This window comes from Rutidosis leptorrhynchoides, chromosome 11 (genome assembly GCF_046630445.1).
Source record: "Rutidosis leptorrhynchoides isolate AG116_Rl617_1_P2 chromosome 11, CSIRO_AGI_Rlap_v1, whole genome shotgun sequence".
Taxonomy (NCBI): domain Eukaryota; kingdom Viridiplantae; phylum Streptophyta; class Magnoliopsida; order Asterales; family Asteraceae; genus Rutidosis; species Rutidosis leptorrhynchoides.
Window position 1 is genome coordinate 221,863,596 of NC_092343.1, and position 72,089 is coordinate 221,935,684.

Genomic DNA, 72,089 nt, shown 5'->3' on the forward strand with positions numbered 1-72,089 from the left:
TATGCCAAAAACATTGAAAAAACCCAAAAATCTTAGCTTTTAAAACAATCGCTACTAAAAGACAAATTTTAAAATTTTGTCGAAGGACGGACTAGGACATCGATCCGAAACGACCTCGTCCTAAATAACAAGGGAAACAAAATTTTAAAATTAAATACTTAATTGTTTTATAAGTTAAAGATTATAAAAAAAAAAAAAAGAGCAAACTCCGCGACGGAGTTTGAAAGGGAAAACTCCGCGACTCGCAGAGGGACCAAAACCCAGAAAAAAAATAAAACGTAAAAACAGATCAGTTTACTCCCCACAAAAACACACTGCGAAGAACACAGCGAAAAAGACTCCGAAAAACCATCCAAAAACACCCCCAAAATCACAATTTTTAACCGTTAATCACCAAATTTTTTGCTAAAATCATGTTGAGAAGGATGCTATCTAAGAATTACTCAAGAAAAACGGTAAATTTCTACACCTAAACACCATTTATCATTCAGCAAACAAACGCCAATATATTTGGAAACTTTGGTAAAATTTAATCATTTTCACACAAATCACCCTCAATAATTTAAATTGTTACTGATTTCTTGCAAATGAGGGCATTGCAAGATCTTAAGTGTGGGAAGGGGTTAAATTCTTTCGGATTTTAAAATTTTTTACTTTATACACTTGGTTACCATTAAAAATACTAGTAAAGCAGTAGTTGTATTAGAATCTAGTGCTCTCTGATAAAAAAAGAACAGCCCTAGTCTTATATACTGACTACCCAATTCTAGTACGATTTTTCAAAATTTTCAATTAAATGAATTCAAAATCATGTTTATACATATTTATGAACGATAAAACTAGGTTTTAACACCGAAATTATTGTTACCTCGGAAAGGACATAAATTAAGAAACAAACTAAAATGTCAAAATTCATTTAAAATGGAATAGAGGACGATAAAAAGAAAAATAAAAAGCCAAGTGTGGGAAAATTTACCAAGTTATCTTAAACATATGTCACATATATCTGTAACAAATAACTGAAAATACTTTTGCTTTGGACTAAACTAAACTGTTTTACCCGATGAAAGAAAAGAAGAGATGTATCTACACGATGAATCAATTCCATCATTAAAAGGAAGTAAAGTCTTCCGAAAAAGACACGCGCTTTTTGATTTAGGTCATGAAGTTGTCGTCCAGACCAGCTGTAGGTTGACGAAAAATCTAGAAAAGTCATCACTAAAATCAGCAGGAAATCCACGGACCTCAGCATTAAACAGGGTCGCCAAGTGGTCAGATTTATCCTAACCATGAGAAGGATTTATCTCGTACAATGGGGGGGACACCATGCAAATTAGCTGGATAAGACTAATGAATCAGATCCCCAGAAAGGATAATCTCCTTAAAGATTAAAAATCAGCTTTTAAGACTGATATTACTCAATCCTAGAGATTGACCTTAAAGATTGAGAATTACAAACTCATGGAATTCGATGATATCTAAACTCGAGCTTGAACGAGAAAATATTTTGATCAAAATTACAAACCGATTTGTTTTCTGAAAACCCTATTTTCAATGCGTTCATTACCATTGAACGTAAAATCCTAGAAATTCACCTGGAATTCATTAGGTCACCTGAACTAAATCGGGTGTCAACCGTAAGAACGGTGGTTGCATAGCATGGTCAAAGACAGGACCTTGTGCCATACCGAAAAATTATAAGGGTGAGCTTTACTATTGCTCCTACCAAGGATAGTAATTGCGTCCGACACGTTATAGACCATAATCAAAAGCATGTCACGGGACATTGCCTTAACAGTTGCTTGTTCAACGCTTTCCTTTACAACCGGACAGTAGTTTGCCGAAAGGTAATATACGGAACAAGTAAACTGGACGTGTTGCTTTCCAAATACAAGGTTAGCAAGTGGGTGACACAAAACAGCAAGTTTTGAGCTAAAATTTTCAAATCTAAAACCCACCAAACCCACAAAAATATTTTGCAAACACCGGTAAAGGGTTATTCCGGAAAACTTATCTAGGGTAAAAACTAGATTTAATTTTCAAAAGATCAAATGTTTTCATAAAGATCCAATTTCCTTAATGGATCTAAATTTTTATAGTCACGTGGGACTGTAAACCATATCGTTACTACCATTGTTTATACCACCGTATAGAAATCACTGATGTACAAAGTGTGAAGAATAAAGAAGTGATTCTAGTATTTCAAGACAATATTGCTTGAGGACAAGCAACGCTCAAGTGTGGGAATATTTGATAATGCTAAAAACGAACATATATTTCATAGCATTATTCCTCAAGAAAGACAAGCTTTTAGTTGCAATTGTTCTATTTACAAGTGATATTCGTTTAAATAATAAAAGGTGAAGACAAAAGACAGATTCGACGAATTGAAGACGCAAACGACCAAAAAGCTCAAAAGTACAAAAGACAATCAAAAAGGTTCCAATTATTGATAAGAAACGTCTCGAAATTACAAGAGTACAAGATTCAAAACGCAAAGTACAAAATATAAAATTGTACGCAAGGACGTTCGAAAATCCGGAACCGGGACCAGAGTCAACTCTTAACGCTCGACGCAACGGACTAAAAATTACAAGTTAACTATGTATATAAATATAATATAATATATAATTAATTATATTAATTATATATATATATTATATATATATTATAAAACCGTCGGCAGAGAAAGACTCCAAGGGTGTGAGCTGTAAATTCATTCTCCGCGACTCGCGGAGTTTGAAGAGGATTTTGCCGCGAGTCGCGGAGCCCCAATTTCAGAAACTTCCTATAAAAGCAAACGAATTCTGATCGAAAAAAAACAAAAAATATATCCATCTCTCTATCTATATCGTATATATTTATATTTATATTTTAATTTTAATTTTAATTTTAATTATAATTCTAATAATAAGGGTATGTTAGCGAATATTGTAAGGGTGTAAGTCGAAATTCTGTCCGTGTAACGCTACGCTATTTTTAATCATTGTAAGTTATGTTCAACCTTTCTATATTAATGTCTCGTAGCTAAGTTATTATTATGCTTATTTAATCCGAAGTAATCATGATGTTGGGCTAATTACTAAAATTGGGTAATTGGGCTTTGTACCATAATTGGGGTTTGGACAAAAGAACGACACTTGTGGAAATTAGACTATGGGCTATTAATGGGCTTCATATTTGTTTAACTAAATGAAAGTTTGTTAATGTTAATATAAAGATTTACAATTGGGCGTCCCTATAAATTACCATATACACTCGATCGGACACGATGGGCGGGGTATTTATATGTACGAATAATCGTTCATTTAACCGGACACGGGAATGGATTAATAGCCACTAGAATAATTAAAACAGGGGTGAAATTACATTCAAGGGTAATTGGTGTAATTGTTAACAAAGTAGTAAAACCTTGGTTTACACGCAGTCGATAACCTGGTGTATTCATTAAACAAAGTATTAAAACCTTGTTACAATTCGAATCCCCAATTAGTTGGAATATTTAACTTCGGGTATAAGAATAATTTGATGAGGACACTCGCACTTTATATTTATGACTGATGGACTGTTATGGACAAAAACCAGACGGACATATTAAATAATCCAGGACAAAGGACAATTAACCCATGGGCATAAAACTAAAATCAATACGTCAAACATCATGATTACGGAAGTTTAAATAAGCATAATTCTTTTATTTCATATTTAATTTCTTTTATTTTATATTTAATTGCACTTCTAATTATCGCATTTTTATTGTTATTTTATTTTATCGCACTTTTAATTATCGTACTCTTTAATTATCGCAATTTTATTTTACCGCACTTTTATTATTCGCAATTTCATTATCGTTATTTACTTTACGATTTAAATTAAGTCTTTTATTTATTTAATATTTTACATTAGGTTTTAACTGCGACTAAAGTCTTAAAATCGACAAACCGGTCATTAAACGGTAAAAACCCCCTTTATAATAATAATATTACTTATATATATATTTGTATTTTTATAAAAGTAAACTAATATAGCGTTGAGCTTTGTTTAAAGATTTCCCTGTGGAACGAACCGGACTTACTAAAAACTACACTACTTTACGATTAGGTACACTGCCTATAAGTGTTGTATCAAGGTTTAAGTATATCCATTCTATAAATAAATAAATATCTTGTGTAAAATTGTATCGTATTTAATAGTGTTTTCTGCTAAAATTAATAACTATTTTATATACACCTCGCATAACATCATATATACATTTTAACTGAGTCGTTAAGTCATCGTTAGTCGTTACATGTAAGTGTTGTTTTGAAACCTTTAAGTTAACGATCTCAATTAATGTTGTTAACCCATTATTTATTATATCTAATGAGATGTTAAATTATTATATTATCATGATATTATGATATATTAATATATCTTAATATGATATATATACATTTAAATGTCGTTACAACGATAATCGTTACATATATGTCTCGTTTTGAAATCCTTAAGTTAGTAGTCTTGTTTATATGTATATAACTCATTGTTAATATACTTATGGAGATACTTACTTATCATAATCTCATGTTAACCATATGTATATCCATATATATATCGTCATATCATCTTTACAAGTTTTAACGTTCGTGAATCGCCGGTCAACTTGGGTGGTCAATTGTCTATATGAAACATATTTCAATTAATCAAGTCTTAACAAGTTTGATTGCTTAACATGTTGGAAACATTTAATCATGTAAATATCAATCTCAATTAATATATATAAACATGGAAAAGTTTGGGTCACTACAATTACTTCCCATCCTTGGTCTTGTGGAACATAACCGTTATGGCCGTTGATAAGACAGCGTGTTGTAACGTCGTCAAAGGGACGAGGGTTACGTAATGTCCAACAGTCCCGTAACAATATAAAAACCTCATTTCTTACCCCAATTACCGACTTCGTCACTTGTGGGAACGTTTTGTTTAATAGTTGTAGCCCGATGTTCTTGTTCTCACTTTGGTGAGAAGCGAACATTACTAATCCGTAAGCATAACATGCTTCTTTATGTTGCATGTTAGCCGCTTTTTCTAAATCACGAAGTCCAATATTCGGATATATTGAGTCAAAATAATTTCTTAACCCATTGCGTAAAATAGCATTTGGGTTCCCCGCAATATATGCATCAAAGTAAACACATCGTAACTTATGGATTTCCCAATGTGATATCCCCCATCTTTCGAACGAAAGCCTTTTATAAACCAAGGCATTCTTGGAACGTTCTTCGAATGTCTTACAAACTGATCTCGCCTTAAATAGTTGTGCCGAAGAATTCTGACCGACTCTAGACAAGATTTCATCAATCATGTCTCCGGGTAGGTCTCTTAAAATATTGGGTTGTCTATCCATTTTGTGTTTTTATACTGTAAAATAGACAAGAGTTAGATTCATAAAAAAAAAATACTTATTAATACAAGCAATTTTTACATATATCATAAAGCATAAGCACACTATATTACATATATTACACCACACTAATACAACTATCTTATTCCGACTCGCTTGTTTCTTCTTCTTCGGTTTTGGTTCGTTTTGCCAAGTTTCTAGGGATATATGATGTTCCCCTAATACGAGCCGTCGTTTTCCACATTGGTTTAGAAAAACCTGGTGGTTTAGAGGTTCCCGGGTCATTGTTACAACTTAAGGACTTCGGGGGTTGACGATACATATAAAGTTCATCGGGGTTGGAATTAGATTTCTCTATTTTTATGCCCTTTCCCTTATTATTTTCTTTCGCCTTTTTAAATTCAGTTGGGGTAATTTCTATAACATCATCGAAATTCTCGTCGGAATCCGATTCATCGGAGAATTGGTAATCCTCCCAATATTTTGCTTCCTTGGCGGAAACACCATTGACCATAATTAACCTTGATCGGTTGGTTGAGGATTTTCTTTTACTTAACCGTTTTATTATTTCCCCCACCGGTTCAATTTCTTCATCCGGTTCCGATTCTTCTTCCGGTTCCGATTCTTCTTCCGGTTCTGACTCTTCTTCCGGTTCCTCTTCGGGAACTTGTGAATCAGTCCACGAATCATTCCAATTTACATTTGACTCTTCATTATTATTAGGTGAGTCAATGGGACTTGTTCTAGAGGTAGACATCTATCACATAATATCAAACGCGTTAAGAGATTAATATATCACATAATATTCACATGTTAAAAATATATAGTTTCCAACAAAATTTGTTAAGCAATCATTTTTCAAGTAAACACGGTCGAAGTCCAGACTCACTAATGCATCCTAACAAACTCGATAAGACACACTAATGCAAAATTCTGGTTCTCTAAGACCAACGCTCGGATACCAACTGAAATGTCCCGTTCTTATTGATTAAAAACGTTCCATATTAATTGATTTCGTGCGAGGTTTTGACCTCTATATGAGACATTTTTCAAAGACTGCATTCATTTTAAAACAAACCATAACCTTTATTTCATCAATAAAGGTTTAAAAAGCTTTACGTAGATTATCAAATAATGATAATCTAAAATATCCTGTTTACACACGACCATTACATAATGGTTTACAATACAAATATGTTACAACAAAATAAGTTTCTTGAATGCAGTTTTTACACAATATCATACAAGCATGGACTCCAAATCTCGTCCTTATTTAAGTATGCGACAGCGGAAGCTCTTAATAATCACCTGAGAATAAACATGCTTAAAACGTCAACAAAAATGTTGGTGAGTTATAGGTTTAACCTATATATATCAAATCATAATAATAGACCACAAGATTTCATATTTCAATACACATCCCATACATAGAGATAAAAATCATTCATATGGTGAACACCTGGTAACCGACATTAACAAGATGCATATATAAGAATATCCCCATCATTCCGGGACACCCTTCGGATATGATATAAATTTCGAAGTACTAAAGCATCCGGTACTTTGGATGGGGTATGTTAGGCCTAATAGATCTATCTTTAGGATTCGCGTCAATTAGGGTGTCTGTTCCCTAATTCTTAGATTACCAGACTTAATAAAAAGGGGCATATTCGATTTCGATAATTCAACCATAGAATATAGTTTCACGTATTTGTGTCTATTTTGTAAATCATTTATAAAACCTGCATGTATTTTCATCCCAAAAATATTAGATTTTAAAAGTGGGACTATAACTCACTTTCACAGATTTTACTTCGTCGGGAAGTAAGACTTGGCCACTGGTTGATTCACGAACCTATAATAATATATACATATATATCAAAGTATGTTCAAAATATATTTACAACACTTTTAATATATTTTGATATTTTAAGTTTATTAAGTCAGCTGTCCTCGTTAGTAACCTACAACTAGTTGTCCACAGTTAGATGTACAGAAATAAATCGATAAATATTATCTTGAATCAATCCACGACCCAGTGTATACGTATCTCAGTATTGATCACAACTCAAACTATATATATTTTGGAATCAACCTCAACCCTGCATAGCTAACTCCAACATTCACATATAGAGTGTCTATGGTTGTTCCGAAATATATATAGATGTGTCGACATGATAGGTCGAAACATTGTATACGTGTCTATGGTATCTCAAGATTACATAATATACAATACAAGTTGATTAAGTTATGGTTGGAATAGATTTGTTACCAATTTTGACGTAGCTAAAATGAGAAAAATTATCCAATCTTGTTTTACCCATAACTTCTTCATTTTAAATCCGTTTTGAGTGAATGAAATTGCTATGGTTTCATATTGAACTCTATTTTATGAATCTAAACAGAAAAAGTATAGGTTTATAGTCGCAAAAATAAGTTACAAGTCGTTTTTGTAAAGGTAGTCATTTCAGTCGAAAGAACGACGTCTAGATGACCATTTTAGAAAACATACTTCCACTTTGAGTTTAACCATAATTTTTGGATATAGTTTCATGTTCATAATAAAAATCATTTTCTCAGAATAACAACTTTTAAATCAAAGTTTATCATAGTTTTTAATTAACTAACCCAAAACAGCCAGCGGTGTTACTACGACGGCGTAAATCCGGTTTTACGGTGTTTTTCGTGTTTTCAGGTTTTAAATCATTAAGTTAGCATATAATATAGATATAGAACATGTGTTTAGTTGATTTTAAAAGTCAAGTTAGAAGGATTAACTTTTGTTTGCGAACAAGTTTAGAATTAACTAAACTATGTTCTAGTGATTACAAGTTTAAACCTTCGAATAAGATAGCTTTATATGTATGAATCGAATGATGTTATGAACATCATTACTACCTTAAGTTCCTTGGATAAACCTACTAGAAAAGAGAAAAATGGATCTAGCTTCAACGGATCCTTGGATGGCTCGAAGTTCTTGAAGCAGAATCATGACACGAAAAAAAGTTCAAGTAAGATCATCACTTGAAATAAGATTGTTATAGTTATAGAAATTGAACCAAAGTTTGAATATGATTATTACCTTGTATTAGAATGATAACCTACTGTAAGAAACAAAGATTTCTTAAGGTTGGATGATCACCTTACAAGATTGGAAGTGAGCTAGCAAACTTGAAAGTATTCTTGATTTTATGTAACTAGAACTTGTAGAATATATGAAGAACACTTAGAACTTGAAGATAGAACTTGAGAGAGATCAATTAGATGAAGAAAATTGAAGAATGAAAGTGTTTGTAGGTGTTTTTGGTCATTGGTGTATGGATTAGATATAAAGGATATGTAATTTTGTTTTCATGTAAATAAGTCATGAATGATTACTCATATTTTTGTAATTTTATGAGATATTTCATGCTAGTTGCCAAATGATGGTTCCCACATGTGTTAGGTGACTCACATGGGCTGCTAAAAGCTGATCATTGGAGTGTATATACCAATAGTACATACATCTAAAAGCTGTGTATTGTACGAGTACGAATACGGGTGCATACGAGTAGAATTGTTGATGAAACTGAACGAGGATGTAATTGTAAGCATTTTTGTTAAGTAGAAGTATTTTGATAAGTGTATTGAAGTCTTTCAAAAGTGTATAAATACATATTAAAACACTACATGTATATACATTTTAACTGAGTCATTAAGTCATCGTTAGTCGTTACATGTAAGTGTTGTTTTGAAACCTTTAGGTTAACGATCTTGTTAAATGTTGTTAACCCAATGTTTATAATATCAAATGAGATTTTAAATTATTATATTATCATAATATTATCATGTATGAATATCTCTTAATATGATATATATACATTAAATGTCTTTACAACGATAATCGTTACATATATGTCTCGTTTAAAAATCATTAAGTTAGTAGTCTTGTTTTTACATATGTAGTTCATTGTTAATTGTAACACCCTAGGCAAATCCCACATCGCCCACGAACATGAGTGATCATGGGATTATAAGGTAATACTCACGCTTAAATGACACAACGCGTTTTGGGACCACAGGCAGAGCAGATGTGTGAGTACGCTGCAGTTAAGCGTGCTCGGGTGAGAGCACTACCAGGATGGGTGACCTTCTGGGAAAGTGCTTCTCGTGTGTGGTCGCCAAGAAAAAGCCGTGCGCCTGAGGGCAAAGCGGACAATATTGTGGTCATATTAAGCTGGGGTGTTACTGAATGGTATCAGAGCCACTCATGTGCCGTTGGGGGTGGTGGGACAAACCTCATCGAGGACGATGAGTCCCTAAGGGGGTGAATGTAACACCCTAGGCAAATCCCACATCGCCCACGAATATGAGTGATCATGGGATTATAAGGTAATACTCACGCTTAAATGACACAACGCGTTTTGGGACCACAGGCAGAGCAGATGTGTGAGTACGCTGCAGTTAAGCGTGCTCGGGTGAGAGCACTACCAGGATGGGTGACCTTCTGGGAAAGTGCTTCTGGTGTGTGGTCGCCAAGAAAAAGCCGTGCGCCTGAGGGCAAAGCGGACAATATTGTGGTCATATTAAGCTGGGGTGTTACTGAATGGTATCAGAGCCACTCATGTGCCGTTGGGGGTGGTGGGACAAACCTCATCGAGGACGATGAGTCCCTAAGGGGGGTGAATGTAACACCCTAGGCAAATCCCACATCGCCCACGAATATGAGTGATCATGGGATTATAAGGTAATACTCACGCTTAAATGACACAACGCGTTTTGGGACCACAGGCAGAGCAGATGTGTGAGTACGCTGCAGTTAAGCGTGCTCGGGTGAGAGCACTACCAGGATGGGTGACCTTCTGGGAAAGTGCTTCTCGTGTGTGGTCGCCAAGAAAAAGCCGTGCGCCTGAGGGCAAAGCGGACAATATTGTGGTCATATTAAGCTGGGGTGTTACTTTAATATACTTAATGATATGTTTACTTATCATAGTATCATGTTAACTATATATATATATATATATATATATATATATATATATATATATATATATATATATATATATATATATATATATATATATATATATATATATATATATATATATATATATATCCATATATATGTCATCATATAGTTTTTACAAGTTTTAACGTTCGTGAATCACCGGTCAACTTGGGTGGTCAATTGTCTATATGAAACATATTTCAATTAATCAATTCTTAACAATTTTGATTGCTTAACATGTTGAAAACATTTAATCATGTAAATATCAATCTCAATTAATATATATAAACATGGAAAAGTTCGGGTCACTACAGCATAAACAATGTTAGACCAAGGGCTCGAAGATGAATTTCGGCCAAAACCTCCATTCACTTCAAGACCCCCATTAGATCCGTAAATGCTTCGAATAACTTTATTCCAAAACGCATTGGTTTCGGTTTTGAACCTCCACCACCACTTTCCTAATAATGCTAAGTTTTTGCTTTTAAGTGATTTTATATTTAGGCCTCCTTCTTCATGAGGAAGAAGGATTTTTTCCCATTTAACCCAAGATAATTTGTTGTTTGAACCCGACCCGCCCCAAAAAAATGTACGCCTCACACTCTCGAGATTTTTTATGACACAAGGCGGGGCAAGAAAAAGCGAGAAGTAGTACAATGGTAGACTAGTAAGAACCGACTTAATTAAAGTTAATCGACCTCCGAAGGACACCGTTCTAGCTTTCCAATTCGATAACCTTTTATTGAACTTGTCGAAAACTGCGGACCAAGAACCAATCTTCTTCATATTCCCACCAACCGGAAGGCCAAGGTAAATAAAAGGTAACGATCTGGATTGACACGAAAACCGAGAAGCCAATTTTTCCACTTCAGTGGGTGAGAGCCCTACCCCATAACGATGACTTTTATTATAGTTTACCTTTAGGCCCGATGCTCGTTCAAAACATTTCAATAGATACATAAGGTTTCTCAAATTTCCATTGCTCCATTCTCCGAAAAAAACCGTATCATCCGCGTATTGAAGATGTGATACCAACACCTTATCCCTACCCACTTCAATTCCTTTGTAAAGACCTTTTTCAACCACTGCTTTTGTTAAAATGTTTAGACCCTCCGCTGCAAGTATAAAAAGGAATGGCGATAATGGATCCCCTTGTCTAACTCCTCTTCCATGGTTAAATTCCTTCGAGGGTGACCCGTTGATTAACTCCGAAATTGAGGCCGATTTTAAGCACCCGAGAATCAACTTCCTCCACTTGAGACCAAACCCCATGCATTGCATGATTTCCATTAAATAATCCCAGCTAAGGCAATCAAAAGACTTTTCGAAGTCTACTTTAAAAATCATCCCGTGTTTATGTGATTGTTTCAAAAATTCAACAACTTCATTAGCCACTAGCACTCCATCAAGAATGAATCTTCCTTTTAAAAACGCGCTTTGCTCCAACCCGATGACATGAGGTATTACTTTCCTGAGTCGATTTGAAAGTAGCTTCGCGACTATTTTATAAAAGCTTCCAATAAGACTAATGGGTCTATAATCTCCGAATCCCATCGGATCTTGCTTTTTCGGAATTAGAGACACAAACGAAGCGTTACAACCATTGGAGAATTCACCGTGACTCCAAAACCATTGAATGGCATCTACTAAATCATTTTTGATGATGTGCCAAAACTTCTTGTAAAAACCCATATTGAAACCGTCCGGCCCAGGAGCTTTCGTGCTTCCACAACCCTTAATTGCTTCCCAAATTTCTTCCTCCAAGAAGGGACATTCTAACCGATTTGCCTCATCAGATGATATAACCTCATATCTCAAGTCTTCAAGACTTGCACGAACCAAGTCTTGCTCAGCAAATTGTGCCTTGAAGTGTCGTCGAGCTTCCTCTTTTATTACATTAGGATCTTCACACCATTCCCCATTTATGCTAATACCCCTGATATTGCATTTATTGAATTTTCGACGCATTACGGCGTGAAAATATTTCGAGTTTTCATCACCTTCGGATATCCACTTAATTCGCGCTTTTTGTTTAAGCATGTTAGATTTAACCCTATTTTTTTCCATCCATTTATTTCTCAATTCCATCCACTTACTTTGTTCCACTTCGCTCAGTCCCCCAAGTTCTGCTTTTAATTCTAGCTCAGTAGTGGTCTTCTTTAAAAGTTCGATTTCAGAATCTAAAGAGCCAAATTGTAGCCTGCTCCAGTCCTTTAGTGCCATTTTTACCCGTTTTAATTTATTGCGGAATATGCAGTCCTTACGGCTACCAAGAATCTGATCGCTCCAAGCCTGAGATATAACAGTATCTACGCCTTCGGTATTCAGCCATTCGTCAAAAACCTTGAACGGTTTTGGGCCAAAGTCGATGATTTTATCTTGTAAAATGATAGGATAGTGGTCCGAGCGGTCCCTATCCAAAGCCACAGTACACAGGTCTTTCCAAATCAGCGAAAAATTCATCGAGACTAAAAACCTGTCGAGTTTGCTCATCTTGATACCATCATCACTTATACGAGTGAATCTTCGACCACCTAATGGGACCTCCAATAATTGATTCTTCTCAATGAACTCGTTAAATCTTTTGGCTCTATACTCTACAAATTCACAATTAAATCTTTCTGACTCGTTCCTTACTTCATTAAAATCACCACATAGGATCCACGAGACGTTATCCCTAATATCGATAAAAAGCCTATCTAAGAGATCCCACATCCTTCTTTTTTTTTTGCATCGTCATGTGGCCCGTACACGTTTATGATGATCGATTCTGCACCCAACGATTTCCATTTACCTCTAACCGCAATAAAGAATTCCCCAATTAGTTCTGCGGTGGCTTCAAACACATTAGAATCCCATACTAGTAACTGTCCTCCCGATTTACCTTCCTTAGGTTTCTGAATGTACCCACAATCTGCCGAACCCCACAGTGAAGAAACCCAACTATCACTAACCTGGCGACATTTAGTCTCTTGGAGTGCCAGCATCGAAGGCCTTTCTTTGAAAGACATATGAAGATGTACAATCAAAAGTTGTACGTCACGTGAAAAATTATACTGTACAAAAATAATAAACATAGCGAAATAACATAAAATGTGACACATACCTTGGAGTTGAGCTGTAGCAGGAATTTACACAAAGTAATAGGTGTCTAATAACGTGTAGACATAGTAATAGTGATACCTACCAATATAGAAAATACAGAAGAATTTAAAACTTTTTTTTATATAAACCTCATTCTCTGATTTGCCTTGCCATCTCTAAGTAGCTTGCGTTCTTTCGCATGAACAGATTCAGGGCTGCCGCTGGCGCACTTCTCCTAAATATTGCCCATTTATTCTGGAATAATCTTTTTAAGACAATTTTACATATTACATGTGTTAATAATTAGGGATATTTTTCACATGAATATAAAACGGTTAAAGAGTTACTTGTGAGATCAGACACATTATCATCATGTGACAATGAGATGACAGTATTATTACATCAAACAATCCCGAACATAAGATTAACAACTGCAGCTTCCCATGAATAATCTCAAATCTTATTATCCTATATAGTACTATTAGGTCACCGTTTCTGTGTTTGTTTGTAACCATACCTGGAAATATAGCAATTTCATGTAATTAGTGTATATAGCCTACCTCTCCATTGTACTAAAAATTATTTAACTCAATAAATAAATAGGTTTTTCACTTTATGAATTATTAAATATATTAGTAGTTTATAACATGCTATTAGAGCTCCGATGTTTCTCTTACATCAAAACACACAACTGAGCTACAATAATTTATCAAGAAAAGTGACAGGCCACATCAAAAGACGGCAGGTCAGATCAAATTAATCACAATAACCGGAATAATCAAACAAACACCCAAACCACAATACACCATCACGCTACCATCACTTGGGACATCATTATAAAACTAAAACGGATCATTCATGTCAAAAAAATAAATGAACTATAACAACCAGATTTGGTCAAAAGCAGCTTTAAAAAGATTGATATATCGATTTATGAAATAGATGTGATATCACATTCCCATTACATAACTCTATTTTTCAAAGGATCTCCATTATTTTCCATCTTTAAATCTATTGATTTTTTCAATATAAAGATGTAATACTAATTTCATTCGTGTTTTTGAAACAAATGAAATAAATTTAATGAGCCCTAAACCTAATATGAGTTGTAATTAATGGTATTAATTTAAAAACATGGGGTAATGAAATCAAACCTAAATAATAAAGAACTTAGAGATTCAAGATAATGTTGAGATTACGTTGAGCAGATAATAACAAAAATCACACATGCAAATTATAAATTGAGATTTGTGATATGTTCTTCCTCGATTAATGAGTAAAGGAATTGAATTCAATAGAATTCACTTTACTGAATAGTCAAGATTACAGAATTAAAGAGAGAAGAAGCTGTATTAAAACACATATTTAAACACATACAATTCATTAGCTACCTAATGAACTAACTAAGTATTTATACTACCATAAGCTAATGTTAACCAAACTTATTTAACATAACTGCCACCATCATGTGCTTGACACATGTCTACAATTTGACCCATAACAATCCTTCTTCCTTGAAAACATTCTTGCCCTCAAGAATGTAAAAAGAAACAGCAACTTCACTAGTCATATCAACTTCAATAGTTTGACCAACTTTACATTCCATGTTCATAGCCCATTGGGTATCTTTCCAATGCAAATGTATCTTCTTTTTCCATGATTCAAACTCTGTCAATGACACCAATAACCCAACACACTCACCAAATCTTACCTGATGGTCTAACCTGAGACTCAGCAGTACAATTCCCCAAACTGATGTCAACGTCATATTTGTTTCTCTTGTTTCCTCTTGTTTGGTTTGCGTATAAACAACCAAAGCAACGTGAAAAAAAATATTGTTTGTATCCTAAATGATACCCACCATAAAGATTCAATCTTGGCTTTATAAACCCCATTAAGACTCAGCAGTACAATTCCCATATTTTCCATCAATAAGTTTATCACCTCAAGAGGCCCATGAGTAGGTTCTTTAAACCCAAAAAAACATCCAATATAGCCTAAAAAGAGACCCCAAATTTGAAAGCATTATCCTTTTCTTTTTAAGCCATTTTCCGTATGTCAAAATTCACTTTCTTTTTATACCATTTCCACTCTTGAAACATTTCCAGAATAAAAAATGTTTCTTTATTAGAAGTGTTGTTGACCATCACATGATAAACAATTTCTTCAGTTTCATCGTTAAACTATCCAATTGAATTTCTAACTTGATCCACTCGAACCCTCTTTGCGTAGCCAATATCAGTTATTACTTGCAAGAATTTATGTACCTGATTAATCTCTAAAGATTAAGATTGGGAATTACTCAGCTGCACATCTTGCGTACCATAGTTCTGATTCCCATCACGAATTCGAACAGCTCTATTAGCAGGTTCTTCATACCAACTATCAGATTCACACAATCTTGAATACGCCAAAGGATTCGGGTTGGGGCAAATAGCATTTATATATTCATCTTTTAAGTCATTAGTAACCACGACTATATCCTTGGTATCTTCTTTCACCAGTATCGGGTCAAACTCATGTTGGTTAACTTCTTCAGCCGTTTCATTGATACCAGCACCAACAACAGCAATAGCAAACTCAATTTGATCATCTTTATCACCCTTCTCACAAATATTAGTAACAACACCATGTAAATCATTGCTAGCTATATTATTGTTGTTCTCTACAAAACTTGAATTTTTAGCCCTTAAAGAAGGTACTGATTTCAGACAACGGATGTTTACCAATTCTCCTGGCTTACAAGAATTGACCAAACAATCAAAATTGCCATTATTCACTTCACTTGAATGATCAGAAATATGTAGAAATGAGGAACTAGTTCGTTTCTTGATGACATTGTTGATATCTTCTTGCACCCTAGCCAAACAACAAGCATCATGAAGGGTTTTGGGTTTGAAGATACTAACACCTTTCATGATTTCTGGTTGCAACCCCCAAATGAAGATATCAATGACATATGATTCATCTATACCCCTGTTTTTGAACAAAGAACTAAATGTTTCATCATACTCTTGAACTGAACCATCTTGTTTAAGGGAACTGTTATTTGACATTTTATCAAACAGCTTGTTTGCATGATCGATTTTCACTAGGTTTGCTTTTCTATCACTAGTATCAACCAATACACTTCTTGAACTGCTAGAAACTTGCGAGGAAAACCTAGATTCTTCAACATCACAATCCGGAATTTGAAGAGATTGAACATTACCTTGTTTCCTTCCGGTCAATTATTGCATTCCAGCCGTTAACAACTCTTGTTCAACCACCATCAGCAACTAACGTATTCAACAATTCAATCAATTGTTCCTCTGTGCTTTTGTTCATTGTTAAACTTTCTGGTGTCATCTCCATCATAACCCGTCGTATTTATCAATGAATAAAAATGAGTAATGGAATTGAATTAAATAGAATTGACTTTACTGAATAGTCAAGATTACAGAATTAAAGAGAGAAGAAGCTGTTTTTAAACACATACAATTCATTAGCTACCTACTATTAATGAACTAACTAAGTATTTATACTACCATAAGCTAATGTTAACCAAACTTATTTAACATAACTACCACCATCATGTGCTTGGTACATGTCTACAATTTGACCCATAACAATTTGTAGATGAAAGCAACGAACCCTAAATTATCGGGGTAGAAATTATAGAGTTTGAAGTTGGTAGCAATCAATCTTGCATATCCGACAACCACAAATCAGGGACGCTGATGAGATAGTTAATACGCCTGACAAAAAAGCCAATAGTAAAGAGTTAAACCCTAATATGTAATCTCAAATAACGATCAAGGGTAAAAGATTAAAATGAACACCCAAATCTCAAATTCTTATATCGCAAAAGGACTACGATATGCATATACCAGAGTTAGAGTTCAATTACTATTAAGACCAAATTAAGTCATCATTTTAAGCCCTCTTGATATCAAGTAACAAACTCATGAACCAACCTACACCTACAATAGCCTTAAAATAAAATGATATACGTCACGACCCCCGTCTCGACTTCCCGTAACGTCAACAGCGGAAACATAAATTTTATTACATCATGGTCTCTGTTTTTAGTTTTGGTATATCGTGGTTACAAAAGTACATATACAAACATAGTACAAATATAAATACGTCATAATCTAGCCTATCAATACTAGATTTAAACAAAAGACGTTTTTAGACTCCACGATGCCCGACCTGAAAATGCTCCAAAAGCTAAGTACCTGAGAAAAATACTTAAAAATGTCAATATAAATATTGGCGAGTTCATAGGTTTTGTTATAATGCATAGTTAATGGACCTCAAGATTTCAAGTATAAAAACAGTTGAAAAGCTATTCTAGTTTATGAGCTTTCGATATCGAACGTTAACGTAATAGTACCCGAAAACAAGCGTCACTTAAGGTTTAAGTGCATATGGTCGAAGGTTATGCATCCGATAGCCTATAAGGCCTATCCTGATGTGAAGAGTCATCATCAAATAGATCTATTCATAGTATTTGCGTTCGCCAAACCAGTAATTAATGATATTAAAATCGGGCTTTCAAAAATTGACCTTTGTTACTCAAACATAGAATATAGTTATATGTACTTGATTCCAATATGTAAAACAGTAAATAAGTATTATCTCATCCCAAATGTATAAAAGATTGATTGAAAATGGGACTACGAACTCACGATTGATGCGGTGCAAAGCGTACACGGTATCCAGTTAGATTGTGTGCGGTTACCTAATGAATATTTATAAGGTGAGAGGTTATAATATCTAATATAGTATTTAGGTTAGGTCTAAGATCAATTTCCTAAGTGATCTTACATGTCAATTTCGATTCTCGGTTTAAAGGGTTACATAGTTCATAATTTTAAGTGTTGACAGTTTTGACTAGTTTTACCATAACTTTAGCCTAGGTGTTTCTATCAATCTAGACATCCATTTAAGATGATATTACTACCTCTGGAAAGCACTTTTAGTATAATTTCCAACCATGTAAGGTTAGCTTCTAAAATCAAAATAAAAGTTGGTCAAAAAATCACTCTTTTACAAGTGTGCAAAACATTTCAGATTTACACTATAAGTTCCTAGGAAAGTTTAAAAATAGCAAAATACATTTGTTTGACTCAATATTTTTACAGAGAGCTTAGGACATATAAAAGTACTCATTTTCAAAAGTAGTCACCTCCAGGACTTCATTAACCTAGTTTTTAGAGACGAAGTTTTAGACTAAAATCTGACTACAACAAAATTTTATGTCAACTTGTTGGGACTATTTCTCAATGATTCCTTACTGGTTTTTGGTATTTCAACTTGTAGTGTTTTCCTTATTATGTCTAATTTTCAAATCAAAAGCCTATATTTCAAGATCTATCTTATAATTTGATTTATGCATGATTTTTGAACTCTTGGTCAGATTGCTTCAAATCTGAACCTTGGCTCACCAAATAAAAATGAAAAATGACTTTTTATTTGAAATAAATCATGAAAACTTTACTGGAAGTCAGGAACATATATATGAACATCATACTAAAAGATGAGTTCCTGAGACCAATCATAAGTTGGTTTTTAGGTCACGAACTTCAAGTAAAAATTTTGGACAGCTTAAAGATAAAATTGTTTTATGTAGGTAACCACTTTAATTCTTAGTTTAGGTTCATTTTAAGACATAGGACATGTATAGAACTTAAGGTTACTGTTCTAATATCATGATCATGGTTAGCTATATAGTCATCATTGAGTGATTAAACACTCTAGATCAAACAATTACACCATGAATACTTTTGAATATAGCTAGACAAGATGAATAGAATTAAAGTATGTTGTTATACCTTGAAGAGATTTGATCTTATGGCTTCAAGGGGATGATAATGATGGTGATCTAGATCTAGAAATGGAAGTGAATGTGTATGAGTAAGTGATCAAGGAAGTGAAGAAAGATCAAGAGATGGATTATATAGTGGAGGTGGTGGTGGACGTGGCAAAGGAAGGAGGAAGGAGGGGAGTGACTCATGATCTTGCCATTAATGTTCATGCAAAGCTAAATGATGATGTTTTGCATAGAGTTTTGCTTAAGGAGTAAGTGTTGTATGGTGTATGATGATGATGATGATGGCATTTTTTTGATGATGATGATGATGGGAGATATTTTGTCAATTTTTGGTCCTTAAATGTACATGTACTTGTAATGTATAATCTAAGGTGTTAATTTGTATGTTTAAGGTTTAGGAAATAAGGTAAGATTAGGTTCTAATCAAGATAGGTTAAGGTTGGTTAAGTGAAAGAAATGGCTAAATACAAAGTGATCAAGATTAGTTGTGAAAATGATTAAGTGTAGAAAAAGTTTTAACTTATGATTTAATGTCCAAGTAAATTAGTTACAAGTCTTTAACCTAAATACTTGGTTAATAAGTTACCTAATTAAGTTATTATTTATATAGGTTATGGTGATAAGCTAGGGTTTCAGAACATTGTGCAAGATGTGTGAGACAACACTTAGAAAAGTAAAACCTAAATGCAACCTTAGAGTTATACAAACCCTCAAATAGACCAAGACATAAATTATTAAGTTTACTCGTCAAGTTGGAAATTGTAACTTAAAGAAGTCAAACTAGACAACTTAAAAGCTAGAGTTGTGACATTACCTACTAGTTAAGAAAATTTCGTCCTCGAAATTTAAGAGGTACTTTGATTATCGAACAGATGAGGATATTTCTGTCTTATATGGTCCTCACGTTCCCACATGAACTCTAGACCTCTCTGGGAATTCCAACGAACTTTAACAATCGGAATCCTACTATGCTTCAATTTCTTCACCTCACGATCCATCACTTCTACTGGTTCCTCGACAAAATGAAACTCGTCGTCGATACTTAGTTCTTTCAAAGGAATCACTAAATTCTCATCCGACAAAAACTTCTTCAAGTTCAAAACATGAAAAGCATTATGAATACCACTAAGCTCTTGTGGTAGTTTCAATCTATATACAACCGGACCAATCCTTTCAATAACTTCAAAAGGTCCTACATATCTCGGGCTCAGCTTTCCTCGCTTCCCAATCCTTATTACTCCTTTCCATGGAGAAACTTTAAGCATGACTCTATCACCCACTTGAAATTCCAAAGATTTTCTTCGAACATGGGCATAGCACTTCTGCCTACTTCTTGCCGTCTTTAATCTTTCTCGAATCTGAAAGATCTTCTAGGCTGTCTCATGGATACTCTCTGGTCTTGTCAATTGTAAATCACTAATCTCACTCCAACACAATGGTGATCTACATTTTCTTCCATACAAAGCTTCAAATGGTGCAGCCTTAATACTCAAATGAGAACTGTTGTTATATGAAAATTCGGCTAAGAGTAAATATTGATCCCATCTATTTCCAAAATCAATTACACATGCTCGGAGCATGTCTTCAAATGTCAGAATAGTTCTCTCACTCTGCCCATCAGTTTAGGGATGATAAGCTGTACTCATGTCCAAACGATTACCTACGGATTTTTGCAATGATTGCAAAATCTTGACGTAAATCTGCTATCTCAGTCGGAGATAATAGAAACTGGGACTCCATGTCTAGAGACAACTCCTTGATATACAAGCTTGCCAACTTTTCCATTTTGTCGGTTTCTTTCAATGGTAAGAAATGTGCAGATTTCGTAAGTCGATCCACTATTACCCAAATAGTGTCATAACCCTTTGCAGTCTTCGGTAATTTCGTAATGAAATCCATTGTAATTCCTTCCTATTTCCATTCGGAATCTCAGGTTGTTGCAATAACCCTGATGGTTTCTGATTTTCAGCCTTGACCTTCGAACATGTCAAGCATTTACCTATATAAGTTGCAATCTCAGCCTTCATGTTCGACCACCAATAAAATTCCTTTAGGTCATGATACATTTTCCCATACCCTGGATGAATTGAATATCTCGTCTTGTGTGCTTCATTTATTACAAGCTCTCTCAATCCACCAACCTTTGGAATCCAAATTTTGTTTGCAAAATATCGGGTTCCGTCACTCTTAACCTAAACTTCTTATCTTTCTCACTAATTCCTTCATTTTTTCACGTTCTCTTCCTTCATAGCCTCCATTTGTGCATCTTGAATAATAGATATAAGGTTTGTCTGAATAGTCATATTCAATGACTTAACTCTCAGAGGCTTAACCCTTTCTTTGAAACTCAATGCATCAACTACAATGTTTGCTTTCCCTGGATGATATCGAATATCACAATCGTAATCGTTTATAAGCTCTACCCAACGTTTTTGTCGCATGTTTAATTGTTTTTGATCGAAAATATTCTGAAGACTCTTGTGATCCGTATATATGGTACACTTAGTTCCATATAAATAATGTCTCCAAATTTTCAATGCAAACACAACAACTCCTAACTCCAAATCATGAGTTGTATAATTCTGCTCATGGTTCTTCAGTTGACGAGATACATACGCAATGACCTTCTGTCGTTGCATTAAAACACATCCTAACCCTTGTCGAGACGCATCACAATAAACTAGAAAATCTTCATTTCCATCTGGTAGTGATAGTATTGGTGCAGTTGTTAACTTCTGTTTCAACATTTGAAAAGCAGATTCCTATTATGAGGACCATTCAAATTTCTTATCCTTGTGCGTTAACACAGTTAATGGTCATGCTCTCTTGGAGAAATTCTGAATAAATCTTCTATAATCTCCAGCAAGTCCTAAAAATTGACGAATTTGAGATGGGTTCTTAGGGACTTCCCAATTCTTAATAGCCTCAATCTTTGTAGGATCAACATGGGTACCTTCTCTATTAACCACATGTCCCAAAAATTGGACTGAATCAAGCCAAAAACCACACTTCGAAAATTTAGCATATAACTGCTCTCTTTCCAAAAGTTGCAAAACTAATCTCAAATGTTGCTCGTTCTCATCCTTATCCTTGGAGTAGATCAAAATATCATCGATAAACACTATGATAAATTTATCTAGATACAGCTTGCACACTCTGTTCATCAGATCCATAAATACTACAGGGGCGTTGGTTAAACCAAACGGCATCACCAAAAATTCATAATGGCTATAACGTGTTTTGAACACTGTTTTAGGCACATTGTCCTCTTTGACTCTCAATTGGTGGTACCCTGATCTGAGGTCAATCTTGGAGTATACACTTGACCCTTGCAGTTGGTTAAATAGATCGTCTATCCTTGGTAGCGGGTAACGATTCTTGATTGTAAGCTTATTCAACTCTCGATAGTCAATACATAATCTGAAAGTTTCATCCTTCTTCTTGACAAAGAAAATTTGGAGCACCCCACGGAGAAACACTAGGTCGAATAAATCCCTTATCTAATAATTCTTGAAGTTGATTTGACAATTCCTGTAGTTCTGAAGGAGCTAACCGATAAGGCGATTTAGCAACTGGCGCGGCTCCTGGAATTAAATCAATTTGGAATTCAACTTGCCTATGCGGAGGTAGACCTGGAAAATCTTCTGGAAATACATGAGGAAATTCTCGAACAACTGGAACATTCTCCAATCCAACCTCTTTGGTTTTGAGTTCTTTCACATGCACGAGAATGGAAGGATATCCCTTCTTTAGATATCTTCGAGCTCTCATACAACATATAATATTAAGGTTCACCTTGCTCTTATCTCCTTGGATTACTAATTCCTCACCACTCTCAAGAGGTATACGAATAGATTTTTCCGCACAATTAATGTCCACACAATTCTTAGACAACCAGTCCATACAAATAACAACATCGAAACTTCCTAACTCAACGGGCATTAAATCAACTTCAAATAGATCGTTTGAAAAATTTAAGACACAACCTCGCATAATTTTATCTACTTTCATCAACTTACCATTTGCCAATTCTACAGCATATCTAGTGTTTAAGGCAGTTAAAGGCCTATTAATCGTAACACTAAAATTCTTAGCTATAAAACTTTTATCTGCTCCGGTATCGAATAAAATAGATGCTAAATGATTATCAAGGAGGAACGTACCCGTGACTAATTCTGGGTCCTCACGAGCTTCTTTCGTTGAGATCTGAAAAGCTCGGCCCTTAGCCGTTTCACCCTTCTTTTCCTTAGGACATTCTTTCTTGAAATGCCCCGCTTGTCCACATCTAAAACAAACATTCTGATTGTTCTTATCGCTTTTATCATTCCCTGATAAACGAACTCTACAATCTTTTGCGAGATGTCCTTGCTTCTTGCGCATCGATAACAAACTACAGTACAAACACCAAAATGATGTTTCGTGCACCTGCTGCAGTAGGGTTTCTTTCCTGCATACTTACTATTCGAACTCTCAACTTTGGTAGTTCCTTGCTTCTTGGAATTACCTTCTTGGTTCCCATCTCACTTACGCTTCTCAGTCGTAATCTTCACATCCATCTTAACATTGATTGGTTGACGTCGCACTACTTGCGCCATCAAACCATGCGCTATACAAATAGAACTCTGGATCGTTTCTGGTTTTGATGACATAACATTTCCTTGAATGTCTTCTGACAATTCCCAAATATATCTCTCAATTCTCTTATATTCGGGAGTGACCATGGTTGGGCACATTAAAGCTAACTTAATGAATTGATTAGTATATCTTGCGATAGCAGTTCCTTCCAACTTTAAGTTCCACAACTTGGTTTCTAGCCTTTGAATCACATTCCTTGGGCAATACTCATCAATCATTTGCTTCTTGAATTCTTCACATGGAGTATTATATGCAACATCAATACCCACAGACTTAGCAAAAGAATTCCACCAGGTTAAGGCTCCATCCGAAAGAGAACATGATACGAACTTCACTCGATCATTGTCTGCGCACTCACTAATTTTAAATACCGATTCTAGTTTTTCAAGCCATCTCATTAACCCTATGGGTCCTTCCATTCCTGAAAAACTCTGGGCTTGCAACCCATAAATGCCTTGTAATTACATCGCTACTGAACATTTGTCACTTCGGGTCTCCTTTCGTTCGCGACATTTGTTGTGCGTCCTGCTTCAGCGTTAGCAATTGCTTCAGCTACTCTTTGAGCTACCATCTCTTCGATCTGAGCAGCACTTATTCCCATGTTTGGATTTCTTCTTGGAGGCATTTTCTAACAAAAGAAAGGCAATTCAATTACTTGAGATAAATATATTATAAGTAATATATGCATATTTGTTCATATTACGAAACGAACTAAACAATCACCATCATAATATAAAAGTCATCGATTAAGATTGGCTGTACAATATTACAAAATTGGGCTTTAACCTACCCGTTAGTTCTATCCATACATACAAACAACTAATACACTAATTACTTATCCTATAATATCCGCAATAAGTGAACAATCTTAATAGTGTAAGCTAGAAAATCAACACTCCTAGTCACTGATGGTAGATCTAAGGTGGTGCAATGGTGTTAACCACCGAAATCACTTCATTCTAACGAATTTCCAAACTAGCCACTTGCTCCGCAAGGTCACGAGTCCTTGCTGACAAATCATCCACACGATATTTCAACAACTCGATCTCCTCCTGTTGCGTACATTGTACTCCCTCAATCTCATTAAAACAAGAATAGTTACCATCCTGATTATCTTGGATGTAAAATTAGTCAACCGTTCCTTGAAGTCGTTCAATCCGTCCCTCATGCCTAAAAATTCTATCCAACAAAGTGTAAATTGTGTCCTGTTGTGATTGACCCATTAATCCATCTCTGCCATTAATGGTCGGTGCCACATTATGTTCATGGTACGAGGTTCCCTCTTGGTGATTCCATCTAGCTAAAATTTCACGGACCCACATCCATCGTCGCCAGAATGGTTGGTACATTTCGAATTCATTCCTTTTAGACTTGTCGTCCGAATTGTTGCTAACGATTATAGGTGCGGTCATAGTGTTGGATCCCATAGAACTAGACGATGCCATCTTAATATACACAACATATAAAAGTTAGCCTATAGGATTTCCGACGAGTAAAAATAATAATATATGACTCGAAAAATAGTAGCGATCGGGAAATTTTTAGACTCGGTTATAGGTTGGACACTGATGTTATGCGAGGTGTATATAAAATAGCTTTATATTTTACAAGGAAATACTATTAAATACGATACAATTTTACACAAGATATTTGTTTATTTATAGAATGGATATACTTAAACCTTGCTACAACACTTATAGGCAGTGTACCTAATCGTACAGTAGTGTAGTTTTTAGTAAGTCCGGTTCGTTCCACAGGGAAAATCTTTAAACAAAGCTTAACGCTATATTAGTTTACTTTTATAAAAATACAAATATATATATAAGTAATATTATTATTATAAAGGGGGATTTTTACCGTTTAATGACCGGTTTGTCGATTTTAAAACTTTAGTCGCAGTTAAAACCAAATGTAAAATAATAAATAAATACAAGACTTAATTTAAAGCGTAAAGTAAATAACGATAATGAAATTGCGAATAATAAAAGTGCGATAAAATAAACTTGCGATAATTAAAAAGTACGATAATTAAAAGTGCAATTAAATACAATAACAATAAATAAAAGTGCTATACTTAGAAGTGCAATTAAATATAAAATAAAGGGAATTAAATATGAAATAAAAGAATTATGCTTATTTAAACTTCCGTAATCATGATGTTTGACATGTTGATTTTAGTTTTATGCCCATGGGTTAATTGTCCTTTGTCCTGGATTATTTAATATATCCGTCTGGTTTTTGTCCATAACAGTCCATCAGTCATAAATATAAAGTGCGAGTATCCTCGTCAAATTATCCTTATACCCGAAGTCAAATATTCCAACTAATTGGGGACTTAAACTTTAACAAGGTTTTAATACTTTGTTAAATAATTACACCAGGTTATCGACTGCGTGTAACCCAAGGTTTTAATACTTTGTTATCAATTATGCCAAGTGTCCTTGTACATAATTTCACCCCTGTTTTAATAATTCCATAGACTATTAATCCATTCCCGTATCCGGTTAAATGAACGATTATTCGTACATATAAATATCCCGCCCATCGTGTCCGATCGAGTGTATGTGGTTATTTATAGGTACGTCCAATTGTAAATCTTTATATTAAAATTAACAAACTATCATTTAGTTAAACAAATATAAAGCCCATTAATAGCCCATAGTCTAATTTCCACAAGTGTCGTTCTTTTGTCCAAACCCCAATTATGGTACAAAGCCCAATTACCCAATTTTAGTAATTAGCCCAACATCATGATTACTTCGTTTTAAATAAGCATAATAATAACTTAGCTACGAGACATTAAATTAAAAAGGTTGAACATAACTTACAATGATTAAAAATAGCGTAGCGTTACACGGACAGAATTTCGACTTATATCCTTACAACATTCGCTAACATACCTTTATTATTAGGATTAAAATTAAAATTAAAATTAAAATATAAATTATAAATATAAATATTACGTATAGATAGATGGATGGATATATATTGATTTTTTTTGCGATCAAACTGCATTTGCTTTTATAGGGAATTGAGTTCAGGGGGTCTCCGCGACTCGCGTAATTTTTGCACTGCAAACTCCGCAACTCGCGGAGTTTGCTTTTACAGCTCACACAAGTTTGGAGCCTTTCTTGCCGACGGTTTATAATATATTATATAATATATAAATAATTATAAGAATTATTTAAATATTATATTATATTTATGTGCATAGTTGACTTGTAATTTTTAGTCAGTTGCGTCGAGCGTTGAGAGTTGACTCTGGTCCCGGTTCCGGATTTTCGAACGTCCTTGCGTACAATTCAATATCTTGTACTTTGCGTTTTGAATCTTGTACTCTTGTAATTTCGAGATGTTTCTTATCAATAATTGGAACCTCTTTGATTGTATTTTGTACTTTTGAGCTTTTTGGTCGTTTGCGTCTTCAATTCGTCGAATCTGTCTTTTGTCTTCACCTTTTAATATTTAAATGAATATCACTTGTAAATAGAACAATTGCAACTAAAAGCTTGTCTTTCTTGGGGAATAATGCTATGAAATATATGTTCGTTTTTAGCATTATCAAATATTCCCACACTTGAGCGTTGCTTGTCCTCAAGCAATATATTCTTGAAATACTAGAATCACTTCTTTATTCTTCACACTTTGTACATCAGTGATTTCTATACGGCGGTATAAACAATGGTAGTAACGATATGGTTTACAGTCCCACATGACTATAAAAATTTAGATCCATTAAGGAAATTGGATCTTTATGAAAACATTTGATCTTTTGAAAATTAAATCTAGTTTTTACCCTAGATAAGTTTTTCGGAATAACCCTTCACCGGTGTTTGCAAATTATTTTTGTGGGTTTGGTGGGTTTCAGATTTGAAAATTTTAGCTCAAAACTTGCGGTTTTGTGTCACCCACTTGCTAACCTTGTATTAGGAAAGAAACACGTCCAGTATACTTGCTCCGTATATTACCTTTCGGTAAACTACCATCTGGTTGTAAAGGAAAGCGTTGAACAAGCAACTGTTAAGGCAATGTCCCCTGACATGCTTTTAATTATGGTCTATAAAGTGTCGGACGCAATTACTATCCTTTGTAGGAGCAATAGTAAAGCTCACCCTTTTAATTTGTCGGTCTGGCACAAGGTCCTGTCTTTGACCATGCTATGCAACCACCGTTCTTACGGTTGACACTCGATTTGGTTCAGGTGACCTAATGAATTCCAGGTGAATTCCTAGGATTTTACGTTCAATGGTAATGAACGCATTGAAAATGGGTTTTTAGAAAACAAATCGGTTTGTAATTTTGATCAAAATATTTTCTCGTTCAGGCTCGAGTTTAGATATCATTGAATTCCATGAGTTTGTAAATCTCAATCTTTAAGGTCAATATCAAGGATTGAGTAATATCAGGCTTAAAAGCTGATTTTTAATTTTTTAAGGAGATTATCCTTTCTGGGGATCTGATTCATTAGTCTTATCCAGCTAATTTGCACGGTGCCCCTCATTGTACGAGATAAATCCTTCTCATGGTTAGGATAAATCTGACCACTTGGCGACCCTGTTTGATGCTGAGGTCCGTGGATTTCCTGCTGATTTTAGAGATGACTTTTCTAGATTTTTCGTCAACCTACAGCTGGTCTGGACGACAACTTCCTGACCTAAATCAAGAAGCGCGTTTCTTTTTCGGAAGACTTTACTTCCTTTTATTGATGGAATTGATTCATCGTGTAGATCCATCTTTCTTACAGTAAATCGGGTAAAACAGTTAATTATCGTTCAAAACAAAAGTATTTTCAATTATTTGTTACAGAAATATGTGACATATGTTTAAAATATCTTGGTAAATTTTCCCACACTTGGCTTTTATTTTCCTTTTTATTGTCCCCTATTCCATTTTAAATGAATTTTAACATTATGGTTTGTTTCTCAATTTATGTCCTTTCCGAGGTAACAATAATTTCGGTATTAAAACCTAGTTTTATCGTTCATAAATATGTATAAACATGATTTTGAGTTCATTTAATTGAAAATTTTGAAAATTTTTACTAGAATTGGGTAGTCAGTATATAAGACTAGGGCTGTTTTTATTATCAGAGAGCACTAGATTCTAATACAACTACTACTTTACTAGTATTTCTAATGGTAACCAAGTGTATAAAGTAAAAATTTTAAAATTCGAAAGAATTTAACCCCTTCCCACACTTAAGATCTTGCAATGCCCTCATTTGCAAGAAATCAGTAACAATTTAAATTATTGAGGGTGATTAGCGTAGAAATGATTAAATTTTACCAAATTTTCCAAACATATTGTTGTTTGTGTTGAATGATAAATGGTGCACATCATTTGTTCATTCCGTCTTGTTGTTATTTCACATATATTTTTCATCTTGTCGTCAAAATTAGTTGCTTTTGCTGAACTTAATGCCAGTCTTTGAAAATGCGTTGTTTTACCCTGTTGTGTACATAAGATAAACTGCAAACATATATATATATATTTTTGAAGTTTGGTATATTACCCCACGTTCAAAAAATTATTAAAATCTAATAATAAAAGTTAGAAAATTATAAAAACTATTACAATATTAACATAAGTATTAAATGTATTAACATTATAAATAATAAAATAAATAAAACTAAGTAGACTAGGGATGATACTGATACCAGTAGGGGTTCCATGCATAACCATAGGTGTTATAAAATGCTGCGGCTGGGTTATACGTAGGATACGGTGGTTGGATCTCTATAGACCAGGGAGGAAATACGGGCGATTGAGTAGGAATATAGTTTCTACCTATTTGTTGGCAATAAGCTATGATTTGGTTTTAATGAACTTGCCAATCTTCAAATGCTCGATGTCTAGCATTTTCATACTCTTGTAAAGCTATAAACCTTTGTATTTCTGTCATTTCATTTCCCCCTCCCACATTACCTGGCTGTTGGTTTCTCTCAACCTGTGGATGTCTACCATGGTATTGTACTGCGGCATTATTTCGCCTCTTCAAAACCTTCGCACCATGGTATACATTTAAACCTATTGTATCGCGGGGTTCTGGTTCTTCGACTAATAATCCCCCCGACTTATATCCACACCGAGATATTCAGCAATCAAAGTAATAAATATACCACCTCCTATTATGCTATGCGGTCTCATCCCCCTAACCATAGCTGATAAATAATAACCCACACAATAAGGTATACTTACAGTGCTTTGTGGGTCTCGAATACACATGTGGTAAAACAAATCCTGTTCATTTACCTTTTCCTTGTTCTTACCTCTTTGTGTAATCGAATTGGCTAAAAACCTATGAATTACTCTTAATTCAGCTCTATATATATCCAAATAAGAGTAATTTCCCCCTTTAAATCGGTGATGGCTAGTCATTTGACTCCATACACCATGCGTATCAAAATTTTCGTCTATCTTTCTACCATTTAGTATCAACCCTCTACAATCGGCAGATGCTAACTCCTCAAGCGTATATATACGTAAAGCCTGAGCCATGTCTAGTAAAGACATGTGGCGCATCGAACCTCCCAACAAAAATCTAATAAAAGATCGATCGGTTAAACTAACTACCCGATCATTTAATTCTATACTACACAACAATTCATCACACCATACTTTATATACAGGTCTATGCATGTTGAATAACCGTACCCAATCATTAAAAGTAGAATTACCATACCTCTGTGCAAGTAATTCCCTAATTGGCCCGGCCAATTCTACAGCTTCTAATGGTCCCCATTCTATGACCCTAGGTATTTCAACAACTTTAGAATGAAGAGTATGCAAACCCCTTTGGTATTTTGGATAATCTATCCAAAGTCTGTCAAATTTCAGGTTCGGGTGCAAATCTTCCAAGTGCATATCAGAAAATGTCATGACTAGATGAGGTATATCTTGTTTGTAGTAGTTATCCACCTCCTGTTGTTCCGTATTCTCAGCAGGAGCATTGCGAGCTTGGGATGAAGATTCACCCCTTTCAGTCTGCAAAACACATCAAACACAATTTTTGTGCATCCAAATATGCATTAGTGTCAGCAAAATCATCAATCAAAATAATTACAATAACATGATCAATTTATATCAAACTTAAGCTCATTTTCATATTTTCATCAAATCTACACTTTTTCAAATAAGCATATACGAAAATGTTCGCCAAGTTCATAAGCATTCAACTCAAATAACATGTCAAAATAATCATTACTAGCAATTAAACAAGTTTCAAATGACATTATCTCTCAAAAATCAAGTTCATGAATTTTAGACTTGAAAAAGTCCACTTTAATTCTCAAAATCATGTTTAGGCTCAAAGTTTGGATCATTTAACTACCTAAACATGTTACACTACTTAATTTAGCAACAATTCATGATAAAAATCGGCCATAACCTGTTTATATCAAAAAGTCCCAAATTTGCTCAAGAACACAAACCCTAGATTACTCAAAATTTGAAGTTTAAGGCTTCTAATCATGTTAAATAGCATCAATCTAGGTTATTCAAGCATAATACATAAACAATTTAAACATAATTACACTAAAAAGCATCAAAATCAAATTGGGTTTAAAATTGCTCAAGAACACTAATTTTCGGATTAAATGGTGTTTAGGTGTAGAAATTTACCGCTTTTCTTGAGTAATTCCTTGATAGCATCCTTCTTAACATGATTTTAGTAAAAGATTTGATGATTAACGGTCAAAAATTGCGAATTTGGTGTGTGTTTTTCGGGTTTTTTCGGGTTTATTTCGCAGTTTATTTGATGTGGGGATGGGGACTGATCAGTTCAGCTCGTTTTATTTTTTTCTGGGTTTTGGATCCTCCGCGACTTGCGGTGTTTTTACCCTTCAAACTCCGCGAGTCGCGGAGTTTGTACTTTTTTTTTTAAACATCTTATACTAATTAAAACAATTAAGTAATTAATTTTAAAATTTTGTTTCTCTTGTTATTTAGGACGAGGTCGTTTCGGATCGATGTCCTAATCCGTCCTTCGACAAAATTTTAAAATTTGTCTTTTTGTAGCGATTGTTTTAAAAGCTAAGATTTTTGAGTTTTTTTTTTTAATGTTTTTGGCATACTTTAATTCAATAAGATTAAAAATAATGATAATAAAAGTTCTCGTCCCTTCCTCGGGTAAAGCAATTTCGGTTCAACGACCTAGTCTTCAACTTACGAAGAATTTTAAAAATCATATTTTTAACTTAATGAGATAAAGTAAATTTTTTTTGTTTTTAAATTCACACCAAACTTAAAATAAAAATACATAAAATTCAAAATTAATATTAAAAATTCACACCAAACTTAAAATTTGAAATGCATAAAATTAAAAATTCTTATTTTAAAAATTAAAAATTCACACCAAACTTAATTTAAAAATTCATATTATAAAATCACACCAAACTTATATTATATTTTTCAAATATTTACGATTTTAAATATATTATTTTTACAAAGTTTACAATATTAATTTAAGATTTATATATTAATTTTAAAAACATGGTAAAAATAAAATTAAAAATCTTTTTGGCTTTTTATCCCACTTTAATCAATCAAATATTATCAAAAATATGCGCCCCTCTCTTCGGTAAAGTAATTTCGGTTCCATGACCTAATTTAACTCATGACGAATTTTTGAAATATTTTGGGTTGATTGATTAAAGATATTTATACCTTAAGAATAAACGTTAAATTTTGCCGTGATGTAATAAATTTTTGAATGATATCAATAATTTCGGTCGCCAAACCTAATTTTATTCAATACCAATTTAATACTTTATAGCGAACAAATTAGCGTTTATTATCAAAAGGTTAAAAATAAAAATAAAAATAAAAACTGTACAGACTTACCTGTGAGATAGTATTCTTAGTTATATGATCTATCTGAAGGTATTTCATATGCCCGAGAGACATATTAAATTAACGTGGCTAATATGTTTTGATCCAAGTCGGGTCATACCCAATAACAAACTTACCGACACCTTATTCGTATTTGATCTTAGTGATTGAATCATTGATTAAATACGCGACACTTGAATTCAAGAAAATGGTTTCTAAAATAATAACACTTGATATGTAAATATAAATTATGGGATAATTTATATGATATGGTTTTAATTATTTATAGGCTAAATAATTAATCATGTTATGTTACATTTTATAAATGCATTTATAAATAATGTACACATACATAATTAAATAAAATGGAAGTTTTATAAAATTTAATTTTATAAAATAAAACCAATTTTATTTAAAAGACATAGTAGTGGCATTGGGAGGGGAATGACACATGTTCAAAGATTCCATCTTTTGGTCAATACTTCCCATTTCCACAAGTATATGTCTAGCACTCTTGGAGACTACAATGCATGCAATTTACATATCAAAAAAAAGAAAAAAAAGCTCCCAAAAACTGCTGCTGTTGCCGTGAGCTTAGGGAGGGAGAAAGGGCTTCTTCAAGTTTTTTTTTTAGCTTATTTTCAAGTGTCAATTAAATCCTAACCAAAGTACAAGGTGTTGGTGCAAAGTTTGGGGTATTACAAGCTTGAGGTTTCAAGTTAGAAACTTGCTAGTTCATCATATTCATCATCTTCATCTTCATCCATTCATTACCTCCTAACTTGGAGTAGGTATAACTCTAAACTAGCTCTCTTACTTTGTAAGCATATTATCTTGACTTGATCTATTTTGGGATTCATGTTTAAGTGGTTAAACTTGGTAAAGATTAAAATCAAAATGCTTCCGCTTTCTATGTTAACTAAATTGATTTTAGACATAAACATATATGGATATGGAAACTTGGTAATCTTTTGAATCCTTACAATGGTATCAGAGCCAAAGTCATAGGAATATGCTTCTTGTTTTTGGCTAGAAAACTCATTTATTTTACAATCTACTAACATGCATGAAAGTAGAATGTAAAAATTTTGAGTTTTGGTGGGGTTTATGGTGTAGGCCGAATTTTTGGAGCTCCAAAAGTGGGTTTGGACTTCAAGTTTGGCCAAGATTATTGTTATGTTGTTGTTCACAATCGAGCCTAGACCGTGTGTTTGTTTGGTTGAATGATTTGGTGATTATTCTTGATTTGTAATATTCATTCTTATGGTTGTAATAATTTTGTAATTTTTGGTTTGGAAAGGTTGTAATTAATCTTGTAATTTTGTATGTAATTTGTTCTATTTTGGTTTGTAAAATAGAATAGGTTGTTATTTCATTTTCTAGAAAAATTGTATTAGGATATGATTTTGTAAAATGAAAGTGAAGATTCATGAAGAAGATTACAAGATGAAGTTTTGAAGATTACAAGATTAAGTGGGAGATTTTGGTAAAATCTCTTACTTTGGTTTAACCCCTTAGGTGACATTTGTTTATTGGCTAAACAAATGTCTACCAAAATGGCTCTTGATTGTGAACACTTTGCTATGCATGTTTGTGTATGTTTGTATGTTTGGTTGCTACAAGATCATCACATGATTACACTTGCATAATACATTATAAAATGGTTATAACAAAACATAACAAAATGACACTAATAATTGGTTATTAGACTTGAATAAAATGGTTTATTTAAAAGGTAATGAAATGGTTAAAACTAGTAATTGGTTACTAAAAGGCACATGAAAATGGGTTTTTCATAAACATACTACACACCAAATGCATGTTGGTGTATAGCACTTTGTTTTCTAAACTAGAATGTAGAAAACCTAAAATCCCTTTACTAATACAAGATAAACAAGTTAAACGCCATCCTTTTGTGGAAACACTTAGACATATTAGGAATCTCATGATGGGATAAAGGTCACCTAACCGTCATGAGTGAACTAATATGAATAAAGTACACTTTGCATGCTTGTGGGATAAAGGTCACCTAACCACTTGTATGTTAAGTCTACATGTCTACACAAGTAGGACGACTTGATTTGGGAATCATGAACTTAGGGTCACCGAAGCATGAGGAACAAATAGGCGTTGATGGGATTAATATGCCATGCAAAAGGATTGCATGATCCCATAACTTAGAAGTTGCAAAAGGATTGCAATTGTCATTATGACTACCTAGCTAAATCAAATGACGGGATAAAGGTCACCTAACCGAAATTTGATTTACCGTTGGATTCTAATATTTAATAAAACAAATTAAAAGGGCATTGTTTATTAAATCCAAATCGATACTTAAAAGAACTTTGTTGAATTTTGTAGATGGCCGCTAATAACAACAACAACATGAACAACGCACCACTTAAGTTTAACAACCTATCGTTACGGTCTCTCCTCGAGAAAGACAAACTCAACCATACAAATTTTATGGATTGGTTCCGCAATCTTCGGATTGTCCTCAAACAAGAGGATAAAATGTATGTGCTTGAGGACCCCATTCCCGATCAACCGGATGAGAGTGATGTGGAGGCAATGGCCTCTTACGATAAGTATTGCCACGACTCCCTTCAAGTCTCATGCTTAATGCTTGGGACTATGATACCCGAACTCCAAAAGGATTTCGAGCATCATAGCGCATACGACATGATAACACAATTGAAGGAGATGTTTCTCCAACAAGCACGTGTTGAGCGTTTCGAAACGGTTCGGGCGCTTCATGCTTGTCGTATGGACGATACCCAATCGGTTTCATCTTATGTACTTAAGATGAAGAGCCTTATCGATCGTGCTAACCGTCTTAACCTTAACATATCTAATGAGTTAGCCACCGATCTTATCCTTAACTCCCTATCAAAGAGGTTTGATCAATTTGTAATTAATTACAACATGAATGGGATGGATAAGAGCATAGGTGAGCTTCATGGTATGCTTAGGACGGCGGAAACAAGCATGGGTAAAAGGACTTTACCCGTGTTAGCAATCGATCAAGGTGGGTCTAAAGGTAACACCTCTAAGCCAAAAGTGGCTAAGAGAAAAGGACCCGCCCATCAAGGCAAAGGGAAGGGGAAGATGATTACCCCAACCATCAACAAGGCTAAGAAGCAAAAGGTAGCCGAGAAGGCAAACCCCAAGGAAGACCCATGTTTCGGTTGCGGTGAGATGGGTCATTGGAAACGAAACTGTCCGGTCTATCTTAAAGAGTTGAAGGACAAGAGGGATGCAGGGCAAACCTCAGGTAATATATATATGGTATATATAGAGCTAAGTATTACTTCTTCTAATACGTGGGTATTAGACACTGGATGTGGAACTCATATTTGCAATTCTTTGCAGGGGTTCAAAAGAAGTGATCATAAGGCGGGAACATCAAGTCTCTACATGGGCAATGGTGCAAAAGTGCATGTTAAAGCTCAAGGAGATTTTATATTAAAGCTTCCAAGCGGATTGGAACTTATTTTAGAAAATGTTTTGTATGCTCCGGATTTGTGTAGAAACATTATTTCTATTTCTCGCTTAAAACAATGTGGTTACGTTGTTAATTTTATTGATGATGATATTCATGTTTCTAAAGATAATGTATTCTATTTCAAGGCTTCGCCTTCAAATGGAATTTATGAATTGGTTCATGATGACACATCATCTAGTAGCTCAATGTACCATACAAGCACCAAGAAACTCAAAAGGGATTTGAGTGATTCCTACTTATGGCATTGTCGCCTTGGTCACATAAACAAGAACCGAATACATACACTTCAAAAGAATGGACTTTTGAAATCAATTGAAATGGATTCGTTTGAAGTATGTGAATCTTGTTTACAAGGCAAGATGACTAAAGCACCTTTCAAAGGGACCTATGAAAGGGCTAAAGATTTATTGGGATTAATACATTCGGATGTATGTGGACCCTTTAAACCCATGACTAGGAAAGGTGAAAGATACTTTGTTACTTTCATTGATGACTTTAGTCGTTTCGGATATGTCTACTTATTAAGACACAAGGACGAAACGTTTGAAGCATTCAAAGAATATCAAAACGAAGTACAAAATCAACTCAATAAGACAATTAAGGTACTACGTACCGATAGAGGAGGTGAATACCTAAGCGATGCCTTCCAAGATCATCTTAGGAGTTGTGGGATTATCTCACAACTTACTCCACCCGGAACACCCCAACTTAATGGAGTTTCCGAAAGGAGGAACCGAACCCTAATGGATATGGTTCGATCTATGATGGCAAGAAGCTCGCTGCCTCTATCATTTTGGGGTTATTGTCTAAGCTCCGCAGCTCGTATTTTAAATATGGCCCCAACCAAGAAGGTGGAACGAACTCCTCATGAGATGTGGTTTGGAAAACCTCCTTCTCTTTCATACTTAAAAGTATGGGGATGTGAAGCTTATCCTAAGCGTTATGTAGCAAATAAGCTACATGCTCGATCCACAAAGTGTATCTTCATAGGATATCCCAAAGATGACATGGGATATTACTTCTATGATCCATCCGAGCAAACCGTATTTGTTGCTCGGAAAGCGGAATTCCTTGAAACCAAGTTCCTTATGGAAGGTGATGGTGAAAGGAAGATAGATCTTGTAGAGGTACAAGATCAAGCCGATGATACACAATTGGTTGACACTAGTACTCAACATGAGGATGTTGAAAATGATCAAGTGGATGATCAAGGTACACAAGACGTTCGAAGATCTAGTAGGATTAGTAATCCTCCCGAGAGATATGGGTTTCTCATAGATGGTTGCTATACGGTTGATTTGGATGAACCGACAAACTACAAAGATGCTTTATCAAGAATTGATAAAGATAAATGGCAGGAAGCCATGAACGCCGAGATGCAATCCATGTACGAAAACCAAGTTTGGGAACTTGTTGTGCAACCTCCTAGCTCCAAGCTAGTTGATTGCAAATGGCTTTTCAAAATGAAAACCGACATACATGGAAACTTGGATACATATAAAGCTAGACTTGTTGCAAAAGGTTTCACTCAAACTCAAGGGGTTGATTATGATGAAACTTTCTCGCCAGTGGCAATGCTAAAGTCTATTAGGATATTATTTGCCATTGCTGCTCACTACGACTATGAAATATGGCAAATGGATGTCAAAACCGCTTTCCTGAATGGATATCTTGAGGAAGATGTCTATATGGTACAGCCCGAAGGTTTTGTTGATCCGAAAAATCCTAAAATGGTATGCAAGTTAAAGAAATCAATCTACGGATTGAAACAAGCATCTAGAATGTGGAATCATCGTTTTAATGAAGAGGCAAAGAAATTTGGCTTTATTAAAAATGGTGATGAAGCTTGTGTATATAAGAAAGCTAGTGGGAGCACTATCATGTTCCTTGTACTATATGTGGATGATATATTATTATTTGGGAATGATATTACCACAATGCAAGGAGTCAAAACTTGGCTAAAGAGTTGCTTCTCCATTAAGGATCTTGGAGACGCACAATACATATTGGGGATAGGGATCTATAGGAATAGATCCAAGAGATTGATAGGTTTAAGTCAAAGTACATACATTGATAAAATCTTGAAAAGGTTCAAGATGGAAAACTCTAAGAAAGGTTTGGTACCTATTCAAAGAGGAACCGTTCTCAGTTCATCTCAGTGTCCTACCACGAAAGATGAACAAGAGAGAATGAAGAAAGTCCCATATGCATCCGCTATTGGGTCTATCATGTATGCAATGATATGTACTAGACCGGATGTGTCATGCGCTCTAAGCTTGACAAGTAGATACCAGAACAACCCAGGAAACAGTCATTGGATTGCTGTTAAAAGTATATTGAAATACCTTAGGAGAACTAAGGATATGTTTCTAATATACGGGTCTGGTGAGGAGGAACTCGCCATAAAAGGTTACGTGGACGCGAGTTTCCAAACTGATCGAGATGACTCTCGATCACAATCCGGTTATGTCTTCATGTTAAATGGTGGTGCGGTCTCTTGGAAGAGTGCGAAACAGGAAGTTGTTGCGTTATCCACTACAGAGTCGGAGTACATTGCCGCCTCACTGGCAGCTCAGGAAGCTGCATGGATGAAGAAATTCATCGACGAGTTAGGAGTGGTCCCTTCCATTCAGGACCCTCTTGAGATCTTTTGTGACAACGAGGGTGCGATTGCTCAAATCAAGGAACCTCGTGCTCATCAAAAGACTCGTCACATTGAGCGGAGATTCAACTACATCAGGGATGAGGTTGAAAAGGGAAAGATATGTATTCACAAAGTTCACACAGATCATAATGTTGCGGATCCACTCACGAAGCTTTTACATGGGCCAAAACATGAGGGACATGTTTGTGCGTTAGGGCTTCGATATTCTAGTGATTGGAATTGATCTACTTTATGTATTGTAACGGAACGAATTAGTTCAAACTCATTAATATGATTATGGCATTAATTTATTTATGAGTCATGTTCCAATTTTGCATATTTTATCCATGAATAAACTATTATTCGAAATTCCGTAGTTGATCACATTTGTGGGAACAAGTGTGAGGTTTAGGCTATTATGAACTTGGATTGGTTAACATTCAAATGATGAATGTAGGGCAAGGTTGCGACCAAGGTTCATAGATATTTGTGGGACACAAATATTGGAAGACCCGCTCTCAAGATTTACTATATGGAGCCTTTGTGGTTGATCACATGTAATCTTGAGTAAAGGAGAATATCATTATATCCTCAGACCTGAGACACATATTGGGTTCAGATATTCACCGAATATTGTGCCTTGATTCTTTCCTTCGCTATTCTGAAACATGGTAGTACATAAGGGAGGCTTCAGGTATGGTACTAGGTGTAGTGTCTAGGACGTATGTAGTCAAGATGGAATTTGTCCCTCTTATTCGTTGAGAGTCAGATGTCTAAGGCCTGACAAAGTTAAATCTATAAGAGAGTGATCATTCTATGTCTCTTGGATTTAACATGACATCTAGGATAAAAGGATATATTGAAAGATTCACCTAAATCATATTCGAGATGGGAACTCAAAAGGGATGATGTTATTGAATGGCACAAAGTCATAACATATTAGGGGTGATGGACGGTGTGTTAGGCTGTATCCATCACTTGCATTAATTTCTTATGTTTCTCGTGCAAGTGGGAGATTGAAGGTATTTCATATGCCCGAGAGACATATTAAATTAACGTGGCTAATATGTTTTGATCCAAGTCGGGTCATACCCAATAACAAACTTACCGACACCTTATTCGTATTTGATCTTAGTGATTGAATCATTGATTAAATACGCGACACTTGAATTCAAGAAAATGGTTTCTAAAATAATAACACTTGATATGTAAATATAAATTATGGGATAATTTATATGATATGGTTTTAATTATTTATAGGCTAAATAATTAATCATGTTATGTTACATTTTATAAATGCATTTATAAATAATGTACACATACATAATTAAATAAAATGGAAGTTTTATAAAATTTAATTTTATAAAATAAAACCAATTTTATTTAAAAGACATAGTAGTGGCATTGGGAGGGGAATGACACATGTTCAAAGATTCCATCTTTTGGTCAATACTTCCCATTTCCACAAGTATATGTCTAGCACTCTTGGAGACTACAATGCATGCAATTTACATATCAAAAAAAAGAAAAAAAAGCTCCCAAAAACTGCTGCTGTTGCCGTGAGCTTAGGGAGGGAGAAAGGGCTTCTTCAAGTTTTTTTTTAGCTTATTTTCAAGTGTCAATTAAATCCTAACCAAAGTACAAGGTGTTGGTGCAAAGTTTGGGGTATTACAAGCTTGAGGTTTCAAGTTAGAAACTTGCTAGTTCATCATATTCATCATCTTCATCTTCATCCATTCATTACCTCCTAACTTGGAGTAGGTATAACTCTAAACTAGCTCTCTTACTTTGTAAGCATATTATCTTGACTTGATCTATTTTGGGATTCATGTTTAAGTGGTTAAACTTGGTAAAGATTAAAATCAAAATGCTTCCGCTTTCTATGTTAACTAAATTGATTTTAGACATAAACATATATGGATATGGAAACTTGGTAATCTTTTGAATCCTTACACTATCCCATTCATAAGATAGTCGGTTTAATTGGTTTTCCATGGCTACATAGGCGTAACCTCGAGCATTCAGTGTTTTTTCTTCTAAACATATGAACAGTCCGTCTCTGCATAAAGTAACAAATTCGGTATTTGAATAGGTTTAATTATTTGAACATTTACCTCCATGTGACCATTTTCCGCATTTGTGACATCTTTCTAGGTGTCGTGCTCTTCTTTTCGCTGCGGATTTTAATTTTCCTTTACTAAATTGTAACTTATTATCTTCGCATCTGGATTCTTTTCTTACTCCGTCCAATCTTTCTCTGATTACTGATACTATTTCACTCAGTAGTGTGTCATTATTACGTTTAGTGATCAAAGCGTGTAGCATTAGACCATGGTTTAGTTCACAGGCAGTCTTCATTTCCTAAAAAAAATAAAAATTCAGAATGGGGGGAGAAGACTAGTTCTTTAGGGTCTGCTAGGGAAAGACCATTCGGGTTCCATTTTCGAGAACTACACGAAAACAGACAATCTAACTCTAACAGAAATACATAAAATCCTTTAAAGATTTGATTCTCCCCACACTTAGTTAGCTGTGGTATCGAAATTGTGATTAACTTCATTGTCGAATTCCATCGGACTATCTATGTAGTGTTTAACTCTGTGACCATTAACTTTAAATTCAATCCCATTTGAATTTATTAATTCTATCGTTCCGTATGGAAAAACTCTTTTGACTATGAATGGTCCAGACCATCTTGATTTCAATTTTCCAGGAAATAGCTTGAATCGTGAATTGAAAAGAAGAACTCTGTCTCCTTCTTTAAATTCTTTTAAACTTCTGATTCTTTTATCATGCCATTTCTTCGTTCTTTCTTTATAGATTAACGAATTTTCGTATGCTTCATGTCTTAATTCTTCTAATTCGTTTAGCTGACTTAATCGTAGACGTCCAGCTTCATGTAAATCAAGATTACATGTCTTCAAAGCCCAAAATGCTTTGTGTTCAATTTCTACTGGAAGATGACATGCTTTTTCATAAACGAGTCTAAAAGGTGTGGTTCCAATTGGAGTTTTGTAGGCTGTTCTAAAAGCCCAGTGTGCATCATCTAATTTAATGGACCATTCCTTCGAATTTGATCCTACGGTTTTCTCTAGAATACGTTTTAAAGCTCGGTTGGTATTTTTAACTTGTCCACTTGTTTGTGGATGATAAGCAGTGGAGATTTTATGAGTTACTCCATATCTTTTAAGAACTTTCTCAAGTTGATTATTACAGAAATGAGTTCCCCGATCACTTATTAAAGCTTTCGGTGTTCCAAACCTTGCAAAAAGACGTTTTAAAAAGTTGACTACAACTCGTGCATCATTAGTTGGGAGAGCTTGTGCTTCCGCCCATTTAGATACATAATTAATGGCAACGAGAATGTAGAGATTATTATGAGATTTTGGAAATGGACCCATAAAGTCAATACCCCAAATGTCAAATACTTCACATACTTGGATGACATTCTGTGGCATTTCATCACGTTGACTTATTTTTCCGGCCCTTTAACAAGCATCACAGGATTTGCAGAGAAGGTGTGTGTCTTTGTAAATTGTAGGCCAATAGAATCCAGCTTCATAAACTTTTCTTGCTGTTAGTTGAGGCCCATAATGCCCTCCTGTTGGTCCTGTGTGACAATGGTTTAAAATTTTACTAGCTTCATCTCCGAATACACATCGGCGTATTATTCCATCTGGACAACTTTTAAATAGATGTGGATCTTCTCAGAAATAGTGTTTTATATCACTGAAGAATTTCTTTCGTTTTTGGTACGATAATCCTTTTTCAAGGAATCCACAAACTAAGTAGTTTGCATAGTCTGCAAACCATGGAATTTCATTATAATCTATCTTCAATAGATATTCATCAGGAAAGTTGTCTTGTATGGCCGATTCATTTAGAACTTCTAATTCAGGATTTTCAAGACGAGAAAGATGATCAGCGGCGAGATTTTCTGCTCCTTTTTTATCTCGGATTTCAATATCGAACTCTTGTAAGAGTAAGATCCAACGGATTAATCTTGGTTTAGCATCTTGTTTCGAAAATAGGTATCTAAGAGCAGAATGGTCGGTATAGACCATCGTTTTAGCTAGAACGAGATATGATCGAAATTTGTCAAAAGCAAAGACAATAGCAAGGAGTTCTTTTTCAGTAGTTGTATAATTTGTTTGTGCTACTTGTAACATCTTACTAGCATAATATATAGGTTGAAATCGTTTTTCAATCCTTTGTCCTAAAACGGCTCCCATTGTAAAATCACTTGCATCGCACATTAGTTCAAATGGTAGATTCCAATTTGGTGTTATCATGATCGGCGCATTAGTGAGTTTCTCTTTAAGAATATTAAAAGATTTGATACATTCATCTGAAAAGATGAATAGAGCATCCTTTTCTAGGAGTTTATTCATAGGAGTGGCAATTTTAGAAAAATCTTTTATGAAACGTCGGTAAAAACCGGCATGCCCTAGAAAACTCCTAACTCCTCTAACATTGGTGGGATGTGGAAGTTTAGCAATTACATCTACTTTAGCTCTATCCACTTCAATTCCTTCCTTTGAAATTTTATGTCCAAGAACGATGCCTTCTTTATGAAATGTCCCGTTCTTATTGATTAAAAACGTTCCATATTAATTGATTTCGTTGCGAGGTTTTGACCTCTATATGAGACGTTTTTCAAAGACTGCATTCATTTTTAAAACAAACCATAACCTTTATTTCATAGATAAAGGTTTTAAAAAGCTTTACGTAGATTATCAAATAATGATAATCTAAAATATCCTGTTTACACACGACCATTACATAATGGTTTACAATACAAATATGTTACAACAAAATAAGTTTCTTGAATGCAGTTTTTACACAATATCATACAAGCATGGACTCCAAATCTCGTCCTTATTTAACTATGCGACAGCGGAAGCTCTTAATAATCACCTGAGAATAAACATGCTTAAAACGTCAACAAAAATGTTGGTGAGTTATAGGTTTAACCTATATATATCAAATCATAATAATAGACCACAAGATTTCATATTTCAATACACATCCCATACATAGAGATAAAAATCATTCATATGGTGAACACCTGGTAACCGACATTAACAAGATGCATATATAAGAATATCCCCATCATTCCGGGACACCCTTCGGATATGATATAAATTTCGAAGTACTAAAGCATCCGGTACTTTGGATGGGGCTTGTTGGGCCCGATAGACTATCTTTAGGATTCGCGTCAATTAGGGTGTCTGTTCCCTAATTCTTAGATTACCAGACTTAATAAAAAGGGGCATATTCGATTTCGATAATTCAACCATAGAATGTAGTTTCACGTACTTGTGTCTATTTTGTAAATCATTTATAAAACCTGCATGTATTCTCATCCCAAAAATATTAGATTTTAAAAGTGGTACTATAACTCACTTTCACAGATTTTAACTTCGTCGGGAAGTAAGACTTGGCCACTGGTTGATTCACGAACCTATAACAATATATACATATATATCAAAGTATGTTCAAAATATATTTACAACACTTTTAATATATTTTGATGTTTTAAGTTTATTAAGTCAGCTGTCCTCGTTAGTAACCTACAACTAGTTGTCCACAGGTAGATGTACAGAAATAAATCGATAAATATTATCTTGAATCAATCCACGACCCAGTGTATACGTATCTCAGTATTGATCACAACTCAAACTATATATATTTTGGAATCAACCTCAACCCTGTATAGCTAACTCCAACATTCACATATAGAGTGTCTATGGTTGTTCCGAAATATATATAGATGTGTCGACATGATAGGTCGAAACATTGTATACGTGTCTATGGTATCTCAAGATTACATAATATACAATACAAGTTGATTAAGTTATGGTTGGAATAGATTTGTTACCAATTTTCACGTAGCTAAAATGAGAAAAATTATCCAATCTTGTTTTACCCATAACTTCTTCATTTTAAATCCGTTTTGAGTGAATCAAATTGCTATGGTTTCATATTGAACTCTATTTTATGAATCTAAACAGAAAAGTATAGGTTTATAGTAGGAAAAATAAGTTACAAGTCGTTTTTGTAAAGGTAGTAATTTCAGTCGAAAGAACGACGTCTAGATGACCAATTTAGAAAACATACTTCCACTTTGAGTTTAACCATAATTTTTGGATATAGTTTCATGTTCATAATAAAAATCATTTTCTCTGAATAACAACTTTTAAATCAAAGTTTATCATAGTTTTTAATTAACTAACCCAAAACAGCCCGCGGTGTTACTACGACGGCGTAAATCCGGTTTTACGGTGTTTTTCGTGTTTCCAGGTTTTAAATCATTAAGTTAGCATATCATATAGATATAGAACATGTGTTTAGTTGATTTTAAAAGTCAAGTTAGAAGGATTAACTTTTGTTTGCGAACAAGTTTAGAATTAACTAAACTATGTTCTAGTGATTACAAGTTTAAACCTTCGAATAAGATAGTTTTATATGTATGAATCGAATGATGTTATGAACATCATTACTACCTTAAGTTCCTTGGATAAACCTACTGGAAAAGAGAAAAATGGATCTAGCTTCAATGGATCCTTGGATGGCTCGAAGTTCTTGAAGCAGAATCATGACACGAAAACAAGTTCAAGTAAGATCATCACTTGAAATAAGATTGTTATAGTTATAGAAATTGAACCAAAGTTTGAATATGATTATTACCTTGTATTAGAATGATAACCTACTGTAAGAAACAAAGATTTCTCGAGGTTGGATGAACACCTTACAAGATTGGAAGTGAGCTAGCAAACTTGAAAGTATTCTTGATTTTATGAAACTAGAACTTTTGGAATTTATGAAGAACACTTAGAACTTGAAGATAGAACTTGAGAGAGATCAATTAGATGAATAAAATTGAAGAATGAAAGTGTTTGTAGGTGTTTTTGGTCGTTGGTGTATGGATTAGATATAAAGGATATGTAATTTTGTTTTCATGTAAATAAGTCATGAATGATTACTCATATTTTTGTAATTTTATGAGATATTTCATGCTAGTTGCCAAATGATGGTTCCCACATGTGTTAGGTGACTCACATGGGCTGCTAAGAGCTAATCATTGGAGTGTATGTACCAATAGTACATACATCTAAAAGCTGTGTATTGTACGAGTACGAATACGGGTGCATACGAGTAGAATTGTTGATGAAACTGAACGAGGATGTAATTGTAAGCATTTTTGTTAAGTAGAAGTATTTTGATAAGTGTATTGAAGTCTTTCAAAAGTGTATAAATACATATTAAAACACTACATGTATATACATTTTAACTGAGTCGTTAAGTCATCGTTAGTCGTTACATGTAAGTGTTGTTTTGAAACCTTTAGGTTAACGATCTTGTTAAATGTTGTTAACCCAATGTTTATAATATCAAATGAGATTTTAAATTATTATATTATCATGATATTATCATGTATGAATATCTCTTAATATGATATATATACATTAAATGTCTTTACAACGATAATCGTTACATATATGTCTCGTTTAAAAAATCATTAAGTTAGTAGTCTTGTTTTTACATATGTAGTTCATTGTTAATATACTTAATGATATGTTTACTTATCATAGTATCATGTTAACTATATATATATCCATATATATGTCATCATATAGTTTTTACAAGTTTTAACGTTCGTGAATCACCGGTCAACTTGGGTGGTCAATTGTCTATATGAAACATATTTCAATTAATCAAGTCTTAACAAGTTTGATTGCTTAACATGTTGGAAACATTTAATCATGTAAATATCAATCTCAATTAATATATATAAACATGGAAAAGTTCGGGTCACTACAGTACCTACCCGTTAAATAAATTTCGTCCCGAAATTTTAAGCTGTTGAAGGTGTTGACGAATCTTCTGGAAATAGATGCGGGTATTTCTTCTTCATCTGATCTTCATGCTCCCAGGTGAACTCGGGTCCTCTACGAGCATTCCATCGAACCTTAACAATTGGTATCTTGTTTTGCTTAAGTCTTTTAACCTCACGATCCATTATTTCGACGGGTTCTTCGATGAATTGAAGTTTTTCGTTGATTTGAATTTCATCTAACGGAATAGTGAGATCTTCTTTAGCAAAACATTTCTTCAAATTCGAGACGTGGAAAGTGTTATGTACAGCCGCGAGTTGTTGAGGTAACTCAAGTCGGTAAGCTACTGGTCCGACACGATCAATAATCTTGAATGGTCCAATATACCTTGGATTTAATTTCCCTCGTTTACCAAATCGAACAACGCCTTTCCAAGGTGCAACTTTAAGCATGACCATCTCTCCAATTTCAAATTCTATATCTTTTCTTTTAATGTCAGCGTAGCTCTTTTGTCGACTTTGGGCGGTTTTCAACCGTTATTGAATTTGGATGATCTTCTCGGTAGTTTCTTGTATAATCTCCGGACCCGTAATCTGTCTATCCCCCACTTCACTCCAACAAATCGGAGACCTGCACTTTCTACCATAAAGTGCTTCAAACGGCGCCATCTCAATGCTTGAATGGTAGCTGTTGTTGTAGGAAAATTCTGCTAACGGTAGATGTCGATCCCAACTGTTTCCGAAATCAATAACACATGCTCGTAGCATGTCTTCAAGCATTTGTATCGTCCTTTCGCTCTGCCCATCAGTTTGTGGATGATAGGCAGTACTCATGTCTAGACGAGTTCCTAATGCTTGCTGTAATGTCTGCCAGAATCTTGAAATAAATCTGCCATCCCTATCAGAGATAATAGATATTGGTATTCCATGTCTGGATACGACTTCCTTCAAATACAGTCGTGCTAACTTCTCCATCTTGTCATCTTCTCTTATTGGCAGGAAGTGTGCTGATTTGGTGAGACGATCAACTATTACCCAAATAGTATCAAAACCACTTGCAGTCCTTGGCAATTTAGTGATGAAATCCATGGTAATGTTTTCCCATTTCCATTCTGGGATTTCGGGTTGTTGAAGTAGACCTGATGGTTTCTGATGCTCAGCTTTGACCTTAGAACACATCAAACATTCTCCTACGTATTTAGCAACATCGGCTTTCATACCCGGCCACCAAAAATATTTCCTGAGATCCTTGTACATCTTCCCCGTTCCAGGATGTATTGAGTATCTGGTTTTATGAGCTTCTCTAAGTACCATTTCTCTCATATCTCCAAATTTTGGTACCCAAATCCTTTCAGCCCTATACCGGGTTCCGTCTTCCCGAATATTAAGATGCTTCTCCGATCCTTTGGGTATTTCATCCTTTAAATTTCCCTCTTTTAAAACTCCTTGTTGCGCCTCCTTTATTTGAGTAGTAAGGTTATTATGAATCATTATATTCATAGATTTTACTCGAATGGGTTCTCTGTCCTTCCTGCTCAAGGCATCGGCTACCACATTTGCCTTCCCCGGGTGGTAACGAATCTCAAAGTCGTAATCATTCAATAATTCAATCCACCTACGCTGCCTCATATTCAGTTGTTTCTGGTTAAATATGTGTTGAATACTTTTGTGGTCGGTATATATAATACTTTTGACCCCATATAAGTAGTGCCTCCAAGTCTTTAATGCAAAAACAACCGCGCCTAATTCCAAATCATGCGTCGTATAATTTTGTTCGTGAATCTTCAATTATCTAGACGCATAAGCAATCACCTTCGTTCGTTGCATTAATACACAACCGAAACCTTGCTTTGATGCATCACAATAAATCACAAAATCATCATTCCCTTCAGGCAATGACAATATAGGTGCCGTAGTTAGCTTTTTCTTCAATAACTGAAACGCTTTCTCTTGTTCATCATTCCATTCAAATTTCTTCCCTTTATGCGTTAATGCAGTCAAGGGTTTTGCTATTCTGGAAAAGTCTTGGATGAACCTTCTGTAGTAACCAGCTAGTCCTAAAAACTGGCGTATGTGTTTCGGAGTTTTCGGGGTTTCCCACTTTTCAACAGTTTCTATCTTTGCCGGATCCACCTTAATACCTTCTTTGTTCACTATGTGACCGAGGAATTGAACTTCTTCCAACCAAAATGCACACTTTGAAAACTTAGCGTACAATTCTTCCTTCCTCAATACTTCTAACACCTTTCTCAAATGTTCACCGTGTTCTTGGTCATTCTTTGAGTAAATAAGTATGTCATCAATGAAAACAATGACAAACTTGTCAAGGTATGGTCCACACACTCGGTTCATAAGGTCCATGAACACAGCTGGTGCATTAGTTAAACCAAACGGCATGACCATAAACTCGTAATGACCGTAACGTGTTCTGAAAGCAGTCTTTGGAATATCATCTTCTTTCACCCGCATTTGATGATACCCGGAACGTAAGTCAATCTTTGAATAAACAGACGAGCCTTGTAGTTGATCAAATAAGTCATCGATTCTCGGTAGTGGGTAGCGGTTCTTGATGGTAAGTTTGTTCAACTCTCGGTAGTCGATACACAACCTGAATGTACCATCTTTCTTCTTGACAAACAAAACAGGAGCTCCCCATGGTGATGTGCTTGTCGAATGAAACCACGCTCTAAAAGTTCTTGTAATTGGCTTTGCAGTTCTTTCATCTCGCTGGGTGCGAGTCTGTAAGGAGCACGAGCTATTGGTGCAGCTCCTGGTACAAGATCTATTTGAAATTCAACGGATCGATGTGGGGGTAATCCCGGTAATTCTTTCGGAAATACATCGGGAAATTCTTTTGCAATGGGAACATCATTGATGCTCTTTTCTTCAGTTTGTACTTTCTCAACGTGTGCTAGAACAGCATAGCAACCTTTTCTTATTAGTTTTTGTGCCTTCAAATTACTAATAAGATGTAGCTTCGTGTTGCCCTTTTCTCCGTACACCATTAAGGGTTTTCCTTTTTCTCGTATAATGCGAATTGCATTTTTGTAACAAACGATCTCCGCTTTCACTTCCTTCAACCAGTCCATACCGATTATCACATCAAAACTCCCTAACTCTACTGGTATCAAATCAATCTTAAATGTTTCGCTAACCAGTTTAATTTCTCGATTCCGACATATATTATCTGCTGAAATTAATTTACCATTTGCTAATTCGAGTAAAAATTTACTATCCAAAGGCGTCAATGGACAACTTAATTTAGCACAAAAATCTCTACTCATATAGCTTCTATCCGCACCCGAATCAAATAAAACGTAAACAGATTTATTGTCAATAAGAAACGTACCCGTAACAAGCTCCGGGTCTTCCTGTGCCTCTGCCGCATTAATATTGAAAACTCTTCCACGGCCTTGTCCATTCGTGTTCTCCTGGTTCGGGCAATTTCTAATAATGTGGCCCGGTTTTCCACATTTATAACAAACTACATTGGCATAACTTGCTCCGACACTACTTGCTCCGCCATTACTCGTTCCGACACCATTTGTTCCTTTCGTTCTATTAACCCCTGGTCCGTAGACCTCACACTTCGCCGCGCTATGACCATTTCTTTTACACTTGTTGCAAAATTTGGTGCAGAACCCCGAGTGATACTTTTCACACCTTTGGCATAGCTGCTTCTGATTGTTGTTGTTGTTGCGGTTATTATTGTTGTTGGGATGATTGTTGTAGTTGCTGTTGCTGTTGTTGTTGTTGTTGTTATTGTTGGGCCGTTTGTTGTAGTTGCGATTGATGTTGCGATTGTTGGGATAATTGTTGCGATTATTGTTGTAATTGCTGTTGTTGTTGTATTGGTGATTCTTATCACCGTTTTCCTCCCACTTTCTTTTGACTTGCTTCACATTGGCCTCTTCAGCAGTCTGTTCTTTAATTCTTTCTTCAAACTGGTTCACTAGTTTGTGAGCCATTCTACATGCCTGTTGTATAGAGGCGGGCTCGTGTGAACTTATATCTTCTTGGATTCTTTCCGGTAATCCTTTCACAAATGCGTCGATCTTCTCTTCCTCATCTTCGAATGCTCCCGGACACAATAGGCACAATTCTGTGAATCGTCTTTCGTACGTGGTAATATCAAATCCTTGGGTTCGTAACCCTCTAAGTTCTGTCTTGAGCTTATTGACCTCGGTTCTGGGACGGTACTTCTCGTTCATCAAGTGCTTGAATGCTGACCACGGTAGTGCGTACGCATCGTCTTGTCCCACTTGCTCTAGATAGGTATTCCACCATGTTAACGCAGAACCTGTGAAGGTATGCGTAGCGTACTTCACTTTGTCCTCTTCAGTACACTTACTTATGGCAAACACCGATTCGACCTTCTCGGTCCACCGTTTCAATCCGATCGGTCCTTCGGTTCCATCAAATTCCAAAGGTTTGCAGGCAGTGAATTCTTTGTAGGTGCATCCTACACGATTTCCTGTACTGCTAGATCCAAGGTTATTGTTGGTATGTAGCGTAGCCTGTACTGCGGCTATGTTTGAAGCTAGAAAAGTACGGAATTCCTCTTCATTCATATTCACGGTGTGTCGAGTAGTCGGTGCCATTTCCTTCAAAATAGTCAAATGGAACAAGTTAATCATACAGAATATTAAGAGTAGTTAATAGTATTTCGTAGCATAATATGAACTCATTTATAAAAGCTTTTTCTTCATATTAGCGTTTTATAAGTTTAAATTCGGGTAGTACCTACCCGTTAAGTTCATACTTAGTAGCTAATATACAATTCAACTACTACAATTCTATATGAAAAACTGATTATAATAATATTTCGCGTTCAAACTTTTATACAATATTTTACAAACTTACAATACCGCTTATTTTACATAAAGCATGAAATATAGCACACAATAACTTTGATACAAGATAGTTGTGAAGATAATTCTAGCTAGTACACAAGTCGTTCAGCAAAGGCAATAAAGACACGTAATTCATACGTCCAGAAACAAGTCATGCATTCTGGTTTTACTAGGACTACTTCCCATCCTTGGTCTTGTGCAACATAACAGTTATGGCCGTTGATAAGACAGCGTGTTGTAATGTCGTCAAAGGGACGAGGGTTACGTAATGTCCAACAGTCCCGTAATAATCTAAAAACCTCATTTCTTACCCCAATTATCGACTCCGTCACTTGTGGAAACGTTTTGTTTAATAGTTGTAGCCCGATGTTCTTGTTCTCACTTTGGTGAGAAGCGAACATTACTAATCCGTAAGCATAACATGCTTCTTTATGTTGCATGCTAGCCGCTTTTTCTAAATCACGAAGTCTAATATTCAGATATATTGAGTCAAAATAATTTCTTAACCCGTTGCGTAAAATAGCATTTGGGTTCCCCTTAATATATGCGTCAAAGTAAACACATCGTAACTTATGGGTTTCCCAATGTGATATCCCCCATCTTTCAAACGAAAGTCTCTTATAAACCAAGACATTCTTGGAACGTTCTTCGAATGTCTTACAAACTGATCTCGCCTTAAATAGTTGTGCCGAGGAATTCTGGCCGACTCTAGACAAGATTTCATCAATCATGTCTCTGGGTAGGTCTCTTAAAATATTGGGTTGTCTATTCATTTTGTGTTTTTAAACTGTAAAATAGACAAGAGTTAGATTCATAAAAAAATACTTATTAATACAAGCAATTTTTACATATATCATAAAGCATAAGAACACTATATTACATATATTACACCACACGAATACAACTATCTTATTCCGACTCGCTCGTTTCTTCTTCTTCGGTTTTGGTTCGTTTTGCCAAGTTTCTAGGGATATATGATGTTCCCCTAATACGAGCCGTCGTTTTCCACATTGGTTTAGAAAAACCTGGTGGTTTAGAGGTTCCCGGGTCATTGTTACAACTTAAGAACTTCGGGGGTTGACGATACATATAAAGTTCATCGGGGTTGGAAATAGATTTCTCTATTTTTATGCCCTTTCCCTTATTATTTTCTTTTGCCTTTTTAAATTCAGTTGGGGTAATTTCTATAACATCATTGGAATTCTCGTCGGAATCCGATTCATCGGAGAATTGGTAATCCTCCCAATATTTTGCTTCCTTGGCGGAAACACCATTGACCATAATTAACCTTGGTCGGTTGGTTGAGGATTCTCTTTTACTTAACCGTTTTATTATTTCCCCCACTGGTTCCGATTCTTCTTCCGGTTCCGATTCTTCGTCCGGTTCCGATTTTTCTTCCGGTTCCGACTCTTCTTCCGGTTCCTCTTCGGGAACTTGTGAATCAGTCCATGAATCATTCCAATTTACATTTGACTCTTCATTATTATTAGGTGAGTCAATGGGACTTGTTCTAGAGGTAGACATCTATCACATAATATTAAACACGTTAAGAGATTAATATATCACATAATATTCATATGTTAAAAATATATAGTTTCCAACAAATATGTTAAGCAATCATTTTTAAAGAAAACACGGTCGAAGTCCAGAATCACTAATGCATCCTAACAAACTCGATAAGACACACTAATGCAAATTTTCTGGTTCTCTAAGACCAACGCTCGGATACCAACTGAAATGTCCCGTTCTTATTGATTAAAAACGTTCCATATTAATTGATTTCGTTGCGAGGTTTTGACCTCTATATGAGACGTTTTTCAAAGACTGCATTCATTTTTAAAACAAACCATAACCTTTATTTCATAGATAAAGGTTTTAAAAAGCTTTACGTAGATTATCAAATAATGATAATCTAAAATATTCTGTTTACACACGACCATTACATAATGGTTTACAATACAAATATGTTACAACAAAATAAGTTTCTTGAATGCAGTTTTTACACAATATCATACAAGCATGGACTCCAAATCTCATCCTTATTTAACTATGCGACAGCGGAAGCTCTTAATAATCACCTGAGAATAAACATGCTTAAAACGTCAACAAAAATGTTGGTGAGTTATAGGTTTAACCTATATATATCAAATCATAATAATAGACCACAAGATTTCATATTTCAATACACATCCCATACATAGAGATAAAAATCATTCATATGGTGAACACCTGGTAACTGACATTAACAAGATGCATATATAAGAATATCCCCATCATTCCGGGACACCCTTCGGATATGATATAAATTTCAAAGTACTAAAGCATCCGGTACTTTGGATGGGGCTTGTTGGGCCCGATAGATCTATCTTTAGGATTCGCGTCAATTAGGGTGTCTGTTCCCTAATTCTTAGATTACCAGACTTAATAAAAAGGGGCATATTCGATTTCGATAATTCAACCATAGAATGTAGTTTCACGTACTTGTGTCTATTTTGTAAATCATTTATAAAACCTGCATGTATTCTCATCCCAAAAATATTAGATTTTAAAAGTGGGACTATAACTCACTTTCACAGATTTTTACTTCGTCGGGAAGTAAGACTTGGCCACTGGTTGATTCACGAACCTATAACAATATATACATATATATCAAAGTATGTTCAAAATATATTTACAACACTTTTAATATATTTTGATGTTTTAAGTTTATTAAGTCAGCTGTCCTCGTTAGTAACCTACAACTAGTTGTCCACAGTTAGATGTACAGAAATAAATCGATAAATATTATCTTGAATCAATCCACGACCCAGTGTATACGTATCTCAGTATTGATCACAACTCAAACTATATATATTTTGGAATCAACCTCAACCCTGTATAGCTAACTCCAACATTCACATATAGAGTGTCTATGGTTGTTCCGAAATATATATAGATGTGTCGACATGATAGGTCGAAACATTGTATACGTGTCTATGGTATCTCAAGATTACATAATATACAATACAAGTTGATTAAGTTATGGTTGGAATAGATTTGTTACCAATTTTCACGTAGCTAAAATGAGAAAAATTATCCAATCTTGTTTTACCCATAACTTCTTCATTTTAAATCCGTTTTGAGTGAATCAAATTGATATGGTTTCATATTGAACTCTATTTTATGAATCTAAACAGAAAAGTATAGGTTTATAGTCGGAAAAATAAGTTACAAGTCGTTTTTGTAAAGGTAGTCATTTCAGTCGAAAGAACGACGTCTAGATGACCATTTTAGAAAACATACTTCCACTTTGAGTTTAACCATAATTTTTGGATATAGTTTCATGTTCATAATAAAAATCATTTTCTCTGAATAACAACTTTTAAATCAAAGTTTATCATAGTTTTTAATTAACTAACCCAAAACAGCCCGCGGTGTTACTACGACGGCGTAAATCCGGTTTTACGGTGTTTTTCGTGTTTCCAGGTTTTAAATCATTAAGTTAGCATATCATATAGATATAGAACATGTGTTTAGTTGATTTTAAAAGTCAAGTTAGAAGGATTAACTTTTGTTTGCGAACAAGTTTAGAATTAACTAAACTATGTTCTAGTGATTACAAGTTTAAACCTTCGAATAAGATAGTTTTATATGTATGAATCGAATGATGTTATGAACATCATTACTACCTTAAGTTCCTTGGATAAACCTACTGGAAAAGAGAAAAATGGATCTAGCTTCAATGGATCCTTGGATGGCTCGAAGTTCTTGAAGCAGAATCATGACACGAAAACAAGTTCAAGTAAGATCATCACTTGAAATAAGATTGTTATAGTTATAGAAATTGAACCAAAGTTTGAATATGATTATTACCTTGTATTAGAATGATAACCTACTGTAAGAAACAAAGATTTCTTGAGGTTGGATGAACACCTTACAAGATTGGAAGTGAGCTAGCAAACTTGAAAGTATTCTTGATTTTATGAAACTAGAACTTTTGGAATTTATGAAGAACACTTAGAACTTGAAGATAGAACTTGAGAGAGATCAATTAGATGAAGAAAATTGAAGAATGAAAGTGTTTGTAGGTGTTTTTGGTCGTTGGTGTATGGATTAGATATAAAGGATATGTAATTTTGTTTTCATGTAAATAAGTCATGAATGATTACTCATATTTTTGTAATCTTATGAGATATTTCATGCTAGTTGCTAAATGATGGTTCCCACATGTGTTAGGTGACTCACATGGGCTGCTAAGAGCTGATCATTTTAGTGTATATACCAATAGTACATACATCTAAAAGCTGTGTATTGTACGAGTACGAATACGGGTGCATACGAGTAGAATTGTTGATGAAACTGAACGAGGATGTAATTGTAAGCATTTTTGTTAAGTAGAAGTATTTTGATAAGTGTATTGAAGTCTTTCAAAAGTGTATAAATACATATTAAAACACTACATGTATATACATTTTAACTGAGTCGTTAAGTCATCGTTAGTCGTTACATGTAAGTGTTGTTTTGAAACCTTTAGGTTAACGATCTTGTTAAATGTTGTTAACCCAATGTTTATAATATCAAATGAGATTTTAAATTATTATATTATCATGATATTATCATGTATGAATATCTCTTAATATGATATATATACATTAAATGTCTTTACAACGATAATCGTTACATATATGTCTCGTTTAAAAAATCATTAAGTTAGTAGTCTTGTTTTTACATATGTAGTTCATTGTTAATATACTTAATGATATGTTTACTTATCATAGTATCATGTTAACTATATATATATCCATATATATGTCATCATATAGTTTTTACAAGTTTTAACGTTCGTGAATCACCGGTCAACTTGGGTGGTCAATTGTCTATATGAAACATATTTCAATTAATCAAGTCTTAACAAGTTTGATTGCTTAACATGTTGGAAACATTTAATCATGTAAATATCAATCTCAATTAATATATATAAACATGGAAAAGTTCGGGTCACTACACTTTAACCATGAAATGGCATTTCTCCCAATTAAGAACTAGATTTGATTGTTCGCATCTAATAAGCATTCGTTCCAGATTAACTAGACATGATTCAAATGTATCACCGAAGACTGAAAAATCATCCATGAAAACTTCCATGCATTCTTCTATCATGTCGTGAAAAATCGCTATCATACACCTTTGAAAGGTTGCAGGGGCGTTGCAAAGTCCAAATGGTATGCGTTTGTAAGAAAAAGTACCATAAGGGCACGTGAATGTGGTTTTCTCTTGATCTTCGGATGCTATTGGAATTTGAAAATATCCGGAAAATCCATCAAGAAAACAATAGTAACTATTTCCGGCTAATCTTTCCAACATTTGATCAATGAAAGGTAAGGGAAAGTGATCTTTTCTGGTGGCGTCATTTAATTTTCTATAATCAATACATACATGCCATCCTGTTACAGTCCTAGTAGGAATAAGCTCATTTTTTTCATTTGTAATGACAGTCATGCCACCCTTCTTAGGCACGCATTGAACTGGGCTTACCCATGGACTATCAGAGATTGGATAAATTAGACCTGCGTCTAGCAGTTTAATAATCTCTTTCTTAACTACATCTTGCATATTAGGATTTAGTCTTCGTTGGCGTTGCACATACGTTTTATGACCTTCTTCCATAAGGATTTTATGTGTGCAATACGAAGGACTTATTCCTTTAATATCATGAATCTTCCATGCAATAGCTGGTTTATGAGCTTTCAACACAGAAATGAGTTGTGATTTCTCATTTTCAGTAAGAGAAGATGATATTATTACAGGTAATTCAGATTCACCATGTAAATAAGCGTATTCCAAATGGTTTGGAAGTGGCTTTAACTCTAATTTCGGAGGTTCTTCTATTGATGATTTATATCGATATCTGTCTTCTTCTTTTAGCATTTGAATTTCTTCTGTTGTTGGTTCATATCCATTAGCCATAAGTGTAGCTAACATTTCAGCTTCATCAATTTGTTCAGTTGCTTCTCTTAAAGAACATTCTCCTGTTCCTTGTAATTCTGGAAATTCTTCTAATAATTCTGCATGTGCATCTATAGTTTGAATATAATAACATGTATCATCTGCAGATTGTGGTTGTTGCATTGCTCTATCAACTGAAAAGGTAACACTCTCGTCCTGTATACTTAGGGTCAATTTCTTACCGAACACGTCTATCATTGCTTTAACCGAGTTTAAGAATGGTCTTCCTAATATGAGAGGAACTTGAGAATCTTCTTCCATGTCCAGAACAACAAAATCTACTGGAAATACTAAAGTACCAACTTTGACTAGCATGTTCTCCATTATTCCTCAAGGATATTTTATTGATCTATCAGCTAGTTGTATGCTTATTCTTGTTGGTTTCAATTCTCCAAGGTCTAGTTTAGCGTATAGTGAATACGGTATTAGATTTATACTAGCACCTAAGTCTGCCAATGCTTCTATTGAACTAAGACTACCCAGAAAACATGGAATTGTGAAACTTCCTGGATCAGATAATTTTTCTGGTATCTTATTCAACAGCACTGCTGAACAATTAGCGTTCATAGTAACAGCCGAGAGTTCTTCCATTTTCTTTCTATTCGTGATTAGATCTTTCAAGAATTTAGCATATCTAGGCATTCCTGAAATCACATCAATGAAAGGAAGATTTACATTTATCTGTTTAAACATATCCAAGAATTTGGATTGCTCGGTTTCAAGTTTCTCTTTCTTCATTTTACTCGGGTAAGGAAGTGGTGGTTGGTATGGTTTAACATAAGGTTTAGTCTTAACTGTGTTATCTTCATTAACCTTTTCAACTACCGGTTCTGTTTCCTTATCTTGTTCAGGTTGTGGTTCTTGTGGAGTAGGAATAGCTTCATCAGAAGTTACAGGTATTTCAGGTGGTTTAAGTGTTGTACCACTTCTTGTGGTAATAGCTTTAGCTGTTTCATTCCGGGGGTTAGCATTTGTATCACTAGGTAGACTTCCCGGTTTTCTTTCACCTATTAACCTTGCTATGTTACTTACTTCTTGTTCCAAGTTTTGAATAGAAGCTTGTTGATTTCTAAATGCTTGAGCATTTTGTTCATTTGTTTGTTTCTGAGATGTGAAAAACTGCGTTTGAGTTTCAACTAGCTTCGTCATCATATCTTCTAAATTTGGCTTTTTATCATCAGTTTGTTGTGGTGGTTTGTTTTAAAAATTAGGTCTTTGCTGATTGTAAGTATTGTTGGATACTTGTTGATTGCTAGGACCTTGTTGGTGTTGTATGGAATATTTCGGTTATAATTCTGGTTTTGATTGTAAATAGGTCTTGGCGGTTGATAATTATTCTGATAATTATTTCCAGGCCTTTGGTTTATGTATGAAATATTCTCTCTTTGTTCCATTGTTAATTCAATACTGAGACAATCTTTTGTCAAATGTGGTCCTCCACACTGCTCACAACTAATTCGTATTGAGTGAATATCATTAGTCATCTTTTCCATTCGTCTCTCGATAGCATGTATCTTTGCGGAAATGGAATCTAAGTCATGGCTAGAATCGGCTCTAGCTGCTTTAGATGATCTAAAGATATCTTTTTCTTGGTGCCACTCATGTGAGTGAGAGGCAGTGTTATCAATAATTTTATAAGCATCAGTTTCTGTTTTCTTCATAATAGAACCACCAGCTGCTATATCGATGTCTTTCCTTGTAGTGATGTCGCATCCTTGGTAGAATATTTGTACTATTTGACAGGTATCTAAACCATGTTGCGGACATCCTCTTAATAACTTTCCAAATCTTGTCCACGCCTCATTTAGAGTTTCATTCGTTTTCTGTGTAAACGTAACAATTTCTGCTTGAAGTCTTACGGCTTTAGATGCCGGAAAGAATTGTTTAAGAAATTTTTCAACTAAAACGTCCCATGTATCAATCGCCCCTTCAGGTAATGATTCCAATCAATCTTTGGCTTCTTCTTTTAAAGTCCAGGGAAATAACATGAGATATATCTGTTCATCCTCTACTTCTCTTATTTTAAATAGAGTGTAGATCCTATTAAAGGTACAAAGATGTTCATTTGGATCTTCCTTCGGCGCACCACTAAATTGGCATTGATTAGTCACCATGTGTAGAATTTGTCCTTTGATTTTATAATCTGGCGCATTAATGTCAGGATGAGTAATTGCGTGACCTTGGCCAGTGCGTTTAGCTCTCATTCGGTCTTCCATACTTAAAGGTTCCAGATTCTCCATAATTGAATTTGTTGAATCGGAATCACTAGAGGATTCTGATTTAATGGTTCGTTCCTCAACAATCTCTGTTTGAATGATTGGTGGTTCCGGAGGAAAATTTAATGGTTCAGGATCTATGAATCGTCCCTGAATATTCTCCGGATTCTCAATTGTGAGGTCGGGTTCAAAAAATAGATTATCGGAAATTTGAACTGGAGTACTTGGTCGACTGGATGATGATTCTAAAGAAAAATCAACGGCGGTAATATTTACTAAATGTCTTGATCTAGTTACAGGTGGTGAACGTACAAAAGGTGGTGAACGTCTTGCTCGGTGCATTCACTGAATATCCTACTAGTTTTTAAAAAGGAAAGAAAAATTATATAAGTTATCCAATTAATAGACTTTTCTGATTTTGCCCACGTTTCGAATAGCCAAAAGATGCAGCAGAGGGGCAGGATTCGTTTGGTCTCAATATAATTGAGGACTGTTTGGCTCCAATAACCCGGTCCACCTACAAATCCAACTATTACTACGAACCATAAAATTTTGATGTCTATCAATTTAACCACTTAAAATAAATTTTCATAATTTTAAGAAATTTAGATAAGAAGTAGAATAAAAATCTATGTCCTAAAACTAGAATGACGAGAAATAAGAAAGAAAAAGAGTGCGTCGGAAAAAGGTCGAAAAATAAAAATAAGAAAGAAAAAGAGTGACTTATAGAACTTAAAAACACTCGACTAACCCAACCTTATTACTATCACTAACTTAAAATTATAATCGCAAATTGAGATTACTAATTGGAATGATAATTGATACATAGGTAAAAGACGTCTAAAAATATTAAAGCTTACAAGTAAAACTATATCCCAAATGAAAATATCTTAAAAAGAGGTACTAAAACTTAAAAAGGCGTCGCAAAATTCTAAAGCACCTAAATCTTAGTCTAAAGAAAAAGCACTTAAGGAATTTTACGGCAAAGTCTAAAAATCTAGAAGTAAAACAATAACTATGGCAAAAACCATATCTTAAAACTAAATACGAGCGAAAAATACAAATATTACGCTAAAATAATTAAAAAGGGACAAAATATAAAAATATACAAAAAGTTGTAAAAAGTACAATTTTTATAAAAATATTATTTTTATATTATTTATTTTATTAAACTATTAATTTTACATTAATTAAACTAATTTAACTAAATATATAAATTAAATAAAAAGAAACTTAAAACTAATTATAATAATAAGTAATTTAGGGTTAATAATAATAATAATTAATAATTACTCCGTAATTAATGCTGATTAGGGTTCCTGTGTGGCGTGTCAGGGCTGCTCCGCGAGTTGCGGTATTCGAAGCTGCAAACTCCGCGAGTCGCGGGGTTCCAAAATTCAACTCAGGTACAGGATTTAATTCGACGTTTTTTTTTTCTTTTTTTTTTATGTTTTTATAAAAACAAAATATTTAAATAAAACTTATATTTTTATAAAATAAAAATAAAGAAACTTTACAAAACTTAAATATTTAACAAATTCTTAAAAATATTTATATTTTTATTTTCTTTTTATGTTTTCGAATAATTAAAAACGTATTTTTACAAAAGTGAATTTTAATAAAAGTAAACTAAAAATAAAAATCTTTTTTTTATTTAGCGTTGCGCTTCCGGCTTTTAAGTTTGATTGTCCCCGGCAGCGGCGCCAAAAATAACTTGATGTTATGCGAGGTGTATATAAAATAGCTTTATATTTTACAAGGAAATACTATTAAATACGATAAAATTTTACACAAGATATTTGTTTATTTATAGAATGGATATACTTAAACCTTGCTACAACACTTATAGGCAGTGTACCTAATCGTACAGTAGTGTAGTTTTTAGTAAGTCCGGTTCGTTCCACAGGGAAAATCTTTAAACAAAGCTTAACGCTATATTAGTTTACTTTTATAAAAATACAAATATATATATAAGTAATATTATTATTATAAAGGGGGATTTTTACCGTTTAATGACCGGTTTGTCGATTTTAAAACTTTAGTCGCAGTTAAAACCAAATGTAAAATAATAAATAAATACAAGACTTAATTTAAAGCGTAAAGTAAATAACGATAATGAAATTGCGAATAATAAAAGTGCGATAAAATAAACTTGCGATAAGTAAAAAGTACGATAATTAAAAGTGCAATTAAATACAATAACAATAAATAAAAGTGCTATAATTAGAAGTGCAATTAAATATAAAATAAAGGAAATTAAATATGAAATAAAAGAATTATGCTTATTTAAACTTCCGTAATCATGATGTTTGACGTGTTGATTTTAGTTTTATGCCCATGGGTTAATTGTCCTTTGTCCTGGATTATTTAATATGTCCGTCTCGTTTTTGTCCATAACAGTCCATCATGAAATGTCCCGTTCTTATTGATTAAAAACGTTCCATATTAATTGATTTCGTTGCGAGGTTTTGACCTCTATATGAGACGTTTTTCAAAGACTGCATTCATTTTAAAACAAACCATAACCTTTATTTCATCAATAAAGGTTTAAAAGGCTTTACGTAGATTATCAAATAATGATAATCTAAAATATCCTGTTTACACACGACCATTACATAATGGTTTACAATACAAATATGTTACAACAAAATAAGTTTCTTGAATGCAGTTTTTACACAATATCATACAAGCATGGACTCCAAATCTCGTCCTTATTTAAGTATGCGACAGCGGAAGCTCTTAATAATCACCTGAGAATAAACATGCTTAAAACGTCAACAAAAATGTTGGTGAGTTATAGGTTTAACCTATATATATCAAATCATAATAATAGACCACAAGATTTCATATTTCAATACACATCCCATACATAGAGATAAAAATCATTCATATGGTGAACACCTGGTAACCGACATTAACAAGATGCATATATAAGAATATCCCCATCATTCCGGGACACCCTTCGGATATGATATAAATTTCGAAGTACTAAAGCATCCGGTACTTTGGATGGGGCTTGTTGGGCCCGATAGATCTATCTTTAGGATTCGCGTCAATTAGGGTGTCTGTTCCCTAATTCTTAGATTACCAGACTTAATAAAAAGGGGCATATTCGATTTTGATAATTCAACCATAGAATGTAGTTTCACGTACTTGTGTCTATTTTGTAAATCATTTATAAAACCTGCATGTATTCTCATCCCAAAAATATTAGATTTTAAAAGTGGGACTATAACTCACTTTCACAGATTTTTACTTCGTCGGGAAGTAAGACTTGGCCACTGGTTGATTCACGAACCTATAACAATATATACATATATATCAAAGTATGTTCAAAATATATTTACAACACTTTTAATATATTTTGATGTTTTAAGTTTATTAAGTCAGCTGTCCTCGTTAGTAACCTACAACTAGTTGTCTACAGTTAGATGTACAGAAATAAATCGATAAATATTATCTTGAATCAATCCACGACCCAGTGTATACGTATCTCAGTATTGATCACAACTCAAACTATAAATATTTTGGAATCAACCTCAACCCTGTATAGCTAACTCCAACATTCACATATAGAGTGTCTATGGTTGTTCCGAAATATATATAGATGTGTCGACATGATAGGTCGAAACATTGTATACGTGTCTATGGTATCTCAAGATTACATAATATACAATACAAGTTGATTAAGTTATGGTTGGAATAGATTTGTTACCAATTTTCACGTAGCTAAAATAAGAAAAATTATCCAATCTTGTTTTACCCATAACTTCTTCATTTTAAATCCGTTTTGAGTGAATCAAATTGCTATGGTTTCATATTGAACTCTATTTTATGAATATAAACAGAAAAAGTATAGGTTTATAGTGGGAAAAATAAGTTACAAGTCGTTTTTGTAAAGGTAGTCATTTCAGTCGAAAGAACGACGTCTAGATGACCATTTTAGAAAACATACTTCCACTTTGAGTTTAACCATAATTTTTGGATATAGTTTCATGTTCATAATAAAAATAATTTTCTCAGAATAACAACTTTTAAATCAAAGTTTATCATAGTTTTTAATTAACTAACCCAAAACAGCCCGCGGTGTTACTACGACGGCGTAAATCCGGTTTTACGGTGTTTTTCGTGTTTCCAGGTTTTAAATCATTAAGTTAGCATATCAAAGATTTCTTGAGGTTGGAGGATCACCTTACAAGATTGGAAGTTAGCTAGCAAACTTGAAAGTATTCTTGATTTTATGAAACTAGAACTTTTGGAATTTATGAAGAACACTTAGAACTTGAAGATAGAACTTGAGAGAGATCAATTAGATGAAGAAAATTGAAGAATGAAAGTGTTTGTAGGTGTTTTTGGTCGTTGGTGTATGGATTAGATATAAAGGATATGTAATTTTGTTTTCATGTAAATAAGTCATGAATGATTACTCATATTTTTGTAATTTTATGAGATATTTCATGCTAGTTGCCAAATGATGGTTCCCACATGTGTTAGGTGACTCACATGGGCTGCTAAGAGCTGATCATTGGAGTGTATATACCAATAGTACATACATCTAAAAGCTGTGTATTGTACGAGTACGAATACGGGTGCATACGAGTAAAATTTTTGATGAAACTGAACGAGGATGTAATTGTAAGCATTTTTGTTAAGTAGAAGTATTTTGATAAGTGTATTGAAGTGTTTCAAAAGTGTATAAATACATATTAAAACACTACATGTATATACATTTTAACTGAGTCGTTAAGTCATCGTTAGTCGTTACATGTAAGTGTTGTTTTGAAACCTTTAGGTTAACGATCTTGTTAAATGTTGTTAACCCAATGTTTATAATATCAAATGAGATTTTAAATTATTATATTATCATGATATTATCATGTATGAATATCTCTTAATATGATATATATACATTAAATGTCTTTACAACGATAATCGTTACATATATGTCTCGTTTAAAAATCATTAAGTTAGTAGTCTTGTTTTTACATATGTAGTTCATTGTTAATATACTTAATGATATGTTTACTTATCATATTTTCATGTTAACTATATATATATATCCATATATATGTAATCATATAGTTTTTACAAGTTTTAACGTTCATGAATCACCGGTCAACTTGGGTGGTCAATTGTCTATATGAAACATATTTCAATTAATCAAGTCTTAACAAGTTTGATTGCTTAACATGTTGGAAACATTTAATCATGTAAATATCAATCTCAATTAATATATATAAACATGGAAAAGTTCGGGTCACTACAGTACCTACCCGTTAAATAAATTTCGTCCCGAAATTTTAAGCTGTTGAAGGTGTTGACGAATCTTCTGGAAATAGATGCGGGTATTTCTTCTTCATCTGATCTTCACGCTCCCAGGTGAACTCGGGTCCTCTACGAGCATTCCATCGAACCTTAACAATTGGTATCTTGTTTTGCTTAAGTCTTTTAACCTCACGATCCATTATTTCGACGGGTTCTTCGATGAATTGAAGTTTTTCATTGATTTGGATTTCATCTAACGGAATAGTGAGATCTTCTTTAGCAAAAAATTTCTTCAAATTCAAGACGTGGAAAGTGTTATGTACAGCCGCGAGTTGTTGAGGTAACTCAAGTCGGTAAGCTACTGGTCCGACACGATCAATAATCTTGAATGGTCCAATATACCTTGGATTTAATTTCCCTCGTTTACCAAATCGAACAACGCCTTTCCAAGGTGCAACTTTAAGCATGACCATCTCTCCAATTTCAAATTCTATATCTTTTCTTTTAATGTCAGCGTAGCTCTTTTGTCGACTTTGGGCGGTTTTCAACCGTTGTTGAATTTGGATGATCTTCTCGGTAGTTTCTTGTATAATCTCCGGACCCGTAATCTGTCTATCCCCCACTTCACTCCAACAAATTGGAGACCTGCACTTTCTACCATAAAGTGCTTCAAACGGCGCCATCTCAATGCTTGAATGGTAGCTGTTGTTGTAGGAAAATTCTGCTAACGGTAGATGTCGATCTCAACTGTTTCCGAAATCAATAACACATGCTCGTAGCATGTCTTCAAGCGTTTGTATCGTCCTTTCGCTCTGCCCATCAGTTTGTGGATGATAGGCAGTACTCATGTCTAGACGAGTTCCTAATGCTTGCTGTAATGTCTGCCAGAATCTTGAAATAAATCTACCATCCCTATCAGAGATAATAGAGATTGGTATTCCATGTCTGGAGACGACTTCCTTCAAATACAGTCGTGCTAACTTCTCCATCTTGTCATCTTCTATTATTGGCAGGAAGTGTGCTGATTTGGTGAGACGATCAACTATTACCCAAATAGTATCAAAACCACTTGCAGTCCTTGGCAATTTAGTGATGAAATCCATGGTAATGTTTTCCCATTTCCATTCCGGGATTTCGGGTTGTTGAAGTAGACCCGATGGTTTCTGATGCTCAGCTTTGACCTTGGAACACGTCAAACATTCTCCTACGTATTTAGCAACATCGGCTTTCATACCCGGCCACCAAAAATGTTTCTTGAGATCCTTGTACATCTTCCCCGTTCCAGGATGTATTGAGTATCTAGTTTTATGAGCTCCTCTAAGTACCATTTCTCTCATATCTCCAAATTTTGGTACCCAAATCCTTTCAGCCCTATACCGGGTTCCGTCTTCCCGAATATTAAGATGCTTCTCCGATCCTTTGGGTATTTCATCCTTTAAATTTCCCTCTTTTAAAACTCCTTGTTGCGCCTCCTTTATTTGAGTAGTAAGGTTATTATGAATCATTATATTCATAGATTTTACTCGAATGGGTTCTCTGTCCTTCCTGCTCAAGGCATCGGCTACCACATTTGCCTTCCCTGGGTGGTAACGAATCTCAAAGTCGTAATCATTCAATAATTCAATCCACCTACGCTGCCTCATATTCAGTTGTTTCTGATTAAATATGTGTTGAAGACTTTTGTGGTCGGTATATATAATACTTTTGACCCCATATAAGTAGTGCCTCCAAGTCTTTAATGCAAAAACAACCACGCCTAATTCCAAATCCTGCGTCGTATAATTTTGTTCGTGAATCTTCAATTGTCTAGACGCATAAGCAATCACCTTCGTTCGTTGCATTAATACACAACCGAGACCTTGCTTTGATGCATCACAATAAATCACAAAATCATCATTCCCTTCAGGCAATGACAATATAGGTGCCGTAGTTAGCTTTTTCTTCAATAACTGAAACGCTTTCTCTTGTTCATCATTCCATTCAAATTTCTTCCCTTTATGCGTTAATGCAGTCAAGGGTTTTGCTATTCTGGAAAAGTCTTGGATGAACCTTCTGTAGTAACCAGCTAGTCCTAAAAACTGGCGTATGTGTTTCGGAGTTTTCGGGGTTTCCCACTTTTCAACAGTTTCTATCTTTGCCGGATCCACCTTAATACCTTCTTTGTTAACTATGTGACCGAGGAATTGAACTTCTTCCAACCAAAATGCACACTTTGAAAACTTAGCGTACAATTCCTCCTTCCTCAATACTTCTAACACCTTTCTCAAATGTTCACCGTGTTCTTGTTCATTCTTTGAGTAAATAAGTATGTCATCAATGAAGACAATGACAAACTTGTCAAGGTATGGTCCACACACTCGGTTCATAAGGTCCATGAACACAGCTGGTGCATTAGTTAAACCAAACGGCATGACCATAAACTTGTAATGACCGTAACGTGTTCTGAAAGCAGTCTTTGGAATATCATCTTCTTTCACCCGCATTTGATGATACCCAGAACGTAAGTCAATCTTTGAATAAATAGACGAGCCTTGTAGTTGATCAAATAAGTCGTCGATTCTCAGTAGTGGGTAGCGGTTCTTGATGGTAAGTTTGTTCAACTCTCGGTAGTCGATACACAACCTGAATGTACCATCTTTCTTCTTGACAAACAAAACAGGAGCTCCCCACGGGGATGTGCTTGGTCTAATGAAACCACGCTCTAAAAGTTCTTGTAATTGGCTTTGCAGTTCTTTCATCTCACTGGGTGCGAGTCTGTAAGGAGCACGAGCTATTGGTGCAGCTCCTGGTACAAGATCTATTTGAAATTCAACGGATCGATGTGGGAGTAATCCCGGTAATTCTTTCGGAAATACATCGGGAAATTCTTTTGCGACGGGAACATCATTGATGCTCTTTTCTTCAGTTTGTACTTTCTCGACGTGTGCTAGAACAGTATAGCAACCTTTTCTTATTAGTTTTTGTGCCTTCAAATTACTAATAAGATGTAGCTTCGTGTTGCCCTTTTATCCGTACACCATTAAGGGTTTTCCTTTTTCTCGTATAATGCGAATTGCATTTTTGTAACAAACGATCTCTGCTTTCACTTCTTTCAACCAGTCCATCCCGATTATCAGATCAAAACTCCCTAACTCTACTGGTATCAAATCAATCTTAAATGTTTCGCTAACCAGTTTAATTTCTCGATTCCGACATATATTATCTGCTGAAATTAATTTACCATTTGCTAATTCGAGTAAAAATTTACTATCCAAAGGCGTCAATGGACAACTTAATTTAGCACAAAAATCTCTACTCATATAGCTTCTATCCGCACCCGAATCAAATAAAACGTAAGCAGATTTATTGTCAATAAGAAACGTACCCGTAACAAGCTCCGGGTCTTCTTGTGCCTCTGCCGCATTAATATTGAAAACTCTTCCGCGGCCTTGTCCATTCGTGTTCTCCTGGTTCGGGCAATTTCTAATAATGTGGCCCGGTTTTCCACATTTATAACAAACTACATTGGCATAACTTGCTCCGACACTACTTGCTCCGCCATTACTCGTTCCGACACCATTTGTTCCTTTCGTTCTATTAACCCCTGGTCCGTAGACCTCACACTTCGCCGCGCTATGACCATTTCTTTTACACTTGTTACAAAATTTGGTGCAGAACCCCGAGTGATTCTTTTCACACCTTTGGCATAGCTGCTTCTGATTGTTGTTGTTGTTGCGGTTATTATTGTTGTTGGGATGATTGTTGTAGTTGCTGTTGTTGTTGTTGTTGTTGTTGTTGTTGTTGGGCCATTTGTTGTAGTTGCGATTGATGTTGCGATTGTTGGGATAATTGTTGCGATTATTGTTGTAATTGCTGTTGTTGTTGTATTGGTGATTCTTATCACCGTTTTCCTCCCACTTTCTTTTGACTTGCTTCACATTGGCCTCTTCAGCAGTCTGTTCTTTAATTCTTTCTTCAATCTGGTTCACGAGTTTGTGAGCCATTCTACATGCCTGTTGTATGGAGGTGGGCTCGTGTGAACTTATATCTTCTTGGATTCTTTCCGGTAATCCTTTCACAAACGCGTCGATCTTCTCTTCCTCATCTTCGAATGCTCCCGGACACAATAGGCACAATTCTGTGAATCGTCTTTCGTACGTGGTAATATCAAATCCTTGGGTTCGTAACCCTCTAAGTTCTGTCTTGAGCTTATTGACCTCGGTTCTAGGACGGTACTTCTCGTTCATCAAGTGCTTGAATGCTGACCACGGTAGTGCGTACGCATCGTCTTGTCCCACTTGCTCTAGATAGGTATTCCACCATGTTAACGCAGAACCTGTGAAGGTATGCGTAGCGTACTTCACTTTGTCCTCTTCAGTACACTTACTTATGGAAAACACCAATTCGAGCTTCTCGGTCCACCGTTTCAATCCGATCGGTCCTTCGGTTCCATCAAATTCCAAAGGTTTGCAGGCAGTGAATTCTTTGTAGGTGCATCCTACACGATTTCCTGTACTACTAGATCCAAGGTTATTGTTGGTATGTAGCACAGCCTGTACTGCGGCTATGTTTGAAGCTAGAAAAGTACGGAATTCCTCTTCATTCATATTCACGGTGTGTCGAGTAGTCGGTGCCATTTCCTTCAAAATTATCAAATGGAACAAGTTAATCATACAGAATATTAAGAGTAGTTAATAGTATTTCGTAGCATAATATGAACTCATTTATAAAAGATTTTTCTTCATATTAGCGTTTTATAAGTTTAAATTCGGGTAGTACCTACCCGTTAAGTTCATACTTAGTAGCTAATATACAATTCAACTACTACAATTCTATATGAAAAACTGATTATAATAATATTTCGCGTTCAAACTTTTTCACAATATTTTACAAACTTACAATACCGCTTATTTTACATATAGCATGAAATAAAGCACACAATAAATTTGATACAAGATGGTTGTGAAGATAATTCTAGCTAGTACACAAGTCGTTCAGCAAAGGCAATAAAGACACGTAATTCATACGTCTAGAAACAAGTCATGCATTCTGGTTTTACTAGGATTACTTCCCATCCTTGGTCTTGTGGAACATAACCGTTATGGCAGTTGATAAGACAGCGTGTTGTAACGTCGTCAAAGGGATGAGGGTTACGTAATGTCCAACAGTCCCGTAATAATCTAAAAACCTCATTTCTTACCCCAATTACCGACTCCGTCACTTGTGGGAACGTTTTGTTTAATAGTTGTAGCCCGATGTTCTTGTTCTCACTTTGGTGAGAAGTGAACATTACTAATCCGTAAGCATAACATGCTTCTTTATGTTGCATGTTAGCCGCTTTTTCTAAATCACGAAGTCCAATATTCGGATATATTGAGTCAAAATAATTTCTTAACCCATTGCGTAAAATAGCATTTGGGTTCCCCGCAATATATGCGTCAAAGTAAACACATCGTAACTTATGGATTTCCCAATGTGATATCCCCCATCTTTCGAACGAAAGCCTTTTATAAACCAAGGCATTCTTGGAACGTTCTTCGAATGTCTTACAAACTGATCTCGCTTTAAATAGTTGTGCCGAAGAATTCTGACCGACTCTAGACAAGATTTCATCAATCATGTCTCCGGGTAGGTCTCTTAAAATATTGGGTTGTCTATCCATTTTGTGTTTTTATACTGTAAAATAGACAAGAGTTAGATTCATAAAAAAAATACTTATTAATACAAGCAATTTTTACATATATCATAAAGCAAAAGCACACTATATTACATATATTACACCACACGAATACAACTATCTTATTCCGACTCGCTTGTTTCTTCTTCTTCGGTTTTGGTTCGTTTTGCCAAGTTTCTAGGGATATATGATGTTCCCCTAATACGAGCCGTCATTTTCCACATTGGTTTAGAAAAACCTGGTGGTTTAGAGGTTCCCGGGTCATTGTTACAACTTAAGGACTTCGGGGGTTGACGATACATATAAAGTTCATCAGGATTGGAATTAGATTTCTCTATTTTTATGCCCTTTCCCTTATTATTTTCTTTTGCCTTTTTAAATTCAGTTGGGGTAATTTCTATAACATTATCGGAATTTTCGTCGGAATCCGATTCATCGGAGAATTGGTAATCCTCCCAATATTTTGCTTCCTTGGCGGAAACACCATTGACCATAATTAACCTTGGTCGGTTGGTTGAGGATTTTCTTTTACTTAACCGTTTTATTATTTCTCCCACCAGTTCTACTTCTTCATCCGGTTCCGATTCTTCTTCCGATTCCGATTCTTCTTCCGGTTCCGACTCTTCTTCCGGTTCCTCTTCGGGAACTTGTGAATCAGTCCACGAATCATTCCAATTTACATTCGACTCTTCATTATTATTAGGTGAGTCAATGGGACTTGTTCTAGAGGTAGACATCTATCACATAATATCAAACGCGTTAAGAGATTAATATATCACATAATATTCACATGTTAAAAATATATAGTTTCCAACAAAATTTGTTAAGCAATCATTTTTCAAGTAAACACGGTCGAAGTCCAGACTCACTAATGTATCCTAACAAACTCGATAAGACACACTAATGCAAATTTTCTGGTTCTCTAAGACCAACGCTCGGATACCAACTGAAATGTCCCATTCTTATTGATTAAAAACGTTCCATATTAATTGATTTCGTTGCGAGGTTTTGACCTGTATATGAGACGTTTTTCAAAGACTGCATTCATTTTAAAACAAACCATAACCTTTATTTCATCAATAAAGGTTTAAAAAGCTTTACGTAGATTATCAAATAATGATAATCTAAAATATCATGTTTACACACGACCATTACATAATGGTTTACAATACAAATATGTTACAACAAAATAAGTTTCTTGAATGCAGTTTTTACACAATATCATACAAGCATGGACTCCAAATCTCGTCCTTATTTAAGTATGCGACAGCGGAAGCTCTTAATAATCACCTGAGAATAAACATGCTTAAAACGTCAATAAAAATGTTGGTGAGTTATAGGTTTAACCTATATATATCAAATCATAATAATAGACCACAAGATTTCATATTT

The 72,089-nt window shown here is 34.6% G+C and overlaps 2 protein-coding genes across 2 annotated transcripts; both read right to left on the reverse strand.

The window, feature by feature from the left end:
* Positions 1–14,806: 14,806 nt before the first annotated feature.
* Positions 14,807–17,381, reverse strand: LOC139877458 (uncharacterized). The gene is made up of 2 exons (XM_071864886.1): positions 17,324–17,381; positions 14,807–17,191 (listed from the first exon to the last, which is right to left on the reverse strand). Exon 2 carries the CDS (start codon positions 16,508–16,510, stop codon positions 15,740–15,742), a length of 771 nt encoding a protein of 256 aa, XP_071720987.1. The 5' UTR covers positions 16,511–17,191; positions 17,324–17,381; the 3' UTR covers positions 14,807–15,739.
* A 2,736-nt stretch (positions 17,382–20,117) lies between these two features.
* Positions 20,118–21,057, reverse strand: LOC139875413 (uncharacterized). Its single transcript, XM_071862750.1, has 2 exons — positions 20,933–21,057; positions 20,118–20,421 (listed from the first exon to the last, which is right to left on the reverse strand). Exons 1-2 carry the CDS (start codon positions 21,055–21,057, stop codon positions 20,118–20,120), a joined length of 429 nt encoding a protein of 142 aa, XP_071718851.1.
* Positions 21,058–72,089: the final 51,032 nt, after the last annotated feature.

Bases quoted from the DNA above. Each gene is read 5' to 3' on its own strand.
- LOC139877458 (XM_071864886.1), bottom strand. From the start codon at position 16,510: ATGTCAAATAACAGTTCCCTTAAACAAGATGGTTCAGTTCAAGAGTAT.
- LOC139875413 (XM_071862750.1), bottom strand. From the start codon at position 21,057: ATGGAAAAGTTGGCAAGCTTGTATATCAAGGAGTTGTCTCTAGACATG. The intron at 20,422-20,932 runs GTAATCGTTTGG...GGTTGTATATAG, and splicing joins ATCATTGCAAAAATCCGTAG to ATTGAAACTACCACAAGAGC.